This window comes from Daktulosphaira vitifoliae, unplaced genomic scaffold (genome assembly GCF_025091365.1).
Source record: "Daktulosphaira vitifoliae isolate Bord-2020 unplaced genomic scaffold, ASM2509136v1 Scaffold_3, whole genome shotgun sequence".
NCBI lineage: Eukaryota > Metazoa > Arthropoda > Insecta > Hemiptera > Phylloxeridae > Daktulosphaira > Daktulosphaira vitifoliae.
The window spans coordinates 10,085,704-10,138,019 of record NW_026099574.1 but is presented as its reverse complement, the minus strand read 5'-3'; the positions used below and the strand labels follow the sequence as shown (position 1 = coordinate 10,138,019).

Sequence of the window (52,316 nt, the reverse complement as noted above, 5' to 3'; positions counted from 1 at the left end):
AACTGGTCCCTTAATATATTACCTGATCTATTATAAACATCAATTGAGTCATTAAGACTTTCAAAACCATTAATACTTAATGTGTCTTCAAATCTAAATCCATCTATATTCCTGACAAAATAATGCAATATACAACAAGCTTTACATTTTGTATAGAAAGTTCTACACTTTTGTTCATCAATCTATGGAAAATTCGCCATTTGTTGGAAAGTATTCCAAAAGTAGATTCTATATATCTTTTTGCTCGAGACAAGCGATAATTGAATACTTTTTTTTTGTAATTCAAATTGCTTTGTGCATATGGTCTAAGTATGCTTTGAGATACACCAAAAGCTTCATCAGCAACTATTACAAACGGTAATGGATTTCATTGGCCGGGTAAGGGTTTCGGTGGTGGTACAAAAAGTTCTTTATCTTCTAGTTTTTTGTTAAATTTTGTTTTTTTAAAAAGTGTTGAATCACAGCACTTTCCTTGAGCTCCCACATCAATAAAAGTAAAACAATAATTTGCATCACAAATAGCCATAAGAACTATTGAATAGTAATGTTTGTAATTATAAAAATCTGATCCACTCTGGATTGGTTTAATTAAACGAATATGTTTTCCGTCCAAAGCACCGATGCAATTTACAAAGTTAGCATCGTTTTCAAAACCCAAAGCAATTTCTTTACATTTTTGCTGATCCGGCAAAGGCATAATTTAAGATTTAAGTCCCCATAATTCGCTGCATACATCTTCTACTATATTACTAATAGTAGATATTCCCATTCTATAGGAGTAATGAAGGTCTGTGAATGAATTACCCGATGCTAAGTATCTATAAATACGAGCTAATTAAAATATTACGTCAGTATTTATTCAAAAAACGTTAGTATGATTTCTGAGTAATTACAAATACTGTTAGATTTTACCCACCTAATATCGTGTTTTAATAATAAAAATATCAAAATGTGAATTGTCAATATTATTAATTTTTTTTAAGTAAAAAAAATTACTTTTATTAAACCCTTAATATTTTCCTATAGAAAAAACATCGATTCCCCGTCATTTTATTGATAATTATTAGGTAGTTATTATAAAATTAGCTCCTGAAATAATTTATTTTAAGTAATATTTATTACTTACCTTAATGTTATGCACAGCCTTTCTGTCGAAGAAGTAGGTACGCGAATAAACGACAATACTTACGGCGGATTATATTAGATAAACTACTCTAACTTTATTTTTATAAAAGAAAATTTTCCCAGGGACCAGGCTAACAATCTAATCCCGCAAACATGTAACTGTTAATAACCCAGGTAAAAATTCACTGCTGTCACCAGTGAAATCCGTTCAAATAACTATATGAACTATCAAATTTGTGAGGGAGACTTCACCGTTAAAACTAAAATCTAATATAATTAGAAATAAAACTGAATCGGCTTAAAGCCTTTTACCTTAACTTCTCTCGGCCTGTTGAGATTCCTCTTCGGTGAGTCAGTTAACGCGTATCCAAATGGTAGGGCACTCAAGGTATATATGTATATATATAATATATTTATGTCTATGTGTATATATATTTACACAAGCACAACAGTAAAAACAAAGAAACAACGTCGGAAGACAATAGTTGATTAATATTATATTAGATATTTTCCTTAATTCGAGCAATGTTATACGTATGTAACAATGGGCAACTACCCTTCTGTCATCGGTAATATCGGTAATGAGCACACTCGCCACAATCCAAAAAAATACACGGAAAAACAATGAAACACAAACAGCACACAAGAAAAAGGCAAACCAGTTAAGGTCAATATCGCGAGAGACAGTGATGAGCGCCAGCCTAGAGCGACGGGCGGTGCCGTGTCAATGTAAAATATATATTTTAAAAACAAATATTGTTCATACTCTTTGTAATTATCATATTAACCGATTAGAAAGTTTATAATAAAAATAACTGGCATGTATTAAAATAATATTTTTCAGAAATTTTTGATTTAGACATAGTGTTTATATTAATCAATTCATTTGATGGCGTTTAATAAAATGAATAATAGATTTGATTATATTAGTGTATTGTTTATCCATATTCTACAAATTACTTACACACATGATGTCTTAAGAATAATCTTACTTCAATTTTTTGTTTGTACATGTTTGTAAAACAAATCTGTACAGATATTTAATAATTCTATTCTCATCTACAAAGGAAATGACATCTCCATGATTCAAAACTTGATAATCATTTTGGTTATTGGGAATTCGCACACAATTTACATAAGTTTCATTATCTGTTCCCTGTAATACAGATATTGTTGATCAAATTAGAATTAATTATTCTCTTTGATAGCTTAATTAATATAAACATGCAATAAAAATTTTAAGTCTTACATTGAGAGAAATAATATATTGGCCATTGAATTTATTTATAAAACAATGCCGTCTTGAAATAGATTCTTCTTCAATTACTAGTGAAGAGGCAGGAGAACTTCCAATAACAAACTGAAGAGTTATAATACATCAATTTAACCATTTTAAAGAAAAATGAATTATATTGTAAAATATAAAACAAAGTTAAGATGGCTTAAAGTTAATATAAATATTATTTTCATATAAAAATATATGTATTTTTAATAAGTTCATCTTAACACTTAAATTTATTTTATTTCATAAAGAAAAAATTTACCTCAGTCTCTCCAATAGGATACAAGGTGCCACTAGCCAAGTTTTGTAATGTCGCATTACAAGTTAAATCAGAACAACTATTACTTCTTTTTAAGCTCATTGTGTTTTTTATTTCTTTTAAGATTTAAGGTATTCAATTTAAAATCTATTATATAAATACACTTTAAAGTAATGAAAGTATTTGTTTTGAATTAAAAACATTCGAAACTATGGTAGCAGATGTTGATTACATACTGATAATACAAAATAGAACAATTTTAAAAAATTTTTAGAAAATAATAATGATAAAAACAAATAAATAACTGGAGCAATTTTGATGAAAAATGTGTCAAAAGATCATAAATCGTATTTAGTCGAACACATTACCCTCAAAAATTGAAAAAAATTCCCTCGTTCACCGTAAACGGGGGAAATCACCCAAAAAATTTAAAATTTAAAAATCGCTAATTTTCGACATTTCTTCAATTTTTTTTACTTAAAATTGCCATAACTTATTTAAAAATGACCGAATCAATAAATTTTTTTTTATAGATACCTTAGATATTTACCTATCATTTTATATATTTTTGTGAACATTTGACCCTTTAACAGCCCACAGGAATGGTTTCAAAATGATAACTTTTTTACAAAAAATTGACCCTTTCAACTTNCAATTTGACAGACGGGTGAAATAAACAAGTGTTATCACTTGGCAAACGTACATCCATTTTTAAAAGAGTTATGGTAGTATTAGGAAAAAATTGAAAATTGCCAATTTTCATAATTATAATTTTTTGTAGAATTACCCCATTTACAGGCGAATTTTTTCAATTTTTGAGGATAATGTTTTCAACTATGTACGATTTGTGATTTCTTGTTCATCAAAATCGGTTCACTGAGCTCTGAGTATAAGTGATAACAGACACACACATAAAAAGAAAACACATCATAGTAAAAATAATACCATCTCAGCTANAAACACATCATAGTTAAAATAATACCATCTCAGCTAAAACCATAATGGAATATTAAATAGTAGTNTTCTCAGCTAAAACCATAATGGAATATTAAACAGTAATTTATAAAATATAATAAAAATTGATCACTTGTGGCTAATTAATTAAGTAAAATTAAAACTATATTAAAAATATTATTAAAAATATTATTAATTTAAAAAACTAAAAAATATTAAAAATATTATACTCAAAGCCACAAAAAATTAATGAAAAGTCGCAGATACAGTTTTTTGAAGTCTAGAAAATTAACTTTGAAATTTGAACTAGCTTAAATAGCCAATTTTTTCATTCGACGGGAACAACGTACAGTTGCCGAGTTGGTAAAACTTGTATTTTATACGCTTGGGGTACCGGGTTCCATCTCGCGTATGGCAAGAAAATGTTTTGCATTTTTTCTTAATTCTTTAAATTTTCAACTAATTTTATTTGTTTGATTTTTATCTCATGTAAATTCAATAACTTCAATCAAGATCAAGGATCCCATCACTTTAGTTGCCCTATGCGAGAAGAAATTTCTTAGTCATATTAAAACTATTTTACTATATTTTAGATTTTAGCTTCGATGCATAGCTGAGAAGGTATTTTTTGACCTATATTTTTCAATGATACATCAAATGATTACAATTAGTTGCCCTCAAAAATTGAAAAAGAAATTCTAATTTATCAATGAAACAGTTACTTATCCCATGTTCTCCATACAGACAATTAAAATCATTAATTTCTAATTTTTTCAGAGTATTTATTGACGAATCAGGTTTGATATGATAATTCTATATGATAGGTTTCAACTACAAAATTAAATTATTTTACATTGTAATTTAATAATTTTTTTACTCTATTTGTGTGTGCTACTACTAGGATATAATATTCAACATTTTTTGGTAACATGTTGCTATATAAATCATTTCTAAAAAAAATGATTGCTAGTTTCTCCTGAATTAACAATGGATTTTTACAATTATAATAAAATTTTATCTTTTTAACTACTTTTTTAGCTTCGATGCGAAATTGAGAAGGTATTAATTTTACTATGATGTGTTTTTTTTTTATTGGTTATTTTAGTTATTTTCTTTATTTTTAACATATTAAAAATCAAATCAGTAACAATTTGAAAACAATTTTTTTTCTTTTAATTATTATTTTATATGTAATTTGTAATTATATAAAAAATAAGAAGTGATAGAAAAAGTCTAATTGCACATTTAAAACATCGCAAAAAGTTGATTTAGAAAAGATATTTTTGTTTCTGATGTAAGTTACTTGTAGTCCAGTGTATTTATTCGTAAGTAACAAACATTTTTTATCAAAAAGTATTGCATCAATCTTTTTATATTTTTATACACGTCAAAAGTAAAGGAATATACAACTACTTTATTATTTTTATAATTTCTGTTGTGTGTTAACTTTGTTAACTGTTATAACTTTATCAAAAATGACCAAATCAGTATACTTTTTTTTTATATACATGCATGTATTTACCTATCATTTGGTTTTTTTTTTTTATAAATGTGATCCTTTATCTGCCCAAAAAAAGGATTCAAAATAATAACTTTTTTTTTTTTTAGTTAAAGTAAATCATTAAAATTAAATCAGTTCTGGATATTTCAATTGTAGAATCTTTTTAATTACCAAAAATTACTTAGAAATGATTTCTATTTAAGTGCTCTATTACGATTAAAATGCAAAAAAATAATGAGTTTTTCTAATAAATATAGAGTAAATAATAATTATAAAATTTCCTGGCTGCATATTAATCTTTAAAATAACATTGTTTTAATTCTCATAAAATTTTCTATTTAATGATTCGTTCTAGTCAACGATCGAGTAATTTTGGCGAATAGCAGAAAAAATTCCCGACCAAATTTTTTTTTTTGTTAAGTAGGAAATCGGTGGATTATTCCAAAAGTAACATCAACAACTCTTATTTCTTTAATTATATCCTGATTAGTAGTTCTTTGATTTTAAAATATAATATATGAATAAATACTAATTAAGTTTTTAAATTTAGTATGAATTTGATATTCAATAATTTAATATTGTAATTTAAACGGAGAAATTATAAAAATAATAAAGAAGTTATATTTTGCTTTACTTATACGTGTAAAAATTTAAACGACTTGATACAATAATTTTCAATAAAAACTGTTTGTTACTATAAAAAAATGCACTGGAATATGTCTTATGATGAACTCTATCCGGACTATTAGTCCTAGAACTGGCTTGTCGGCGGATATTATATTATACATTTAATAATACTCTTTACCTCAACTGCCTGCACGTTACCAGAAAGTAATTAGCATAGTCCTTTATGGCTAGCGAGTAAACAGGCAGAGTATATTACTACTAAGACTAGTTAATTCTAATCACAAATTACGCTTCTTCACTCAATTCGGCACATTTAAGGCTGTTCATGAATGAAGGGCACAATAAGCTTTATTATGAATATACGGTAATGTATAAGGCTATTATGTATGTATAAATGAAATTTCGCTTCTTCACTCATTTCGGCACATTTAAGGCTGTTCAGAAATGAAGGGCACAATAATATTTAAACCCTTTATAAAATATAAACTATATTTAAATAGATAAAATTACGCTTTTTCACTCTTGTCGGCACATTGTGAGGATATTAGGTAATAATAAAAATAAATAAAACTTATTCCTGGGTAAAATATTAATAAATCATACAAAACAATGTTCAACACTTAGGATGATATAAAAATAACTAAGTCACAGGAACAAAATATTTACTTATACTGACGCAGATTCCATGTAAGAGAATGTTGACCATCAACCGCTAAAGAGGATTGAGAGAGATGAGAGAGACGAGAGAGAGCCGATAGAGCCCATTTTACGAGAAAAATGGCTTTTTATATGCTTGATGAAGTAAGGCAGCGATCTCTATTGAAAATCCTCAGATGTTGGATAGTTATTTGTGATTGGTTAATTGTAATAGAAACCCTGGTACGGGCATAGTTAATGAATTGTAGGGGACTAGTTTGAAACATGTGTTGATAAATGGTTATTATGATTAAACTAGAAGGAAAACATTCCTTGGATGATTTTTTGCTTTATTCATATATATGTGATATTTAGTACATGTATTAATAATTATACTACAGTTATCGTCAGGTGATAAAAATAGCAATTTAAGCTGCTCAAATTTTAAAGTTACTTTTTCGACTTAAAAAAAGCAAAAAAATTTAAATAAGTTTAACTTCTTATGTCTTATGAACTTTATTCTATGTCAATTAAATTATATAATATCCATGAAAGTCAGTGTATTTCCCTTTTAAGATATTTTAAAATAAAATAAAATACAAAACACAGAATTTTAACATAAAAATAGCATATTTTTGAATACGGTAGCTATTTTCACCAAGAAGAAAATCTATATTTCGAATTTTTTTTTTTTCATAGTAAAATATATAATTTAAGCTTTAATTTAACTCTTTAGCAGGCGCGTGCCTATTTTTAACGTTCATAGTCGCGTGTGGGTCTATCAGACCCCATTTCTAAAAAAGTATAAAATATGTATAAAAAAGTTCATATTTTTTTCAATTAAATTTAATTAATTTTTATAATTACAAAATTATGTTCATTACTTAAAAAATTTTATTACGAAAAAAAAAACTTAATTTTCAAAATTTCATTAAAAAATGTTGGTTTGTATAAAAATTATTTAAACTGCAAAATCTTATTTTTAAAACGGTAAACAAAAGCTTTTACTATTACAAAATGTATTTTAATTAATTTTTCTTGTATTTCTTTGAGCTCAAACATAGCTTATATTTATTAGTTTTATATGTATTTACATTTATATAATCATCATTCAGAATTGAATTTTTTTATTATTAATATTACAATACATTTAATTATTATGATACGAGTATATACAATTATTCGTTCGTAGTAGCACATCGATTATCGATAATCACTGTGACATATTTATTACGTGTTTTGTTTTTATTTGTTCCGTATCATCGAGTAGTGAAAATTCTCAATAGATTATTTATTTTTAAAAATAAATTGCACAGTCGGTGGCAGATCCACATAATTCCAATTCCCCAATATTATATCGATTATAACATTGAACTTACGATAAAACGATATTTTGAAAAAAATAAAAGTCTAAAAAAAAATTATAACGTTACAAGTCGCGTGGGGGAAAATATGACCCATTTCAATTTTGATGAATATTTTAAATCATACATTATTTTTTCGAAGGTATTTATTTATGAAAATCGATTCAATATTACTATCAAAACCATCTTCTAAATTTATATCTATGTACACCTTTTATGCAATATGTTACATACGTTTTTATTTATGTGGGCGTATGCTAGACCCCCACGCGACTGTTTAAGGGTTAAGATTAAATAAAATTGTCAATATTTCCGGAACATTTTCGAAAAATTAAATTGATAAAGCTTAACTTGTGTGCAACAATTGATTTTTTGAATTTCTCCCAATTTTTTAAAAAAATTAGATCAAATGAAAGAAAAATTGCTAAGGTTTTAATATAAAAAAAAATTATTTTAATTTTTCAAAAAGTTGTGGCAGTTTTAAGTATTAAAATATTTCATGTTAAACAGTGATATTTACATAAAAATGAAGAAAAAGGTGTAGGGACAAATTTTTTTTTTTTTTTGAAGTTATAGTATTTATTGTAACTTTAATTTGAAATTTGTTTAAAGGATCCAGTATTTCTGGATTTCAGTATTTTCAAGAGTTAAGTGGAAAATGTTCTATTTTTTATATATATGTATCAAGTTTTGAATTCCCCATATATAAAGGGAAATCATCCAATTAAAAGTATGTTAAATAAAAGAGATATATATAATGTATTTAGAAAAAAAATTGTGTTGATACATAAATTTTTCTAAAAGTTATAGCAATTTAAACATGAAAATATAAAAATAAAAATGTTAACACATAAATAACATGTTTTTAACTACGGTAGCTATTTCCATGTAGAATATAAGTTATCAGGACAAATTTTTTTTTCATTTTATAGTATTTTTATTAAATACATGACATAAACTTTTATTTGATTGATGTTTAAAGGACGCAGTATTTTCGAAACATTTTCAAAACTTTTTTTTCAAAAAAATCATATTAAATGAAAGGAAAATATCTAATGTTCCAATATAAAAAAAAAATTAAGTTATTTTATTAATTTTTGAAAAAGTTATGGTAGTTTTATGAAAAAATTACGAATATTACCGATTTAAAAACTGTAATTTTTGTTGAAATTTACCCCATTTACGGGGAACGAGGGAATTATTTTCAATTTTTAATGGTAATGTCTTCAACTAAATACGATTTGTGATCTTTTGATATATTGTTCATCAAAATCGGTCAAGTGAGAGCTGAGAAAAAATGGCAATAGAAAAAAAAATATCAATACCTCCTCAGCTTTGCATCGAAGCTAAAAGGTTATAGAAATATATTTAACAAATATTTATTTTTTTTTTATTTTATTCAAATAACTTTTTATAAAATTTACATCTATACAAAATATATGCACAACCGTAAATGGGTTAACAGTAGTGAAAAAAAATTACAATATGACTGAATAGCATGCAGTAGGGGGTCACCCAATGGAGCTACCTACTTTGAATTTTGTTTTTTGATTTCATTTTTTTCTTTTATTCCTATAGGAGGTCTCTACATCATTTTCTTTTTAATCTTCTTGGTGGATTGTCGGGGATGTGCTTTGAGTAGAGGTATTGGATATTAGGGTTTGGGTGAGAGTTTAATTTGTTGTGAAATTTTAGGTAAGCAGTTTTGGCAATATTGTTAACATAACTAATTTGAAGATCTGAATGAAGAGTTTTATTAGGGACGTACCAAGGGGAATATACGCTGTTATTTTATAAATGTTTGAATATTAATCTGTTATCAACCATTGTCCAACGTTTACTGTTTAAAAATGCCAAATGGGTAGGAATAAACATTATTTAAAGTATATTAAAAAAATATTGTAAATGCTAAACGTTAAGCTACATCTGTCAGTTTAATTATTTACGTACAGCTGTTTATTACAGATTTAAATTTAATGTGTACTTATATGATTTATTTACTGTTAGTATATTAAGAACATGAGTAAAGACAAATAACCTCTTTTTACAATTTAAAAAATTATTTATTATTTATGTGGTAACTTGTGTATTATTAGTAGTATTCTATATAGAAAAATAATTTATATCACCTTTGTTAATATATGAAAAAAATTTGTATACAAATAACAAAGCTTTTATATTGTGTTATAATTTTATACTTTTTTAAGTAGAATTAATAGAATACCACAAAAAATCAATAGAGGAACCCAAGAATATTTGTATAAATGACATTCAACTTTATATAATGTACTTAAATTTAATATTCTTTAAATTAAAAAAATTAACCTAAAATATAAAGTAAAAATATTAAAAAATATTATTAACATTTACAATTATTTGATTATGAATTAAAAATAAAAGAAAATGAAATTTCCTATTTTCCAGTTTTTTAATTAATTTAATTGATAAAAATTGAATTAATATGAATATTAAATATATTTATCTATGACATTAAGAGTCCTGTATAAGCACTGTGACATTAGACACATAGATGTTAAGTTTTATATTTTGATTTATTAAATTTTATTATTTAACTATATTGATTTATAAGCTTTCTAATTAATTAGTTTTTTTATTATCAATGATCAAAGACAATAATTTTTTTCTGTTTTATTTAGTTTTTGTAATTAATGTATTTAATGATAAAATTCCGGATATTTTAGAATCATTTTATTAATGCTAATTTAGATTAAGTACCCTAAATTAAGTGACTATTAACCAAAAGCTAATATGTCAATTTTAACAATATATCAGGATAACAATAAATATATAATATAATATGTATACATAAATGTACAAAAGAAAAACAAACTATATATATATATATAATAAATATTCTCGAAAACACATTTTTGTCCATATCAGCGTTTTAAAAATTGTTACAGAATTATTTAATTTAAAATTAAACGATAGATTTTAGATAATTTATAAATAATATACAAATTTCCTTGTACAAAAACCGTGCAAGTTAAAACAATAAAGTCTGTAATATCTTGTATAGCAAGTTTTATTTTTCCTCAAATGAAAAGTTTAATCGACTATGTTATTGAATATAATGTTTCATGAAGAAACGATATATTGTTGAGAAATAACCAATACATGTATAATAATCAATTTACTATAACTCTAAGAAGAAAAATAAAGTAAAACTACCTTTTGTACCTGTCAAAAATTTTACATAATTAATGATTAAAGAGAAAACTGGAGTAAAAATCCACATGGTTTGAAAGTCCAATATTAAAAATGTTAATAGTTATGAACCAATGGAAAATAAATATCAAATCTTGGACCATATTTACATATTATTTAAACGTTGTAAAATCATGGAGCTATAATTCAATACATTACATAGATTATAAAATTTTTTCATACTTTTATGTTACGTTTTTAAAATAATATATAAAATCTATACACAATAGTAAAAGAATTTTTTTTTCTTGTTTGGATATAGAATATTTTTATTAGTCAATATTGAGTAATGACATATTTTAATTGTCGTACACATTTTTGGTATACAATAAAGAAAATTAATTTAAGATAAAAGTTCAATGTAACACTAAATTTTAGAGTCTAAAAGAATAAATTTTATGACAATTTTGAGACAAATGAAGGTTATACATTATTTTATTGAAATTGAAGAACTAATGTCATAATTATTTTGTAATGATTACAAAATAATTTTTTTTTAAAATTTATTCAAATTAATAATTAATTTTAGTTTTAGTTGTTACAAAGGTGGACAATAACTGCCCATGAAATCAGACCTATAGATCCACTGTGAACACCTCCCGCCAAATTATATTGATTCAGTTTCTTCACATTAGTGTTTCCACTGAAGTATTGTTCCCAATGTTAAATACCTACATTATTTTATTAAACTTGAACAATTTATTTTATAATTATTTTTTGTAATTGTCTAAATTATTAATAAATAGCATTCCTCAATAGCTAACTCTTTTTTCATCATTATTAAATATTATGATATTGAATTACAAAATTATTAAATTCAACCAACATTTTAATTAGTTTGTTATTTTGAGTAATGTAAACCTGGTTAAACAGTTATTATCTATTAATATGTTCGTACGCTTAAGTATTTTTCATTTTATTTCTGTTCATTACTCATTAAACAAAATCTCACTACTAATACTTAATTTATATTTTTGATAGTTTGTCTAGTTAAAAAAAAGGTTTATAACAACCTTATACTATAATTTATATGAGACGGAAAGAATAGTGTTCACTTTTACTGAGGTACTCTATTGGATTATCAAAAATGATAATTTATACAATAATAAAATTAATATTAATTAAAAAAATTAAATAGCTTAATAAAATATTTTATGAACATACTCTCAATGAGTATTAAGATAAATTACATTTTACTCAGTGTTCTTTTTTTAATATTTTATATTATTAAGAACTATTAATTATTATTTATATGTGTGATTAATATCAAAAATTTGGTATGTCACAAGAATGGGGTTTTTAGATACGTTTATTGAAGCACATTTTTTTGCCATGTCTAAAAATTAAAAGCCAGCTTATCTAGAAGATTTCTTTTTAAATAAATAAAACTAAAACTATTTTAAAAATATTATTAATTTAAAAACTAAAAAATATTAAAGTCTCTTAAATTATTACTCTTAGATGATTTATTACGTAACCTTAAAGATAAGGTAGAAGGAGGGAGGAAATCAAGCATTTATAAAATACAATATGAAAGTTGAGATAAATGTTACATAGGACAAACAAAAAGAAACACAGGGGTCAGATTTAAAGAGCACTTAAGAAACATTAAAAATCAAGAAGTTGAGAAATCTCCTGTAGTTGAACATTTATTGACACAATCACTCCATTAAACCCATAAAGCTAATTAAAATGGTAAATAATTTCAAAGAACTTAATATAAGATAGGTAATAGAAATATTTAATAATAAAATCAATTTAATTAATTGGGATCTTGCCCACTGAAAAATTCATTATTAAACTTGTGTAAACTGGCCAAATATGATAATATTACTTATTGATGACGTCACTAGGTGATAAGGTCACTAGAGGAATATAAGGGAGTTTTTTCTAGTCGGGGTGTTAGTTAGAGATGGGAATTATGGTTCATCTAAGTGATCCGATTCATTCGAATCAGGTCAACTAGAAGATCCGGTTCAAAGATCCGTTCGCAATCTAAAAGATATTTTGAGTCAATTGAATCGAACATTCAGTATAGTTTTGGTTCTTTTGCGGTTCCCGATTCGCGATTCGGATTAGGGATGTGTTATATAAACAAATGACATATGAATATGTTATCATGTTATCATTGATATTTGGTAAGCGATCGAATCGGTTCAGTGTGATTTATACAGGGAAAAATTAGGTATTTGGGGGATCCGGATCACTACTGTTCGGCAATTTGAATCATTTCGTTCACTATTTTGACTCGTTCAATGTGATCCGTTCGTTCGCGAACGACTCATCCTTAATGTTAGTATGTGTTTAGCGTTGATAATGGTAAAATTGTTTCCGAAATACGTATCCACGATTTCTCAGTGATTTTTTGTGGCTTTTGAGTTTAATATTTATAATATAGTTTTATTTAATTTAATTAATTAGCCTTAAGTGATCAATTTTTAATATATTTCTTTTTAAAATTCAAAAATGTTTTAAAAAAAGACATCATATTATTATTATTCCATTACTTAATATCCGCCGTTACAGGCTCCACAGCATCTCTTGCTCGATCGCTACCTCTAACAGACGCTAATTAATTAATACTTTGGGAAGCTTTACATGATCGATTTGACAATAAACGAGTGCTTTTATATGCTCATATGGATAAATTATTTCACTTCACTTTGTTAACCACTGAGACGTTTTCAGGCTTACGCCTATTTCTTAACACTTTCTAAGAGTGGGTGCTATAAAAGCCCTTAATATTGAAGATAGGATTTTTATTATTTTATATTGCATAACGAACCCTAGATTCGTCAACAAAACGTACATTTAATTTGAATATCATATTATCGATGTACCTAATCTTGACTTATTGTTAGACTTTGTAAAAATCAGAGTTCAAGTATTACAAAATTTACCTTTTACGCGACAAAAAACTGTAAAGTTATCAGATAATAACAAAAGTACATTTAAACCGAAATCTTCGTTAGTGGCGTCTTCTACGCATAGTATTAGTAATTGTTTAATGTGTTAGGAATCTCATTTACTCTATCAGTTTTCTCACTTTACAAAAGAATCAGTAAAACAGCGTTTTTATTTCGCACAATCTAAGCGCTTGAGTATGAACTGTCTGAGTTTAATGCATAAGACTTCTAATTGCAATTCTGGTAATACATGTCGACATTGCTCGCTTAAACACCTCACACTTTTACAATTGGAAAAGACGTCTACACCAACAAATATTATAAATGAAAATCCAATTTCATCTGAAACCCCCAGTTCGTCGTCTAACCTATCATTCATCTGTGCATATTACTCAACTGCAAATGATGTTTTAGGCACCGCAATGGTCCAAATTGGGATCAAACTGGTCAATGGGTTCCTCTTCGCGTATTAATCGATACGGCATCTAAAAATGTTCGTCATTACCAATGCATGCGTGTCAAGATTGAGTCTTAAACGATATCATTGTACTACATCTATCACTGGCTTATCACAGACTCCCGTTTCAAAAACAAATGGTTCGATTAAATGTTCAATCATTCCATATAAATCTTCGAAACCATTAATAAAATATGAGTCGATTATCTTAACAAAAATTACCGGTTATATGCCGACCACGCAGTTATTGTCGAGTATTCGGACGAAATACTCCAATGTTTCATTAGCTGTAAGCACTTTGACTTGTCAGGTCCAATCGAATTTTTTGGTGGGTGCAGATATGTATCCACAGATACTTGGTAGTCAGTCAAAAGTATTACATTCTACTGGTTTACCATCAACTTATGAAACAGTCCTAGGATGGGATATCTTAAGTCTGGGAGCACGTGCAAACGGCTTGTAGCGGTCACAACCGGACCGGTGCGTGCTTCTCGTGCAGGGTAGAGGGCCACCAGACCAGAGACTGCCCCAAGAAAGTGGTAGGGCCGGAAAAGCCAACCTAAGATATCTCCTGTCCTCTCGCTACTTGTGTCTTCTGTGTTTTCTCGTGAATTTTATGACAACCCACCCTACCCCACCTCCACGTGGTGCGACCTGAGCAACGGATCTCACTCTAGGATCCGGCTAACGGGGAAGGCTACGTCATGTTGTGACTCAGCTTTTGATTAATTTTGGGCTGAGTCACAACACGGCGGTGTGAGTTTTTATGCGACGTTGCAAATACCTAAAGCAATACCTCACGGTAGTTCCAGGGCATCCAACACTATGTCGACCGTGTTGAAAAAAAAAAAGACTGCTGCAGAGTAAACTAATAATGACTTAACATCATTGTTATTAACTGTCGAAGATTCCGTGGACGAGTTATTGCGCAAGTTTTGGGAGTCAGAGAAACTCAAATTTAACAATAAATATTTACCATTAAACAAAAAATTGAGGATCATTTTATTAATCCAACAAAACGTGACGAGTTCGGTCATTATTCAGTATCCTTACCGTTTTGTACGGACTTAGCTTATTTAGGCAGTTCTCGGGATATGGCTGTTTCGCGTTTTTATAATTTAGAACGTAAACTTTTAAATGATCCAGAACTGTACAAAGAGTACCAAAAATTTATGTTTGACTACGAGAGGTTAGGTCACATGAAAATCGCGGACCAACCAGGTTGCATTGTACAACTTATCGGATTTTCTGATGCATCTGAAAAAGGATATGCTGCTGTAATATATTTACGATTTTTACGAACTGATGGTTCGATAAATGTATATTTCGTCACTGCGAAGTCAAAGATCGCGCCTTAAAACATGTCAGCGATAATTTCACAATTACGCGTTTGAAGCTTATCGATGCCCTTTTACTAGCACAAATATTTAATAGTCTTAGTAATACCTTCCAGAACATACGTATAAGTACTATTCATTCATGGGCCGATTCACAAATATTGTTATCTTGGTTAAATTCTCCACCGCCACAATTTAAAATCTTCATTAACATTCGATTAGCAAAAATAGCAGAACTAGTACCTTCATGTCAATGGCATTATATATCTACTGATTTAAATCCTGCAGACTGCGTCTACCGCAATCTTCTTCCTTTCCCAAATTATTATGACTAGTAATAGTATGAACCGTCATTTTTAAATTTAAACAAAACTGAATGGCAACATAACTGTTTTTGACCACTGGAAACTCATTTATTGCCTGATTATAAAAATGAATCGAAAATTTTGTTGAATTTTTCTACTGAATTTTTCATTGATTGGATTGCTCGCTTTTCGTCGCTCGATATGTTTCAGCGCTTTATAGTACGTATTTATCGTCTTATAAATAAAGCACGACGATTACCAATGGAGATCGGTCCTGTTATGTGCAGTGAACGCCAAGAAATGATGAAATTTATAATTAAATACACTCAAAATATGTATATTTCGATCAACTGCGAAACTTGCTCCGTTCATTGATGAAAATGGTATTATCTGTGTTGGAAGTCATCTATGTCATTCAACCGTTCCAATTCATACACGACACCCTGTTTTATTACCTAAATCCAGCTCTTTAACTACTTTGTTAATACACCATACTCCTATTATGTAATATGCTGGTCCACAATTAGTTTGGTCTATATTTTCACATCAATACTGGATATTAGCTAGTCGGTCTGCGATAAGAAAAGTTTTATTTTATTGTGTTAATTGTGCACGACATAAACCAGTAATGTTACAACATGCAATGGCAGATTTACCTGCATTTAGAGTGTTTTAGGCTCGTGTTTTTTTACACGTGGGAATTAACTTTGCTGGTTCAATTTTTATTAAAGAGAGAAAATGAAAAAATGCTCGAGCCATTAAATGCTATATATCCATATTTGTCTGTATGGCCGTAATAGCGGTTCATATTGAAGTCGTATCCGACTTATCTACAGAAGCCTTTGTAGCCGCACTTCAACAATTTATATCCCGTCGAGGATTACCATCGGATATATAGCAATTGCGCCTCTAATTTTAAAGGTGCTGACGATCACATTAAACTGTTGTTAACCGACCGGGTTGTTCAAAAAAAGCTTGCTAAGAACGCTCATTGTACTGGGCATTTTAATCCACCAGCTGCCCCTTATTTTGGTGATCTTTGGTAGGCGGTAGTCAAATCTTGTAAATATCATTTAAAATGAGTTCTAGGTAACCATTTACTAAATTTTGAAGAGTTAACTACGCTAATGTATCGCATTGAATCTGTTTTAAATAGTCGTCCTTTAACTACTATGTCATCTGACTCGAATGACTTAGTTCCCTTAATGCTGGCGCATTTTCTAATTGCCCAACCGTTCACCGAAATCCCTGATTCCTATAAGCGACCAATAACCTTTCATCCTATTTTCTTCCTATCCTTGCGTTTATTGTTATTAACTTATTGTATTAGCATTATAAAAGAGTATAATAAAACATAAAATTATTATTATTTTTTTTTTGTTTTGTAATTTTCTTTTCAATATTTGAATTTTGTATATTACATAGACCAGTCAGTCTATTAGAAAATTATTATTCGGTTTTAGTTATACATACATTTTTTTGTTCAAATTTATTTTGCATATTATATCGACTTTAGCACGCGATATTGACAATACTGCAATAAAGTAGGAATCAACCTCGCACAAATATAGTAATATAATTTTTATGAAGAAAACAAATTATAAACATGTAAAAAATTTGAAAGGCTTGATGCAATACTTTTCAAATTAAATTTTTTGTTACTTATAAAAACATTCACTGGTTTACAAGTAATGTTCATCAGAGACCAAAATTTACTTTTCAAAACCAATTTTTGCGATTATTTCAAATCTGCAATTATAGTTTCACATATGGACTAAATAACGAAATCCTTCTATTTAATATAACAAATATTAATGTTTGATTATTAGGCTACCCATGAATAATCAATAAATATATTGCATTTAAAAATATATGTAACAAACAGAATGTAATATGTTCAGTATATCAAAATAAATAATTATTTAAACACCAAAAGTAAAAATGATTTATTGCAATAAAAATACAATAAATGGCGATTTTAACGAAATTTTGAGTTGTTCTCATAAATTTACTGTTAATAATAATTAGATAAATTTCTTTTCATGAATCAATCTAAAAAGTAAAATATTTTATTCCTCATAAAACTTTTTATTTAATGATATAAATTCTAACCTTGCAATTAAAGCTAAAATTGTATTTAAAATTCAACATTTTTAAATTAAAAACTTTCATAAAAATAAACTTTAAAGGATCAAAAAATAAGTTAAAAATGTAATTTTTTATTAAAATTTTGCACAAATTATTTTCAACATATTAAAAATCAGTGATAACTTGATGAATTTTTTTTTTTTTAATTAATTTTTACATGTGTTTCTAATTAATAATATCAAAAACGGGGTGATAGAAGTAACCTGATTTCAGACTTTAAGACAGCGTAAAAATTTTGTAAAGTAAAGTATATATTGGTATATAATTATTAAAAACTACTTTTTTATTGATATTATTTAACTATTTAATTCTTTGTCCTCTCCTATACTCAAAGTATTTGTGTCTTGCACTTCGTCTACACCTCATACTTAGGTGTTACCCTTATTCCCTTCCTATAACAACAGCCTTTGGACACCCACAGCTAACTCGGAGTATCAGCCGAGCACGGTGACTGCTGTACGACAACACGCACGTGAATACCTAGACAGCAGGCACCACATCCTCATCTTCATCTTCGTACACATTACATTGCACCTTCCCTCTTATTGTGTTACGACACCATTAATTTGGAGATATTGAATTTTAAAAACGTTTTAGCTTCGATGCGAAGCTGAGAAGATATTAATTTTACTATGATGTGTTTTTTTTTTTTATATGTCTGTTGCCACTTTTTCTCAGCTCTCATTTAATCGATTTCTTTCAACAATACGTCAAAAGATCAGAAATCGTATCTAGTTAAAGACATTACCCTTAAAAATTGAAAAAATTTCCCTCGCTCCCCGCAAATAGGGGAAATCTCAAAAAAAATTACAAATTTATAAATCAGTAAATTTTGTCATTTTTTTCACTTTTTTTTCTTAAAACATTTCAAAAATCAACATCCTTTTTTTTATACTAAAACCATAGATAATTCCCTTTCATTTGATATCATTTTTTTTTTAATCTTATAAGTTATTCTGCTCACAATGAGGTTTTAAAATATCAACTTATTTACAAAAACTAATTTTTTCAACTCAACTTTTGAAAATGTTCCGGAAATACTGCGTCCTTTCAACATATATAAAATTAAAACTTATGTCATATACTATAGAATTAAAAAAAAAACCCCCAGTACAGGGGGGTCGCGGCACAGTGATAACGTGGTATAGATGGATCAAGTATAATGATATCTGACAGTGATTAAAATCACTATCAAAAAAAAAACGCTTCGATGCAAATCTTTAGATAGTGTTTAATTTTAAAAAATTGGTGGATTATTCCAAAAGCTTCATAAACTGCTAGTTCCTTATTAATATCCTGATTAAGACAAAGTATGTCGAATAAAAAAGAGATTATTAGAAAATAGTATTTCCCATAAAAAAATTATATTGATCAATACACTTTTCAATAAGTTATAGCATTATAATGTTAAAAATGTAAAAAATAAAATTGAGAATTTTCACACAATAATAGCATTTGGTAGCCATTTTCACCTTGAAGATAAAATAAAGTCCGAAATTTTTTTTTTCCATGATAAAGTATATTACATTAGCTTTAATTTAAGATATATATAAAAGTGTCAGACTTTCCGGAACACTTTCAAAATTTAAGTTGAAAAAGTCAATTTTTTGTGAAAAAGTTGTCATTTTGAATCCCCCCCTGTAGGCAGGTAAAAAGTCAGATTTATAAAAAAAATATACCAAATGATAGGTAAAGACATCATGCATCTACAAAAAAAAGAATTATATTGATCCATACATCTTTCAAAAAGTTATAGCATTATAAAGTTAAAAATATAAAAAAGAATTTTTTTACAAAAATCGTATTTTTTTTATTAAGTTTAATGTCTGTTTTCACCATGAAGATAAAATAAAGTCCGAAATTTTTTTTTACCATAATAAAGTATATTACATTAGCTTTAATTTAAGATATATATAAAAGTGTCAGACCTTCCGGAACATTTTCAAAATTTAAGTTAAAAAAATAAATTTTTTGTGAAAAAGTTGTCATTTTAAATCCCCCCTTGTGGGCAGGTAAAGGGTCAGATATAAAAAAAATATACACCAAATGATAGGTAAAGACATCATGGATCTATAAAAAAAAATTTATATTGATCCATACATCTTTCAAAAAGTTATAGCATTATAAAGTTAAAAATATAAAAAAGAATTTTTTTACAAAAATCGTATTTTTTTAATAAACTTTGATGTCTGTTTTCACCATGAAGATAAAATAAAGTCCGAAATTTTTTTTTGCATAATAAAGAACATTACACTAGCTTCAATTTAAGATATATATAAAAGTGTCAGACCTTCCGGAACATTTTCAAAAGTTAAGTTGAAAAAGTTAATTTTTTGTGAAAAAGTTGTCATTTTAAATCCCCCCTTGTGGGCAGGTTAAGGGTTAAATTTATAAAAAAAATATACCAAATGAAAAGTAATAATATTATGCATCTATGTAAAAAAAAATTATATTGATATGTTTATTTTTGAAAAAGTTATAGCACTTTTAAGTAAAAAAAATTGAAAAAATTTCGAAAATTAGCGATTTTTAAATTTGTAATTTTTTTNAAAAAATTTCGAAAATTAGCGATTTTTATATTTGTAATTTTTTTGGAGGTTTCCCCCTTTTACGGGGAACGAGGGAATTTTTTTCAATTTTTGAGGGTAATGTCTTCGACTAGATACGATTTGTGATCTTTTGACGTATCATTGAAAGAAATCGGTTCGGTGAGAGCTGAGAAAAAGTGGTAACAGACACAANGAAATCGATTCGGTGAGAGCTGAGAAAAAGTGGTAACAGACACAAAAAAAAAACACATCTTAGTAAAACCAATACCTTCTCAACTTCGCATCGAAGNAAACACATCTTAGTAAAACCAATACCTTCTCAGCTTCGCATCGAAGCTAAAAATTGTCCCGACGACCTATCTTCTATGCGCAAATGGCTACTATATTCAAAAATATGCTATTTTTGTGTTAAAATTCTATGTTTTGTATTTTATTTTATTTTCAAATATCTTAAAAGGGGAATACACTGACTTTCATGAATATTATATAATTTAATTGACATAGAATAAAATTCATAAGACATAAGAAATTAAACGTATTAAATTTTTTTACTTTTTTAAAGTTGAAAAAGTAATTTTTAAATTTGAGTTAGCTTAAATAGTTAATTTTTTCATGTGACGAAAGAAACAAACAATTGCCGAATCGGTAACACTTATGTCTTTTACGCATGGGGTACGAGAATCAAATCCGTCTGAGTTAATTAAAATTTTGCATTTTTTTTTTGAGTTAGAATAAAATTTTCAAATCATTTGATATTTATCTCATTTAGATTCAATAACTTCAATAAATATAAAGGATCCTATCACTATAGTCTCCCCTCGTGAGAAGAAATTTCTTATATGTGTTAATATTATTTTACTATGTGGTTTTTTCTGTGGCTACGATTTATTTTTCCAACCTTCGCTTAACCTACTTTTTTCAACAATACGTCAAATGATTACAATTCGTATTTAGTTGAAGATATTACACTAAAAAATCGAAAAAATATTCCTTATTCAAATAAAAAGTAGTTTAACCAGCTTTATCCTTTTTAACAAACAATTAAAATCATTCATTTCTAATATTTTTAAGGTATTCATTGTCGAGTCAAGTTCGATATGATAGATTTTAATTACAAAAGTAAATTATTTTACTTTGTAATTTATTATTTTTTAACTCTATTTGTGTGAGCTATACCAGTCTATAGTATTCCAAATTTTTTTGTGACATGTTGCTATATAAATCATAAATTTAAAAAAAAAATTAATTTTAGTTTCACCTGAATTTTACGATGGATTTTTCAATCATAATCAAAATTTTAATTCGCTCAACTGAGTAGAACTTTTTTTTTATTGGTTCTTTTAGCTATAGTAAATCATTAAAATTAATTAAGTCCTGAATATTTCCATTGTAGAATCTTTTTAAACAACAAAAGATAATTAAAAATGATTACTATGATTTTTATTTAAGTGATCTATTACGATAAAAATGTAAAAAAAAATCGAACTTTTTTGATAAATATACTATAAATAGTAATTATAAAATTCCCTGACTGCATATTAATCTTAATAATTTCATTTAATAATGTCAGTTTCAAACCTGCAAGTTAAGTTAAAAGTTATGGTAATAAATTAATTTCTTTTTTTATTATAAACTTTTACTTTTAAGGTCGAAATAAAGAAGGTTAAAAATTATTACTTTTAACATATTAAAAATCAATATCAATACTAATTTGAAAACAATTCAATATAACAATTATATAATATAAAATTTTATATTATATTTTTGAATCTAAGAATTACTACTCTGGATATAATTAAGGTTTTTATGTTGATGTTGCTTTTTAAATTATCCACCAATTTCTAAGAATTAAAAATTATCTACAGATTTGCATCGAAGCGTTTCTTATGATTGTGATTTTAATCACTGTCAGATTAAACTATACTAGACCTAACTATGCCACGATCCTACTGTGCTGGTTTTTTTTAAGTGGTAACATTTACAGTAGAGTAATTTTGAGATATTTGTCTGAATTTCTATATATTTAAAAGGTTATTTCCAAGATTTGGTGATTACAAGTTCAACGAGATTAAAATCGTGTTTTTTTAACGTATTGGCCATTAAAATTGGTCAAGTGAGAGCTGAAAAAAATTAATGACAGACACAAAAAAAAATTCATTTAGTAAAATATTTTAATAAGAATAAGAAAACATTTTTACAGTGATGAGATCCTTAATATTTATTAAAGTTATTCAATTTAAATAAGATAAAAATTAAACAAACTTAGAATTTTTTTTTCACCTCAAAAAAGAATTAAGAAAAAATGCAAAAAAAGATATATCGACTAGCGAGGTTCAAATGTCATACATCGAACATATAACTGTAAAATTTACGACGTAGCCATCGTATATTATGTGTCAACTAAAATAAAAATAAACTATTTAAACAAATCAAAATTCAAAATGACTTTTCTTAACTTTGAGGAGACAAAATAATCAAAATAAGTATAAATTTATATTTAATGTTAGTTAGATTCATGTGAACATTATACAAATTGGTGAAATCATTACTACGCCAAACCCTTGTAAAGTATTTTAAAATAAACAAAATAAAAAAAAATTTGAACACAAAAATAATATTATGTTTTTTTTTACTTTGGCAGTAATTTGCACGTAGAACACAAGTCGTCGGGGCTTTTTTAATTTATAGTACGTAACATAAGCTTTAATTTAACATATGTTTCAAGAACGCAGTATTTCCGGAACATTTTCAAAATTTAAGTTGGAAAAGTTGCTATTATGAATCCCCTCTATGGGTCGGTATAGGGTCAGATTATAATAAAATTTATATTAAATGAAAGGGAAATACCTAAAATTTCAATATAAAAAATTATTTTAATTCGTTAATTTTATAAAATTTTATTACAATTTTTAGAAAAAAAAAAGTTGATTTTTAAAATCAATTTTAAAAATCGTAATTTTTTGAGTAATTTTCACTATTTACGGGGAACGAGGGAAAAATTTTTAATTTTTGAGGATAATGTCTTCAATATTTTGATTTATAATCTTTTGACGTATCGTTGATAATATTAGGTCCACTGAGAGCTGAAAAAAGTAGTAACAGACATAAAAATAGAATAATATTAAACACATTTTGGTAAAATTAATACCTTCTCAGCTTTGGATCCAAGCTAAAAAATATTCTCTCTTATATCCCCTTAAAGTTAATTAAACTTAAGTTTTTTAAATAAAAAAATATTTCATTTACAACTTAAAAAGAAGAAAATTATCGGCCTTTAATAATTTTTGAACCAATATTTTTGAAGTTATAAGTACTTAAATATATCAATTAGAGGTGAAGAATAGGTCTGTTTATTTTTATTTTTATATACCGCTTAAGTCCTCCTGCCATGTTATAATAATGCTTTTTATTTTCATTTTATTACTTTTATTTATTATTATTATTTAATATTACTTTTGTCATTTTAATATTAATATTTTGAAACACTGATTTAATAGAGGATATAATATGTTTAAGTGGTTTAGTAAAAATCTTTTATAACCATTGAACATAAAAACTTTAAGTGCTTATAAAATACTCTAAAATTACATTTTTGGTAATTATTTTGAATATGTTCTATCGAAATTGAAGTTGTGAATTTTTAGTATATATACAAGGAACAATTAATGAAGGTATCTATTAAATGGACGTAAATGATCAGGATATCTGATTAGTGTACATTTTTCAGAATCTTCAGCGTTGGATTTCGTGTTTGATCCTGTAAAAAAATAAATAATTTAATTATGTAATTCTGAAATATATAAGTTCTATAAAATTTTTAAAATTTTTATATTTTCATGTGTAATTTTGAAACAAAGTATTGAAAATTTTTCCACAAATATATCATTTTATAACAATTTATCTAAATTTTACAGAAATGTAAAATTTCTGCTAAATTTTCATTATATCATGTTAAAATTACTCATTCCTAGCTTTTCTATTTATAAGTCTACCCAACCAAAATGTTACATTATAATTTAAATATCTTATATGTATATATGAAATTATGATGTAATATTATACAATATTTTGTACCAGTATTTCAAAGTCTTGATATACAGAGTGATTTTTTTATCATAACCCACTCAATTACTTGCAAAATAAATATAATTTAATTTTTTTAGCTTCGATGCTAAGCTGAGAAGTTATTAATTTTACTATGGTGTGTTTTTTTGTGTCTATTACCTTTTTTTCTCAGCTCTCACCAAAACAACTTCTTTCAACGATACGTCAAAATATCACAAATCGAATCTAGTCGAAGACATTACCTTCAAAAATTGAAAAAATTTCCCTAGTTCCCTGTAAATAGGGGAAATGTCCAAAACAATTACAAATTTAAAAATCACTAAATTTTGACATTTTTACAATTTTTTTTACTTAAAACTGCCATAATCTTTTTAAAAATGACCAAATCAATGTAATTTTTGTTTATAGCAGCAAGATGTCTTTAATTATCACTTGGTATATTTTTTTTTTAATCTGACCCTTTACCTGCCCACAGGGGGGGATATAAAATGAAATCATTTTCAACTTAACATTTGAAAGTATTCCGGATAGTCTAACACTTTTATATATATTTTAAATTAAAACTAATTCGTTATACTTTATCATGGAAAAAAAAATTCCGGACTTTATTTTGTCCTCAGGGTGAAAATAGTTACTGAATGCTATTTTTGTGTGAAAAGTCTCGATTTTATATTTTACATTCTTAACTTTATAATGTTATAACTTTTTGAAAAATGTATGGATCAATACAATTGTTTATGAGAAGTAGTATTTGCATACATCTTTCATACGACATATTTTTTTTTTAAATAACACCATTTCCTTTTGTATATTTATATATTTTAAATATATATAATATATAATAATTTACAATATTTTGTACCAGTTTTTCAAAAGTCTTGTAGGTATTAATGAAATTTGTTTTGATATATACCTTCTTTCATATTCTCGTTAAGAATTGGACAATAATTTTCATTATTCACTAAAATATAAACATAGATATAAAATTGATATTAATAAATAGCAAACTTCTTTTATTAGTAACATTTTCAATATTTTTCTTTGAAAAAAAAATTATTCATTAAAATAAAATTATGAAAATGTTATATGATAGATCTACTATTGATTAATAAACTTATTAATTGTAATAAATTACAATTGATGATAAATTAAATTTTATTTTTAAAAAACCATATTAAATTTTTTTGTGGGAACTCTACGTAATAATTTTTCTTTTAGTTAAGATTTATAATGACTTATTATACATTATCGACTATTTTTAGGCCAAAAAAAATTTAAATTATCTTTTATTGAAATATTTTCAATTTTTTTTTTTTGAAAATAACATAATTATTTATTAAAATAAAATATACAAGTAATACCTTTTTCCATACTTTCAAGTATCACTGGTTGAAAATTTTCTTCATTTTCAACTATTAATTAATAAATTTAAATACAATTAATTAACTAATTATACAGTTTTTAGTGAATTTTTTTACTAACCCAAAAATGTATTAAACCATTAAAAATTAAAATTAACTTTTATTGTAACAAATTATTGAAACATTTTCAATTTTTATTTTTGAAAATAAAATAATTATTAATTAAAATAAAATTTACAAGTAATACCTCTTTCCATACTTTCAAGTATCACTGGTTGAAAATTTTCTTCATTTTCAACTATTAATTAATAAATTTAATTACAATTAATTAAGCAATTATACAGTTTTTAGTGAATTTTTTTATTAACCCAAAAATGTATTAAACCATTAAAAATTAAAATTATCTTTTATTGTAACAAATTATTGAAACATGATAAAACTAAATAAATTTGCAACTAACTTTTTGCAAGATAATTATTATGATTTTATAAAATTATGATCTTCTAAAAAATAATATAATAATTTACTATATTTTGTATCAGTATTTCGAAAGTCTTGTAGGTGTATATGAAATTTGTTTTGATATATACCTTCTTTCATACTCTCGTTAAGAATTGGACAATAATTTTCATTATACACTAAAATATAAACATAGATATAAAATTTATATTAATAAATAGCAAGCTACTTTTATTAGTAACATTTTCCATTTTTTTTTTTTTTAAATAAAATAATTATTTATTAAAATTAAAATATACAAGTAATACCTTTTTCCATACTTTCAAGTATCACTGGTTGAAAATTTTCTTCATTTTCAACTATTAATTAATAAATTTAATTACAATTAATTAACTAATTATACAGTTTTTAGTGAACTTTTTTACTAACCCAAAAATATATTAAATCATTAAAAATTAAAATTATTTTTTAATGAAATGAATTATTTTAAACATGATTTTGATAACATTTTGATATTTTCTAAATACTGATCTGATTCAAATACTTAATTATTTTGTAATACAAAATGGTAGCATATAAAAATATGTATATATAAAAAAAAATCAGTACAGGGGGATCATGGCACAGTGGTGACGTGGCATATTTGGATCAAGTATAAAGATTAAAATCATTATCAAAAAATCGCTTCGATGCAAATCTTTAGATAGTGTTTAATTTTAAAAATTGAATGATTATTCCAAAACCTACATGATTTGATATTTCCTTATTAATATCCTGATTCAGATAAAGTATATCAAATGAAAAAGGGATTATTAAAAATTATTTTTCTTATAAAAAAGTTATATTAAATTATATAACTATATATATATTATATAAAATTGATCCATACACATTTCAATATGTTATAGCATTATAAAGTTAAAATTGTAAAATACAAAATCGAGAATTTTCAAACAAAAATAGCATTTGGTAGCCATTTTCACCGTGAAGACCAAATAAAGTACGATATTATTTATTTCCATAAGAAAGTACATTACATTAGCTTTAATTTGAAATATATATAAAAGTGTCAGACTTTTCGGAAAACTTTCAAAAGTTAAGTTGAAAAATTAAATTGTTTGTGAAAAAGTTGTCATTTTAAATTCCTCCCTGATGGCAGATAAAAAGTCAGATTTATAAAAAAAATATATCAAATGATAGTTAAAGACATTATGCATCCATAAAAAAAATAATTATATTGATCCATACATCTTTCAAAAATATAATATAAAAAATAAAAAAATATAATATTGATATATTCATTTTTAAAAATGTTATAGCATTATAAAGTTAAAAAACCCAGCACAGGGGGGTCGCGGCACAGTGGTGACGTGGCATAGTTGGATCAAGTATAATGATATCTGACAGTGATTAAAATCACTATCAAAAAAAAACGCTTCGATGCAAATCTTTAGATAGTGTTTAATTTTAAAAAATTGGTGGATTATTCCAAAAGCTTCATAAACTGCTAGTTCCTTATTAATATCCTGATTAAGACAAAGTATGTCGAATNGAAAAAGTTGTCATTTTAAATCCCCCCTTGTGGGCAGGTTAAGGGTTAAATTTATGAAAAAAATATACCAAATGAAAAGTAATGATATTATGCATCTATATAAAAAAGAATTATATTGATATGTTCATTTTTGAAAAAGTTATGGCACTTTTAAGTAAAAAAAATTGAAAAAATTTCGAAAATTAGCGATTTTTAAATTTGTAAATTTTTTGGAGGTTTCCCCCATTTACGGGGAACGAGGGAAATTTTTTAAAATTTTTGAGGGTAATGTCTTCGACTAGATACGATTTGTGATCTTTTGACGTATCATTAAAAGAAATCGGTTCGGTGAGAGCTGAGAAAAAGTGGTAACAGACACAAAAAAAAAAATAAAAAAATAAATACATCTTAGTAAAACCAATACTTTCTATATTTTTTTAAAATATAAAAAAGAAGTGTTTTACAAAAATCGTATTTTTTTTATTAAGTTTGATGTCTGTTTTCATCATGAAGATAAGATAGAGTCCGAAATTTTTTTTTACCATAATAAAGTATATTACATTAACTTTAATTTAATATATATATAAAAGTGTCAGACTCTCCGGAACACTTTCAAAAGTTAAGTTGAAAAAGTTAATTTTTTGTGATAAAGTGTTCATTTTTAATCCCCCCTTATGGGCAGGTAAGGGGTCAGATTTATAAAAAAAATATACCAAATGATAAGTATATTGTTCAATTTTGAAGTTTTAAGTAAAAAAATTTAAGTTGAAAAAGTTCTACTTTCTACATGCATTTTTTAGATTTGAACCCTCTCGTATATAGGAAAATTTTTTATTAGGGTTTTATTTAAAAAAAAAGTATGTCGAATGAAAGATGTATATAAATACTACTCCTCATGAAAAAATTGTACTGATCCATACATTTTTCAATTAGTTATAGCATAATAAAATTAAAAATGTAAAATACAAAATCGAAAATGTTCACACAAAAATAGCATTCGGTAGCCATTTTCACCATGAAGACAAATCCAGAAGTCAATTTTTTTTTTTCATAATAAAGTACATTAAATTAGCTTTATTTTTTTAGGTATATATAAAAGTGTCAGACCTTCCGGAACATTTTCAAAAATCAAGTTGAAAAAATTAATTTTTTTGTGTAAAAGTTGTCATTTTAAATCCCCCTCTGTGGGCAAGTAAAGGGTCACATATAAAAAAAAAATATACCAAATGAAAGGTAATGATATCATGCATCTATATAATAAAGAATTATATTGATTTGTTCATTTTTCAAAAAGTTATGGCAGCTTTAAGTAAAAAAAATTGAAAAAATATCGAAAATTAGCGATTTTTAAATTTGTAATTTTTTTGGAGATTTTCCTCATTTACATGGAACGAGGGATTTTTTTCANCATTTTTCAAAAAGTTATGGCAGCTTTAAGTAAAAAAAATTGATAAAATATCGAAAATTAGCGATTTTTAAATTTGTAATTTTTTTGGAGATTTTCCTCATTTACATGGAACGAGGGATTTTTTTCAATTTTTGAGGATAATGTCTTCGACTAGATACGATTTGTGATCTTTTGACGTATCGTTTAAAGAAATCGGTTCAGTAAGAGCTGAGAAAAAGTAGTGACAAACACAAAAAAATAAATAATTTAAAAATAAAAAAAAGTAAAAAAAAACACATCATAGTAGAACCAATACTTTCTCAGCCTCATATCGAAGCCAAAAAGGTAGTACAGTTTTGACAATGATTAAAACGCTATCATAAGAAACATTGCGATGAATATCTGCAGAGATTGTTTAATTTTTAAAAAATTAGTGGATTATTCCAAAAGTAAAATGAACTCATATTTCCTTATTTATATAAAAAAAATTTTTTTAATTTATTATTTCAACTTTTAGCTCAACTTTTTTTTAAATTTACATTAATAATTAGAAAAATTTATGAAAATTAAAAAATAGTATTGTAATGTTTAATATGCAGTCAGGAAATTGTATAATTACTATTTACTGTAAATTTAACAGAAAAGTTCAATCTTTTTTTTGCATATTTATTGTAATAGATCACTTATATTGAAATCTTAATAATCATTACTAAGTAACTAAGTAACTCTTGATGTTTAAAGAATTTCTACAATTGTAATAGTCAGAACTTAATTTTAATGATTTACTATAGTTAAAAAACAAATCAAAATGTTATTAAAAAATTAATAAATTACAAAGCCACATTAGTTAATTTTGTAATTGAAACCTATTATCATATCAAACCTAATTCGGCAATAAAAAAACATTACAAATTAATGATTTTAATTGTCTATATGGAAAAAGATTCTTCTCTTTAATACTTCTACTAATTCTCTACTTTAATGTTCCAAAATTCCACTTTCCTATTGTTACTTTATATCTATTTTGTCTTCTTATACACAGTCCCATCTAAAGTTTAGTGGTGATAATCTAACACCCTTTTTACTACGAGCGTTGGGTAGGTATGTACAAATGACTGGTGAAACAGCTATTGCACAAGTTGTCTGTCTGGTATCAAACACTTTACACCGACTATCGATTTGACGCAATCTCATTAGTCACCTCTCACGACTGACAAAAGTTCTGCGGAAGTATTCTTATACGCTTTCAAAGGGAAAATTAAATTATATTATATATTTTAATAATTTACCTAGTTCTTTAAAAAGTACTGAATAATTTATTTAATAAGGAGTTTAATTAATTTGAATGATAAAATATGTAAATAAGATATATAATGAAATAAATTTTTTTTGTAGAAATCTTATTGTAAATTTTATTATTAGAAATTATTATACAATTAGAATGAATACCATACAAGTGCATTAATACGATAACATTTTTGTGTTGAATTTTGCCCAATAATGATTTACTGTTAGCAATTGTGATATTTCATTGGTAGATTAAAAAATGTTTATATTTTTAGCTGTATCTTAATCAAAGAAGTTATAAAAACAATTCAAAAGATTCATAATTTATTTTTGATAATATTAAGTTTTATTAACATCACATTTTATAAATGCGTGTAAAATATTTTTTATTATATTAGTTTTGAAAAATTATTTATCACGAAATTATGTAGTTATTGTTTATTGTTCTAAGATAAAATTTTTAACAACAATTTAAGTAACGAAAACGTATTTCAAAAAACTAAACAAGACTCCTCAAATAATTAATTCACTTAATTTGATAGTTTAATTATTATTAGAATAATTTTGATATCATTCGGTAGCTGTAAAAATTAGAATTTTTTAAAATTTTAAAAATTTTTGTTTGTTATGGACCTCTATTGACTAATACTTTTATGGTTCTAATGAAAAATGAATAGATAAATGTAATAAAAAATGTTTTACATAAATATATAAATATGGGTATATGTTCATTTATAATTTCAAAAATTTTTTTAAATTAAATAAATAAAGAATTTTATAGTAGTAAAATATAAAAATTTATTTATTATAAAGCACCAAAACGATTTCTTTAAATTTCAAACAATGATAGTACATGTTTCCGAATACAAACTGTCAACATAATTATTAGTATAATACTAATCTATTTAGGCGTCCATTGCATTAGAAATTATAATTGTTTTTAGCTTCGATGCGAAGCTGAGAAGATATTAATTTTACTATGATGTGTTTTTTTTTTTTTTGTGTGTCTTTATCACTTTTTCTTAGCTCTCATGGAACCGATTTCTTTCAACGATACGTTAAAAGGTCACAAATCGTATCTAGTCGAAGACATTACCCTCAAAAATTTTAAAAAATTTCCCTCGTTCCCCGTAAATGAGGAAAACCTCCAAAAAAATTACAAATTTAAAAATCGCTAATTTTCGAAATTTTTTCAATTTTTTTTACTAAAAACTGCCGTAACTTTTTCAAAATATAATTTTTTTTTTATAGATACATGATGTCTTTAACTATCATTCGATATATTTTTTTATAAATCTGACCCTTTACCTGCCTACAGGGAGGGATTCAAAATGACAACTTTTTCACAAAAAATTTACTTTTTCTACTTAACTTTTGAAAATGTGTCCGGAAGGTCTGACACTTTTATATATATCTTAAATTAAAGCTAATGTAATGTAAAGTACATTATTATATTATGGAAAAAAAAAATTGACTTCTGGATTTGTCTTCACGGTGAAAATGGCAACCAAATGCTATTTTTGTATGAAAAATCTCGATTTTATTTTTTACATTTTTAATTTTATAATGCTATAACTAATTGAAAAATGTATGGATCATTACAATTTTTTTATGAGAAATAATATTTTTTAATAATCCCTTTTTTATCGACATACTTTATCTTAATCAAGATATTCATAAGGAACTAGCAGATCATATAGCTTTTGGAATAATACACCAATTTTTTAAAATTAAATACTATCTAAAGATTTGCATCAAAGCCTTTTTTATGATAGTGATTTTAATCACTGACAGATATCATTATACTTGATCCAACTATGCCACGTCACCACTGTGCCGCGACCCCCCTGAACTGGCTTTTTTTTAACCTTTATTGGTTTTATTGTAAAGAACAATTTAACAAAAAAAAAACATCATTTTTAACAATAATAGCTTAAAAATTGCTTATGATTCAATTAAATAATTATACAAACATTTAAATTTTGTGATTAGTATTGATGATTGAACTAATTGAATTGTGTTCATATTATAAATTCAATTAGAAAAATAATTTAGATATAACATAACCCAATACTTGTTGACTTATTTTTGGAATTATAACACATTAACCTACCTTTGTCACGTGTTTCTGATAAATATGTTTTGCCAGTTTCAGAGTCATATTGAAATCCAAATTTCAAATATTTTTCCAGAATAAAATTTTCTATTTTTTCATATATTTGTTTACTGAGATGTTTAGGTAAATCAGAATTTGTTTTAGGATTACCACAATTATATTTATTAATCCATTTGTTCCATTCTACATACGGATTATCCAATTTCAAACTGCAATACTTTTCAGCATTAAAATCTAAAATTCCTTTTACATTATTATGAAAATTCACAAGAGCTACTAATTTATTGCTACTAAAGTTATCGTGTGTACACAAACTGATATTTAAATTATCTTTTGACTTGTAAAAAGCTTCTATAAAGTCAATTACATATTTTAAATTACAATTATACTTTATATTCTCTATCCATTGTAAACTAATAAAACTCTCTAGATAATCTATAGCACTATTCATTATTGATAACATACGCTTAACGAAAGGTAAAATGTTTAATAAATCAAGAACGCAAGCGTGTACTTTACTTGAATCTTGTTTCAAAATATTTACACATTGATTTCTGAAATATTCAATAAAATTGAGAATAGTATATAAAAAATTTGCAGTAGCACAATCAAGAAATATCGTTGCGATTCGTATACGTTTATCCACATTTTTTACCTTTAGTTTACTGTTTCCAAACATATCTATTAGGTAATAATATTTATTACAATATTTAACATATTCCACCTCATTAAAACTATTCCAATAGACATTTCTAAGAATTTTTTTAATTATTTTGATTTCAGAAGATTTATTTTGTCTTGTTTCTAATAATGAAATTGAGAGGAAAATCAATAAACATAATAAGAAATAAAAACAATTTAACATTATAAGATAATTACTCTAACTATAACACTTACATAAATTAAGCACATAGAATTATGATTAAAAATTATATATAGAATTGCAGCTTTATAAAGTTATTTACAAAGGAACATAATTTATATAACAGGTGTTAATCTTATATTTAACACTATGGTTGTTTTAAAATGTTTTTTTTAGCTTCGATGCGAAGCTGAGAAGGTATTAATTTTACTACAATATTTTTTTTTCTCTATGATTTTGTATATTTTTTTATAAATCTGACCCTTCTCCTACCCATAAGGGGGCATTCAAAATGATAAATCGGACTATTTCCTTTTATACAGAGGAAGTTCGAAAATTAATTTTCGAAAATGTTCCAGAAATACTGATACTTATATACATATTAAATTAAAGCTTATGTAATATACTTTAATATGAAAAAAAAATTATGATTTTTATTTTGTTTTCATGGTGAAAACGGATATTAAAGTTAATAAAAATATACGATTTTTGTGTTGCCATAAAAGTAATAACTACTTAATAATTGTTTTATAATTTCTCCGTAAAAATTATAATACTAAATTATTAAATATCAATTTCATACTATGTTTAATTGTCCTCCTAAGGAGGAGGTTTCTACACCTTGATACTCCTGTACGGGTGGATAGTTCGTCGCTGGAGAGACTGATTGAGACTCCAATTACCGAACTGATATGTCGTTCGCCAAATGAAGCCGCCCGTGACCGATTATCGAACCCGAATCAAGCACTGCCGCATTACCGGCTCGGCCACACCGTCCCTTTACACTTATTAATCATAAAACTTAATAATTTTTTATTATTTCACCGTAAAAATTACTATACTACATAACAATTTCATAATATATTTCATTGCAATAACAAATATTATTTCATATATCACACGCATAAATCATAAAACTTGTAATCAGGATATAAATAAGGAAATATGAAATCATGTTGCTTTTGGAATAATCCGCCATTTTTCTTAAATTAAACACTGTCTACAGATTTGCATCGAAGCGCTTTTTATGATAGTGATTCTAATCACTGTCAGGTTATATCTATACTGGAACTATACCACGTTCTCACTGTGATGCAACTCCACTGTGCTGGGTATTTTTTAACAGATTTTGGTAACTGAATATTTTACGCGGAAGTAATATTGTTAGGACAGGGGCATTAGATGATATACAGTTTGGAATAGAAAAATGACTAGACAGAGAATTTCTTATATCACAACTCTATATTAAACTAAAACAAATGAGTATAAAGTAAATTAATAGTTAACTGCAAATAAAAATTAGATAATTTATAGTAATAATATAAAAATATAACACAACAAAATGAACGTTAACACATAAACTGATTATTTATAAATGTTTTTGTTCAACCTAATATTTACATACTGAGAGGATGTAAGCGAATGAGCCGTATATCAAATAAGCCGGCCAAACGTTGTGAATACCGTAAATACCCAATTCACGCATAAATTGTTGCGCGCTAACAAATACAGTACATTTATTGGTAAATGATAATGCCAAATAATAATAATATCTTTATTACGGAAATAACTCCATTTACAATTTATATAAATATGATAACATTTGAGAACACGTACAATTAAATCACAAATTAATACAAGTAAATATATATTATAGATTACAAATTAATAATTTTTATTATTATTTAATGTATAAAGATTTAAATTTATCAATATTACTACAAACGAAAAAATCCGCATCAGCCCTATTACCCGCCAACATTAAAACAATAATGGGAGAAGATTCTAATATTTTTTACGTAGAATAAATCTTTAATTCGGGTGCTAATTTTAGGTATTTTAAATTGTAAACGCTCAAGAAGGAATGAGCAATCAATGTCAACATTAATAAGTTTATATAAAAACACTAAATTTTGAATGTTTCTTCTATAACCTAAAGTATTATTATTAAAAAACCCTAAAACTCCATCGTAACCAGAATGGGGTATCCTTTCAGCCTTACATTTAAATAATAAATATCTTAGAAAATTATTTTGTATTGAATCTAAGTCATGAATTTGAGTAAATGAATTATTAAACCACACAAGTGAAACTTATTCAAGACGAAATCTTACTAATAAAAAATAAACTGCCTTAAGGGCATCTGCGTAAAAGAATTCGTGGCAACTTCTTTTTATGAAATATAAATTAGATGTAGCCTTTATTTTTATCTCATTAATCAATTAATCTCAACATTAAACTGGAAATTTTTATATTTTATAATCTGTATTCTATTAATAAGAAATTAATTAAACTAAGATAATAGACGATTTAGAATACCAATCAATTCTAATTTACGTACTAGTAATGTGTGGTTTATTTTATCGAATGTTTTTTCAAAGTCAGTATAATAACAGCATCTAGTTGAGAATTAGATTCAAAAGAGTCTATAATAGTCTGCTTAAAAACCGTAAGATTTGTAACAGTTGATCTTCCATTACGAAATCCATGTTATTCGTTTATAAAAACATTTTTGAACATTGGTGTAATTTTTTGAGTAATTATTTACGAAAAGATTTTCACAATTAATGAAATTTTTGGTATAGGTCTATAGTTATTAATTTGTTCTCGGTTACCTTTCTTAAATATGGGATTGATAAAAGATGATTTTAAAATATCCGGAAATACACCACATTTTAATGAACTATTAAATAAAATTAGTAAAATGGGTGAAAGAACAAATGAACAATTTTTTAAAATAAAGTATCTATACCATCAGGTCCACGATTACCATTTAATGAATTTAATTCATTAAATATATCAGATAAACTAATTTCAATTTGATTTAGATTAGATAGTAGTTGGGGACAGTTTGAAGTGTTAGGAGAAAGATTATTTTGAGATGTATATACACTGGAAAAATATTTACCAAATAAATTAATGATATCTTGACCGTTATGAGCAGATATAACATCTAAACACATAAAATTAGGTAAATCGTGATTTAGTTTTTTCTGTTTAATAAACTTCAAAAATTTTTTCGGATTTATTTTGATAGAATTTTGAGAATTATTTATGAAGTTTAAGAAATCTCTTTCTCTTGCTTTTTTACATTTAGAACGCAATTTTGAAAAGATAGTAAAATCAGTAGGTAATTTTGAGTTTTTATAAATGTTATGGGCATGTTTTATATCTTTTATTAAATTTTTAAAATTTTTACTAAACCAATACGGGTAACGTAATTTGAAAATAAATGACTTTGGTATATATAATTCAATATCGTAATATAAAATTGAGTAGAAGTTAGAAAAATTTATGTTAATATCATTATGATTCAATAACAATTTCCAGTTAAGAGAGCCTAAATAATTCAAAATAGGATAATAGTTACCTTTTTTCCAAAAATACATAGGTTCTTTAAAATTCAAGTAATACAATTGATTACAGGTGTAGTAAATATTTAGAGGTGGATGAAGTTTATCGATTATTGCTATTGGGTTTACGTTTTTTTCGATTGCAATGTTTTGATAATTTGAAATTACTTTATCTAAAGTAATACCATTAATATTAATAATATTGTTAAATTGTAGTAGGTTAAAGTTAAGAATTTGTTCATTAAAAAAATTTTCAGAATCACAGTACGTGGCAGAAGGTAGATTATAATCTCCTAATAATATTATATTGCAATTAGAGTTTTCTAAAAGTAAATTTTCTACAGTAGAAAATTGGTTTAAAAATAATTGCTTATTAGAACGTACAGGCATATATACCGCACCAATAATAATACATTCTTTTCCTAAATTTATTAAAACAAAAACTTGTTCTAAATTATTAATAGAAGTACAAAGTATCCTAGAAAATAATTTTTTTTTAACAGTTATTAAAACTCCTCCATCTCGTATAAAGGCACTGGTGTTAGTGTTTCTGACAGCTCTGTTGACATTATATTGTTAGAAACCCATTTCTGAGGAATTAGTGGCATTTGAAAGCCAAGTTTCAGTTAGAATATAGACATCGAAATTTGAGGACGGTATTTGTGAATTTAATGATGATAATTTGCTGTTAACACAGCGTATATTTTGGTAATAGATGTTGACAGACAATGGAGTTGATTTTATGCGTTTTTTATCGAAGAAACTATTTTTGGTTCATTTTTTATGTACTTGATTATAATAATACTTTCTCTATTCTCTCTACGTTGATTGAGCTCTTTTCTTAAGTTTGACATTTGTTCTCTTTAAAAAGCAGTTCGATCGGACGAAAATTTTAGTTCTTTAAATTTTGGGTGTAATTTTAATTTCGATTGAGAACGAAGTAAAGTAAAAACTTCTCCAGGGTTTGGGAGAGTTAATTTTAGTGGACGGCATTTATCTGATGGTCTTCCCAAATGTGAATAGTTTACTGGAAGTACGTTTAAGCCCATTGTGTTCATAATTTTATTAATTATGTTACTCCCTTCAGTTTTAAATTCTGATTTTTCAATAAGATTAAATACGATTACGTTATGAGATCTAAGAACTCAGATATAATTTTATTTTCGAGAAAAGATTCGTTATTTTCAAATGTTTTAACTTTATTTTTTAAGGTAGCTAGTTCACTTTTCAAATATTCATTTTCTTTTTCCAGATTAGAAACACGTTCTAAAAGCTCATCAACTTTTTTCCCAAACCGAGAAAATTTTTCATTGATTGAAGCTATTAATTTGTTTTGGGATGATTTTATATCATTATTAGAGGCGATAAGAGGGTCCAGTTTATCTTCCATACTTAAAACGGAATGGGAATGTAGAATATAAAATTAAAGATAATGTGCAGTATAATAATAATAAGGTAGACGATTGTTCATAAACTATTGACAGTGTGACATTACAATACTGCCGTGCTAAGCGAAAAAAGGATAACTCCAGTCAACGTGATTTTTCAGGAACGCAAAAAAACATTTTTAACAGTAAATCAAAATATCCTTTTTTCTCAATGTATGAACATAAGCCAAAAGACGGTAACTCCATTATTTTTTATGTAATATACCAATATTTTGTTTAGTATTTGGATTTACCGTGTTTTCGCTTACAAAACATCAAATATATTGAACTTACCGTATATTTTCTTATTTTATATTTCAATTTTAGATGGGTTTTAATAGGAAATATGCTATTTTTACATCAAAAATCGGCGTAAAACCACTAAGTGTGGGCGGATGGCTACCTAATACTAAACTTCTAACTAACAACTTACCGCTATGCCACCAGAAAATTTTTTTACCACACACTTTACAGCAAATGAATGTACAAAGTACTTATTTCACAAACAAAAAATACAAATTTAGTGACTAATACAGGTAATAATGAACTAAGTAATTTGAATTAATTAGATATTCTTAAATAAAAATTATAGTTTAACTATTTTATTATTGTTCCCCTTTTTCTTTCCTTTTTTTTTTTTTTTTTGTATATAAATAATTATCTAATTAATTTAATTAAATGAATTAATGAAATATTTTGTTTGAACAAGATTAGCTAAAATTTGCCCCTTGTCTGTGTGTGACGCAACTTAAAATGCACCACTATCACGTCGAGGTCACCAAATGTTGCCGCCTGGGCTGTTCTAAAAAAAAGATCCCAAATATAAATGGGAATTAGAACTTTGCCGTACGGATTAATATAGGGGCAACTATTAATCAACAAAAATTTCCTATACAATTTAGAATTTGTTAAAATACAAAATATTTTTTGTTTATTCGAAATAGGATTGGTTAACTTAATAAATAAAAAGAAATAATTTAAATAACAACACTAATTTTTATTGTTAATGAATTAAATAATTAATAAATATAAACACCCATACTACTTACATTCAGTTTTTAATTTTGTTTGAATACCATGAATAAAATGAACTACCATTTATAAAGGTGATATACCACCTGTAGCTTTATTGTAATAATGTTATAACCAATAAAAAATAAAACAGAATACAACTATACGAATTTACAATTATAATATGAACGATATATTTTAAAACGAAAAATTGAGCAAAGTTTTTACTGATTAATACCAAAACAACAATTACTTCAAATGAAAAAACAATGTAACTTAAAAACTAAAATGTATAATAATAACAACCGGTACACACTTCATTTTGAATAAAAAACCGACCGAACAACACGGTAATAAGCTGATAAGGCGTCTTAACAGGTGATAGCGCACAAGCACTACCACCTGACTACACCCAATCAGTGCAGTTCTCACACTTGGCGCGAACAATTATGAATAGGTATAATAATAATTGTACAATAATTTATAAACTTTTCTATGTAAAAAATTGATATTATTTTATAAAATTCCACACCCAATCTAACCAATCTGATACAAATAAATAGTGAATTGATTCAGTGAATGATATAAACCTAACTCTATGATATTAACTCATCAACTGCCTCTTGAGGTATCGTGACTGGCAACGGCCATAGTCCCATACAATAATAAAGGGCTGAGCAAGAATCATGTTTTTGAAATATCATGGCGCTTGCTCAACAGATATCATATACATTGTTAAAATGGCTTACGTTCCCACAGTAAACATAGTTACAACAATTATAATATTAAATTACACACTATGCTTAAAAATTCAACTTGCCACACAAATAAAGACTTCTCTTTAGATATTTGTAAATAACATGAATAATTACTCATACATTTAAATGTTTGTAACTCAGTTTAAAAAATTCTTACCCCTTCTTTGTTATTTCATTTTAAAAATGTTTTGAAGTCGTCTAATTTAAATATAACAAATGCAGTTCAGTATTATTATTGAAATAGGTTTTTTCTTAGATTTAGCTATTTAGATACTATTCAAAGCGTAAATGGATCGATTTATAGTTTTAAGTAAATTGACACGATACCGCCTTAGGCTATACTAGGCTGGCGGGGCGTTCATCATTTCCGCCAAATCTGATTAAGGTAGGTTTTTCGTTTCCGCCAAACCGATAGTTTATACCTGTCTATAAATAGAAGCTTGAGAACCACTGGTTAAAATATATGCCAAAATAACCCGATAATAATTATCTACTATTCATTTAATCGAACTTTTTACTATTTTTTTATTGTTATTAGATAGCAGTGCATTGATAATTGTGAATCATTTCATTCACATTTTAATGAACAATTTTTTAAGGCGCATCCTTCTATTAATACATTTTTTTTAATTTTAATAACAAATATTTAGTCTTATAATTACATTAAAATATATAGTTTTGATAATGCAGTCTTAAAAAGAGAACGGAATAAATTTGAAATCCGTTTCAGAAAAACAAAGCACAGGGGGGTCCAGGCACAGTGGTGACGTGGTATAGATGGATCAAGTATAATGATATCTGACAGTGATTAAAATCACTATCAAAAAAAAACGCTTCGATGCAAATCTTTAGATACTGTATTATTTTAAAAAATTGGTGGACTATTCCAAAAGCTACATGATCTGCTAGTTCATTTTTAATATCCTAATTAAGATAAAGTATGTAGAATGAAAAAGGGATTATTAAAAAATATTATTTCTCATAAAAAAATAATGTTGATCCATACACTTTTCAATATGTCATAGCATTATAAAGTTAAAAATGTAAAAAATAAAATCGAGAATTTTCACACAATAATAGCATTCGGTAGCCATTTTCACCGTGAAGATAAAATAAAGTCCGAAATTTTTTTTTTGCATAATAAAGTAAATTACATTAGCTTTAATTTAAGATATATATAAAAGTGTCAGACTTTCCGGAACACTTTCAAAATTTAAGTTGAAAAAGTTCTACTTTCTACATGCATTTTTTAGATTTGAACCCCCCTCGTATATAGGGAAATGGTCCGATTTAAAAAAACAGTATGTCGAATGAAATATGTATATAAATACTACTCCTCATGAAAAAATTGTACTGATTCATACATTTTTCAAAAAGTTATAGCATAATAAAGTTAAAAATGTAAAATACAAAATCGAAAATTTTCACACAAAAATAGCATTCGGTAGCCATTTTCACCGTGAAGATAAAATAAAGTCCGAAATTTTTTTTTTTCATGATAAAGCATATTACATTAGCTTTAATTTAAGATATATATAAAAGTGTCAGACCTTCCGGAACATTTTCAAAAGTTATGTTGAAAAAATTAATTTTTTTGTGTAAAGGTTGTCATTTTAAATCCCCCTCTGTGGGCAAGTAAAGGGTCACATATAAAAAAAAAATATACCAAATGAAAGGTAATGATATTATGCATCTATATAAAAAAGAATTATATTGATTTGTTTATTTTTGAAAAAGTTATGGCACTTTTAAGTAAAAAAAATTGAAAAAATTTCGAAAATTAGCGATTTTTAAATTTGTAATTTTTTTGGAGGTTTCCCCCATTTACGGGGAACGAGGGCATTTTTTTCAATTTTTGAGGGTAATGTCTTCGACTAGATACAATTTGTGATCTTTTGACGTATCATTGAAAGAAATTGGTTCGGTGAGAGCTGAGAAAAAATGGTAACAGACACAAAAAAAAAAATAAATAAATAAACACATCTTAGTAAAACCAATACCTTCTCAGCTTCGCATCGAAGCTAAAAGAGACAAGTGATAAATTTAATAACAATGAAATTAGACGATTTGAATTTGTGAAATTAGTAGTTTTCAACAACTATCGAAAAATTTATAGATCTATTTTTGATTATATTGTTACAGGTATTAGATACTTTTTAACCTTATTGTTAATGTTTGAATTTTATTTTAATGTTTTGAAGACTTTTTATTTTCTTATAAACTATATTTTTATTATTCATTACAAATAAATATATACATACTTAAGATAATTATCTATTAGAATTTATTTACCGTAGGTAAAACGTCATATTTTCTTTATAAAGTTATGCCTATGTGATAAAATAAGTAATTATTTAAAACGACGAGACCATATTTAGAGGTGGTTAAGGGGGTCAAAAATTCTTGGGAGCAAATGTCATTTGATAGTGATAGGACAAAAAATTACTTTATTTTGCTCATTAATATTAATACCCCACGCAAAAATCTTAAATACAGGCCTGAACGTAACATTCAATAAAAGCCAAACAATTTGGTACTGGCAACTATCTAACTTGCCCGTATGCTAAAACCGATACAGGTTCGTCGTGGTGACCCATAGATTAAACTAAATGGTTCTCAAATTTTTTAGTAGATAGACAGGTAGAAGATTAGTTTGGCGGAAACGAAAAAGCGACTTTATTCAGGTTTGGCGGAAACGATAATCTCCCGGCTGGCGCTCACCCGTGTCTCTCTCGATATCAGTCGTCTAGCTATTAATATGACAATGGATTGTCATCGGGTGTTTCCCCGCCATTGACACCAAGATAATGATTACGGATTACGGTTTACGTATGGATTATGGATTATGGATATTGCGTTCTGTTTCGTTTCCGACGTACACCCTAACTGGTATGCTATTTTGTTTTTTTTTTTTTGGTGCTGTTTAGTTTTTACCCATACCTAACTGATTGAATTAACGCTATTTAAATATTATTATAATAATATTTAATTATTTACTTCGGTTGTTTCACTTGTGGCGCTTAATTATATTGCGTGTGGTGTTCGCCGTACATAGGACGAGCTATAACTCGTGTACTTTGGATATGTATTAGAATTAGAGGTCGCGATTACACGTGTAATGAACTACACGGGTACTCGTGTTTTTACCAATGACGGGGTTAAAAAAATATCCGTGTATACCTGGGCATTTAAATACCCGTGACCTTAAATACTCATATATTTAATATAATACATATACAGGGTGATTTTTTTATCATAACCCACTCAATTACTTGCAGAATAATAATAATTTAAACATTTTTTTTTTTTTATTATTTTTAGTTACACATTATTCTTGAATTTTTAACTATGTAATACTTTTTAAGTTCATCCCTTATGCCTTGGAGGGGGGTCAACTTTGTTTTTTTAAATGGTAACACATATTTTTAATTTAATAAAATGTTTGAGTTTTTAATTTAATAGTAAATGGCATTTGAATTTTTAATATAACTTTATTAGCTTATTAGATATAAACATTTAAAGTTTCAAAATTTTGAGTTAATATACATGTATAATACACATGGGATTGTAAATACAGGTAGCTAATTGGATTTTTATAACATCGATATTAGCAGGTACACAGCATTGTTATTATCAATTGTAGTAAGGCACATTGTTATGAGTTTATAAATACACTAACTGACAATACAGAAAGTATATCTATTGATAATCATAATTGATAATAAACAATCCGTGACTGAGACAGCAATGTCATAAAAATCCAATTAGCTACCTGTATTTACAATCCCATGTGTATTATACATGTATATTAACTCAAAATTTTGAAACTTAAAATGTTTATATCTAATAAGCTAATAAAGTTATATTAAAAATTCAAATGCCATTTACTATTAAATTAAAAACTCAAACATTTTATTAAATTAAAAATATGTGTTACCATTTAAAAAATCAAAGTTGACCCCCCTCCAAGGCATAAGGGATGAACTTAAAAAGTATTACATAGTTAAAAATTCAAGAATAATGTGTAACTAAAAATAATAAAAAAAAAAAATGTTTAAATTATTATTATTCTGCAAGTAATTGAGTGGGTTATGATAAAAAAATCACCCTGTATATGTACAATGTATGCATGAGTATTAAATACACGGGTATTATACACGGGCTTTAATATATGTTTTGCCCGTGTACCCGAACTCCGTGTGTCCGTGTATTCTAATACCCGTTCACAATCGCGACCTCTAATTAAAATGCATAACTAAAAATGAAATATAAACCGTTTGGTTATCTTTTTATATAAATTAACGTATATTTTATCAGAATTTATTAAAATCAAAAATAAAAATATAATTGAAATCGTGTTTAAGTGGTTTAGTACAAATCTTTTATAATCATTGTACATAAAAACTTAATGTGCTTATAAAATGTTCAAAAACTAGATTTTTGATTATTATTCTCAGTATGTGCTATCAAAATTTAAGTTGTAAATTTTAAACATATAAAGAACAATTAATGCAGGTAACTATTAAAATGACGTAAATGTTCAGGTAATTTGATTAGTACAGAATCTTCAGAATCTTTAGCTTTGGATTGTGTACTTGATCCTGTAGAAAAATAAATAATTTAATTATGTAATTCTAAAATATATATGTTCTGTAAACATTTTTTTAATTTTTATATCTTCTTGTGTAATTTTAACATAAAGTATGAAAATTCTTACACAAATATATAATTTTATAACTATTTATCTACATTTTCCCTTACATTTTACGCGTTAAAAGTTTCTTATTTATGTATATGAAAATTCAAGCATTTTTTTAAGAGTGTTAATAATATTTTATAAAAACGAACACTTTAGAACATTAAAATTAAAATTTGAAATTATTTCAAGTGTACCTTCTTTAATACTTTCACTAGGTGATACATTTAAATTTTCATTGAACTCTGAAATACATAAATAATAAATAGAGACATAAATATATGAAGTGTTACAAAATAATTACATAGAAAAGTAGGATACAATGTAAAGTTAGTTAATTATATAAAAAAGACTATTAGTATTATGTTTGTTGCTTTACATAAAGATTTACTTTTTGTGCATTAATTCTATATGATCATTTGAAAATCATACATAGAGCTTCTTAATAAATATAGTTAAAAAGAAAACTGTATTTATTTTTTACTTTTTGGTTTTTATGATATCGCTGTCACAGTCACTCAGTGTTTATTGTAAATTATGACTATCAATAAATATAATTTCTATTGCCAGTTAGTGTGTTTAAAAACTCACAACAATGTGTCTTATGACCATTGATAATAAAGGCTATATACCTGCGAATATCGTCATAAAAAACCAATTAGCTACCTGTATTTGTATTCCCTTATATATTATACATGTATATTAACTCAAAAAAAAAATTGAATCATTAAATTTTTTTATCTTATAATAAACAATAAAAATTTGTTTATACAGGTGGCCCACCACTCACTGACAACTTAAATAACTTTTGATCCAGTTAATATTTTTAGTTGATTTTTTTTTAAATAATAGTTATACGTTAGGTCTATAGCTATATCTCAATAATTAATTTTTTTACATTTTATTAAAAATAATAAATATTTTTAAATTTTAAATAAAATGTAAAAAAAAAATCTAAGATAGCTATTTTGTAGAGTAGAATTTAAGAAAAATTTTAGTAAAAAAATATCTTATTAATATTCAGTAGTAAATATTCTGTAGCGTTTTGAAGTTTGTGAAAATTTGAATTTTCATGTACTATTTTACGGTATTAAACATTGAAATACGTATTGAGAAAAGGACAGAAGAAAACGCTATCTTTTCAATATACTTTTGAATGAGAGTGATAAGTAATAATTGCCTTATCTAATTTCTTATCATGGTATTAATGCCAAGTTTGTAATGTATACACATTATCATCATATGTATACACAGTAATCATGAAAAGATAGCGTTTTCTTCTGTCCTTTTCTCAATACGTATTTCAATGTTTAATACCGTAAAATAATACATGAAAATTCAAATTTTCACAAACTTCAAAACGCTACAGAATATTTACTACTCAATATTAATAAGATATTTTTTTACCAAAATTTTTCTTAAATTCTACTCTACAAAATAGCTATCTTAGATTTTTTTTTTACATTTTATTTAAAATTTAAAAATAATTAATATTTTTAATAAAATGTAAAAAAAATGAATGCGTTACGATAGTCTAGTCTCAAGACTATAGACGACGGGATACGCGAAAATAATAACAAGTAGCGCATGGAGAATTACAAACATACATACAGGTGAAACTAATATAAGCGTGTTAAAAAAGCTTGTAAACAAATAAAGTAATACAATAAAATGTATTATTTCTGCAATATCTCTTTATATATGGTCATGTTAGCTTCACGACTTATCACTCGTTCCTAGCTTATCCATTTATAAGTCTATGTTCTGAGATATGTAACGTTCTTCAATACTTAAGTTTTTAAAGGCAGTCTGAAAGACTTTTCTTAGATAACTCTGGGATATTTAACTCCCGGTTTAATGAAGTTACATTGTGAAATTACATAATTATTTTTTTTTTAAACGTTACTACTTTACCATTAATTGATATCTATTAGAAGCCTAAAGTACACGTTGCATAAAAACTGTTTGATAAGGCATAGGAAAATCTGATGGTATACGATTTAATCGTTATTTATGTCCATCTACTTTTTCGGACAAACGCGGACTTGTACGCTATGTTCAAAAGATACACCATAAGTAGTATAATTATTATTTAATAAAATAGTATTATTAAAAGACAAAATATATTATGAATGTGTTAATAGATGTGTATTATTTAAGATTTTGTAAAGTATAGTGTTGACTATAATATTACTATAGCAAATCATGCTGATTCAATTTATAAAAAAAATACATGAATATTTGTTTTAAAAAATGAAAGTATTATGGCAAGAATGCAAGCAGGTCCGAGTTCAATTAAACGACGTGTTCTTTGTAAAAACAATACAGCTTAAGCTAAACGATTACATATGATATTACGATGAGCGGTTTTCATAAAACGAGTGAATCATTAAATAGCCAAATTGTATGATTCTACAAAATGAATATTGAAAACGTAGCCAGGCATCGATCGTGTTTCGGTCTCAGATGTGGACTGTATAATTTTTTTACTTTTAACTATTTACTTAATAAGAACGAGATAAAACATAAAAGCTTTAACTTGGTTTATAATACTTTATTTTGTATACACATGTTGGCGTGCGCGTTGTGCCGTCCTTTGCGATGTCGAGTTCATTGTTCGACTACTATAAATACAATAAAAGAAACCGGTACGCACCGGGTAAACGCGATTATCTCATACAATAATAATACAAAAGAAAAAATATAGTTTAAAAAAACTAAAAAACACGCTTTTAAAGTACATCGAACTAAAAAGTTAAAAATAATTTTTAAAATTAACTTAAAACAATAATGAACGAAAAATACTAGTATTATTGTGAAAAAAAGCGTCAGGCGCTCAATATACAAAAAATATGGCATAAAGCACCCACGCTTTTTTTCACAATAATACTAGTATTTTTCGTTCATTATTGTTTTAAGTTAATTTTAAAAATTATTTTTAACTTTTTAGTTCGATGTGCTTTAAAAGCGTGTTTTTTAGTTTTTTTAAACTATATTTATTTTTCACTTTTTAGTTTCATGTTATGATAGTAGTTAATATCAATATCATGGTTGTAACGGGTAACGGGAAATAAGGGTTCGATTCCGGAGAGGGAGTCTAAGAAACGGCTATTACATCCAAGGAAAGTAGCAGGCGCGCAACGTGGTGGTAGTGACGAAAAATGACATACGGGAATCATCCCCCGTAATCGGAATGAATATACTACATATCTCTTAATGAGTATAAAGCGTATTAATATATAAATTTTAATAGTAATTAGAATATATATATATTTAAAGGGACTTAAGTACGTAAACGTATCATGCATGAGGTATAGCCGTGTTTATGTGGGCGGGCATGGCGGAGGGAACATTATACACGAGGCATATACGGCAGCAGAGGCGTCGGCTGTAGGAATATATAAATGAATATTAACATATACGTATATACGTATAAATATTAATATATATATATATATATATTAATATTAGCGGTGGCGGTAGGAATATATAATCTTCGCATAATATCGCGGCACTTTCGCTGGCATCGACGACGCGTTGTCCGGCGTGTTCCTCGGACGTCAACAGGTTAGCAGCGTTGATAGCGACGGCGCGCGAGTGCGGATCGAATCGTAGACGTTGTCACTTTGACAACGGGAAGAAGACTACGGTATCATTTGCGGCGGAATGTCGTCGGGCGTGCGGCGCTTGCTGGACTTTGCACAGCGGCGTATAACGCGAGGTGTTGGTCAGTCAAATACTCATAATAGGGCGACGGCTGATAAAGGTGGCACGAGTCGTGGGGCATTGTGTATAATGAAACGACGCGGGCCGTGTCAATTACAATAAAAATTTGTTATATATATACATAATTGATGACACGCGCGCGTCTACGGGTTAGAAAATATTGTTGTCTACGAGTTTTGAGCGGGGTGGGGCGAATGCGTTACAACAGTATAGTCTCAAGGTCATACACGACGGGATACGCGACATAATAACACGTGCCGCGTGGAGTTACAAACTTACAAACGACAAACAACAAACAACAACATACACGTGAAACTAATATAAGGGTGTTAAAAATGGATCGAACAGATCGTTTTTGTTGGCAACAAGAGATGAGTTAGTTGAAAAATTGCGTGAGTATATTGATAAAATGGAGCCGATAAAATTCAACCTTAAACTCGAAGCGACTTATATCGTGCCAAATAATGAAGCCAAGTACGAAATTCGGTCATTTAAAACATCGACAGTCGAGTTAATTAACGAGAATGATTTTGGTCATGCTGTGGATACACATTAGTTCATACACAAAGTTATTAGAAGAACAAGAAATCTATGCCGGCAAAGGTAGTTTACCAGTGTAGTTTATTAAAGGTAGTTTATTTCTCGTTTTCTAATATAGACAGTATTTTACTGGGTGTTTAAAAATATCAGCCTTCAGGCGAAAGTTCATACACTGATTTGCCGCATAACATTAAAATGAGAAGAGCTGTAATAAACCCGCAAAACATAGATCAACAATGTTTCAAATGGGCTATATTAGCAAAAACAAGTTTCGGAAGGTAAAAGACATTTATTAGAACAAAACTATAAGTCTATAGAAAACTGTTATGATTTCTCCGGTTTATCATTCCCAACACGGATTTCAGATATAAAAATTTTCGAAGAAAATAATCCGCATATTTCAGTTAATGTTTTTGAATTAAAATTAATAGATATACATAATAAACCCGAACATTTAGTTTTTCTGTTGAAAATGTACACTGAAGAACGTAAAGAATATATCGATTTGTTAATTGTGTGAAACGCCGCGCGTTACAGTCATTACACTCATATCACTGATTTTGGAAAACTGGTACTTACAATTTATTTCCGCCGAAAATTTTTTTGTGTTCTTTTAGCCTATTGTGACCAAATAGTCTATACTTTTTAGGTACATGGTCTATACGTTCATCAGCATACGTTTTCAGCAGAAAAACTAAATGTTCGGGTTTATTATGTATATCTTTTAATTTATTCAGCTTCATTATTCGGCACGATATAAGTTGCCTCGAGTTACGGTTGAATTTTATTGGCCCCATTTCATCAATTCAATCACGTAATTATTTCGGATGTTGTTGACATATTTATATTTAAGTAAAAGGAACATTATAAACGGGAAATCTTAAATATAAAAATAACAACATCCACACTTCACCTCCAGTCTATAATTTAAATTGTAGATTACTTTTAAAATACTGGTCCAAAATAATGTATATTACATCATAATTTAAAAGTCTTATATGTATATATGAAATTTATTTTGATATTTACCTTCATCCATACTCTTGTTAAGAATTGGATAATAATTTTCATTATTCACTAAATTATAAACAAAGATATAAAATTGATATTAATAAATAGCAAGCTTCTTTTATTAGTAACATTTTCAATATTTTTTTTTGAAAAAAAAATTATTAATTAAAATAAAATTATGAAAATGTTATATGATAGTTCTACTATTGATTAATAAACTTATTAATTGTAATAAATTACAATTGATAATAAATTAAATTTTATTATTAAAATCCATATTAAATTTTTTAGGTAGGTCCTAGCTTTTAACTTTTGACTTAAGCCTAGAGTTATCTGACAGAAATACATTATTAGAAGAGGGTTTCTTACGGCGTTGAAGTTCTTTGTAGACTAAACAGCCTTTATAGTTGACTGGGTAGTTTCCTTGACAAAGTGCACATTTGGTGGGTGGATCATCACGAGAGTTTGAGGAGTTAGATGATTGGTGGAAATCATTGACTTATTATCTTAGGTTTGTAAGGTTCCTCGACTTTTATTTTAGTATGGAGCATGGAGGTTAATTTATATATATCATTTGATTGAGGGGTAGGTTCCAGATCGACGAAAAATAGTGGTAATTGATGTTTGTGGACTTTATGAAGAACATTAGTGACATTACGTACTTCAAATTCACGGAGTTCCAGTTCTGATTTAATTAAGCTAATTTGAGTTGTTGGGTGTAAATTGCGAATCACTACACGAGTAGGTTTATCTTGTTGCAGTTGATACGTATGATATTCAACTTTTTGCTCCTTGAAGAAGTGAATTAATGTCCTATATGTATCAGGAGTGCTAATTTGCATTTTTAATCGATCCGTGGATGACTTACAAATAAAGTTTTCAACACCAAGTATCTCAATTAGATTTGTGCATAGTGCAGGAAAGTCTTGTACGCCTTTTATAAAAATTGAAGGAGGGGGTTTGGTAGTAGATTCTGTGTTGTTTTTTTTCATGTTGTTTGAGAATGTGTTAGTGTTTTAAGTATCGTCATGATCATCATTTATTTTTAAACTTCAAATCTATTTGATGATGAAAATAATTTTTTTTAATTGGTTGAGTAAGTACTTTACGTGAATTTGGCGGTTCAGAAGAAGAGGAGCTGGAGTGATTTCTTTTATTGCTCTGTAAGGTCCAGCCATCATTTACTGAGTTGTTGTTTGAATTCGATTGGGACGATGAATTTTGTACGCTTTTATGAATAATTTTGATCGGAGTAATCGGTCTGTTGTTATTGTTAGACATTGTGGCGAGAGTATTTATATATACAGAGTGATCGACATCTGGTAAGACACTCATTTTCTCAGAAAATATTGAGAATTTTAAATTTTATTATAGAGAAAAAATATCAAGTTCAAAAAACTCTACAATAATATGTAGTCAAACCATTATTTTTTTCGTCCCTTTAAGGATAAAAACCCTTATTTATAATTTCCTTTAATTGGGAACCCTTGTTTTAAACTTTATAATATGATAGAAAAAAAAATTACAAACAATTTTGTTCCTATAATATTTTTTATCCGATTAACCATTAGTCCGTTACAGCTTGTTAAAGTTAAGTGATTTTATGCCAAATTTCTATTATCTTAATACTGTATTAAATACAGAAGTCATTATTTTTATTTGCTGTTGCATAAACCAAATTTTATTGATCAAGTTATGACAGGTAAATTAGCTATAAAAATTTACTACGCACTTAATGAGTGATAACAATAATAGATTCAAACCGGGTTTTCGGTGTATTATTAATAGCTAAGTCTATGGTTTTGTAAGACTAAAGGAGGATCTAACAAAATTACTGGTTGCACTGCCACCGATATTATGAAACGTTATAAATGACAATATTTTTTCTGGAAGTTAAAATTTTAAGCAATTATAAAACGTAAACGGTTGTTTGGATAAAAAAAATTATAAGAACAAAGTTGTTTGTAATTTTTAGCTTCGATGCGAAGCTGAGAAGGTATTGGTTTTACAAAGATGTGTTTTTTTTTTTTTTTTTTTTTTTTTTTTTT

The 52,316-nt window shown here is 26.5% G+C and overlaps 2 protein-coding genes and 1 pseudogene across 16 annotated transcripts in view; all 3 read right to left on the bottom strand.

Moving 5' to 3' along the window:
* LOC126902030 (uncharacterized) overlaps nucleotides 1-2,768 on the bottom strand; it is a 3,747-nt pseudogene extending 979 nt beyond the window's left edge.
* A 20,115-nt stretch (nucleotides 2,769-22,883) lies between these two features.
* On the bottom strand, nucleotides 22,884-39,840 carry LOC126901882 (uncharacterized). Of its 14 annotated transcripts, none has more exons than XM_050678790.1 (9): nucleotides 33,782-33,796; nucleotides 32,882-33,688; nucleotides 26,872-26,922; nucleotides 26,632-26,742; nucleotides 26,352-26,402; nucleotides 26,105-26,155; nucleotides 25,657-25,704; nucleotides 24,267-24,435; nucleotides 22,884-23,761 (listed from the first exon to the last, which is right to left on the bottom strand). In XM_050678790.1, the coding sequence occupies exons 2-8, from the start codon at nucleotides 33,561-33,563 to the stop codon at nucleotides 24,341-24,343; spliced, it is 1,089 nt and encodes a 362-aa protein (XP_050534747.1). In that variant the 5' UTR covers nucleotides 33,564-33,688; nucleotides 33,782-33,796; the 3' UTR covers nucleotides 22,884-23,761; nucleotides 24,267-24,340. The 14 variants fall into 14 exon arrangements, with proteins under 14 accessions (XP_050534747.1, XP_050534751.1, XP_050534752.1 ...); XM_050678794.1 differs by having other exon boundaries at nucleotides 32,882-33,438; nucleotides 33,540-33,785; XM_050678795.1 differs by lacking the exons at nucleotides 32,882-33,688; nucleotides 33,782-33,796 and adding an exon at nucleotides 39,576-39,840.
* Nucleotides 39,841-44,755: 4,915 nt separating this feature from the next.
* The window catches only part of LOC126901884 (uncharacterized), a 10,407-nt gene continuing 2,846 nt past the window's right edge, over nucleotides 44,756-52,316 (bottom strand). The window contains exons 2-4 of one of the 2 annotated variants that reach the window (XM_050678797.1): nucleotides 50,287-50,334; nucleotides 45,189-45,236; nucleotides 44,756-44,896 (exon numbers count right to left, since the gene is read on the bottom strand). In XM_050678797.1, the coding sequence (XP_050534754.1) occupies nucleotides 44,802-44,896; nucleotides 45,189-45,236; nucleotides 50,287-50,334 (191 nt within the window). In that variant the 3' untranslated portion in view covers nucleotides 44,756-44,801. The remainder of the gene's footprint in view (nucleotides 44,897-45,188; nucleotides 45,237-50,286; nucleotides 50,335-52,316) is intronic. The other variant, XM_050678798.1, reaches the window with a different exon arrangement.

Excerpts from the sequence above, each read along its gene's own strand:
- LOC126901882 (XM_050678782.1), bottom strand. The coding sequence starts at position 33,749 with ATGTTAAATTGTTTTTATTTCTTATTATGTTTATTGATTTTCCTCTCA. Across the intron at positions 26,923-32,881 it reads ATCAGAAACACGTGACAAAG|TTGAAAATGAAGAAAATTTT; the intron begins GTAGGTTAATGT and ends ATTAATTAATAG. Across the intron at positions 26,743-26,871 it reads ACTTGAAAGTATGGAAAAAG|TGTATAATGAAAATTATTGT; the intron begins GTATTACTTGTA and ends TTTATATTTTAG.